General features: G+C 46.8%; 3 protein-coding genes and 1 pseudogene across 5 annotated transcripts; 3 read left to right on the top strand and 1 right to left on the bottom strand.

The window, feature by feature from the left end:
- Positions 1-29,459: 29,459 nt before the first annotated feature.
- LOC117035529 (translationally-controlled tumor protein-like) lies at positions 29,460-57,420 on the bottom strand. Its single transcript, XM_033129439.1, is given in 7 exon segments — positions 29,460-29,887; positions 29,890-29,952; positions 30,017-30,079; positions 30,082-30,294; positions 45,045-45,095; positions 55,691-55,873; positions 57,279-57,420. Coding segments are annotated over 7 exon segments (891 nt in total). The 5' UTR covers positions 57,415-57,420; the 3' UTR covers positions 29,460-29,705.
- On the top strand, positions 32,543-33,291 carry LOC117035512 (40S ribosomal protein S6-like; annotated as a pseudogene).
- On the top strand, positions 40,355-51,315 carry CXCL17 (C-X-C motif chemokine ligand 17). Its single transcript, XM_033129434.1, has 4 exons — positions 40,355-40,608; positions 47,226-47,306; positions 47,993-48,094; positions 51,102-51,315. The coding sequence occupies exons 1-4, from the start codon at positions 40,530-40,532 to the stop codon at positions 51,197-51,199; spliced, it is 360 nt and encodes a 119-aa protein (XP_032985325.1). The 5' UTR covers positions 40,355-40,529; the 3' UTR covers positions 51,200-51,315.
- LIPE (lipase E, hormone sensitive type) lies at positions 55,227-70,648 on the top strand. 3 transcript variants are annotated; one of them, XM_033129353.1, is made up of 10 exons: positions 55,227-55,502; positions 62,221-62,756; positions 64,857-64,947; positions 65,063-65,208; positions 65,416-65,601; positions 65,815-66,109; positions 66,899-67,126; positions 67,353-67,526; positions 69,562-69,983; positions 70,350-70,648. In XM_033129353.1, the coding sequence occupies exons 1-10, from the start codon at positions 55,385-55,387 to the stop codon at positions 70,569-70,571; spliced, it is 2,418 nt and encodes an 805-aa protein (XP_032985244.1). In that variant the 5' UTR covers positions 55,227-55,384; the 3' UTR covers positions 70,572-70,648. The 3 variants fall into 3 exon arrangements, with proteins under 3 accessions (XP_032985244.1, XP_032985245.1, XP_032985246.1); XM_033129354.1 differs by lacking the exon at positions 55,227-55,502 and adding an exon at positions 55,793-55,931; XM_033129355.1 differs by lacking the exon at positions 55,227-55,502 and adding an exon at positions 60,699-60,844.
- The last annotated feature ends 436 nt before the right edge of the window (positions 70,649-71,084 follow it).

Below are 71,084 nucleotides of genomic sequence, written 5' to 3'. Positions count from 1 at the left end.
TTTTTTTGCCCCTTCATAGGGTCAGATCTCTTCTAACCTGAATAACCTTCATTTATTAATTCCGCTAAATATTAGCCTGTTACCTCACTTCCTTGACTTCCAAGCAATTGAAACATGTGCTATCTTTCCATTTCCTCATCACTGAATTTGTCCTCCATCCCCAAGACCACTGGAAGCAGCTTAAGTATCCACTGCTTAGCCAAATTCAAAGGTCCTCACGTAGTTTATTTTTACAACATCTAAGACCACAGACAACTTTTTCTTTCTTGGGCGTCCTTCATTGGTTCCCACCTCCTCACTGCACCCCACACACACCAGACTTAGTACTCAGATGCTGCTGTCTCCCTCCACACCACCTTCTTCCTGCAGCTTCAGTGACCTCTCTAAAGATGTCTCATACATCTATATCTTGAGACCCTACGATTTCCCAGAACTCCCAACATTCACAGCCAAATACCTTCCGAAATGACTTCCCATTTAAACTGGCTTTCCCTCACAGCTCACTCATGTCTCTCAGTGACAGCACTGTTTCCTCAGCTCTTGCTTTTTGTTTCCAGATTCCACGCAACATCAAAGCCTGTCGATTCTTTTTTAACACCTCTCAGCTGTGTCCTTCTGTCCATTCCCACAATCGTAAACAAGCCAGGCTCTCAACAACTCTGCTGGAAATAGAGCTTCACTTCTTCTCCCTGATCTCTCTACTGAAATCTTTCTTGTATACTACGGCCTCATTACGTGGCCCTCCTAAAAACTGGTTCTCTCCTACTCAAGAATCTACAGTGGCCTGCCCTGGCCTATCGGGTAAATTCAAATTTCTTCCCCTCTACTTATATTACTTTCTTTACCACTACCTTCTAGTATAATTCCTCCATTTGAATTAGATCTGTGTCTTTACCCATCCATGCCCCTCTAGCCCGTACACACATATAATTCTTAGTCCCAATAATATGCCTGAAAACAAATACCACACAGGGCAATATTCCCTCTGCTATCTCACAAAGCAGTTATCCACATCGTTCATCACAAGCAACAATTCTGACCCCAAGGAGGATGAGGCCCTGTAACACTGATGTGTGCACCTGAGACTCAGGATACAACCTCCATCGAGACACTTTTCCTAATGACCAATTTATGTATCCATGAAATCCTTACAGAGCACCTACTGTGCTACAAGTCTCAGTGTTAGACCCCATGCAAGAGACAGAAATGAGAAAGGCAGGGTCCCTACCTCAAGGAACATAAATCCTAAGATAGGAGATAAGACATGAGAAATTATTATAATACAAAAATAGCAAGGGATAAATGCCACAAGACAGAGAGAAATTCAATGGAAAATATGGCTACTTATTAGAATGACTAGGTGTCATGTGGGGCCTCTGGTCCCGCTCCCCACACAAGAACGCAGGATATGGTGAGGCCAAAAAGGAACAGCAACAGAGCCATAGATAAGGGGGGTTCATACCACTATAGTCTCTCTGGTGGCTGGGTTGGAGACACTGGAAGCAGGATCCACACGATGCGCAATCCGCCATCCGCTTCTCTGCCAACCAACCAACAAGCAACCAACCCCCTAGCGTAGCCACGGCAGTTATATTATTGGCCAATGGCTAACTGGTTACAGCTGACGGGCACCCAGCCACAGCGAATGGCCATCTGATTACAGCTGTTGGCCATCTAATATCTGAACCAGCACCTTTCCATGTGAGGCTGAAAGCCTGGAAACTGCTCTCTGGGACTCTGTCCCCACACTGAGAAAATTTTTAAAAACGACTGATACTCAGTCCCGACCCACAGATTCTAATTTAATTGGTGTGGGGTGGAACCGAGGCACTGGTCATTTTTTAAAGCTTCCCAGATACTTTTAAAGCCAGAATGGAGAACCTCTGCTATCATAGGTAGGACTTGAGCCTAAAAGCAGCAGTTTTTAGCCAGGAGTATAAATCAGAATTGTCTAGGTGTCATGCGGGGTCTCTGGTCCCACTCCCCACACAAGAACGCAGGATATGGTGAGGCCAAAAAGGAACACCCACGGAGCCATAGATAGGGAAGTCATTCTTGCTGGTGGCTGGGTTGGAGATACAAAAGCAAACATCTTCCTGCACCCCAGTCTCGCTGGCTGCGGGGCGAGACACAGGAAGTACGATCCACATGATCCGCAATCCACCGTCTGGTTCTCTGCCTGCCAACCAACCAACCAACGCCCTAGCGTAGCCACGGCAGTTATATCAGTGGCTAATTGGCTAACTGGTAACATCTGATGGCCAACTAGCCACATTTGATGGCTATCTATTACCTGAGCCAGCATCTTTCCATGTGAGGCCGAGAGCCTGGAAACTGCTCTCTGGGACTCTGTCCCACACTAGGGAACTTTTTCAACATACATAATAAGCCTATAAACCATTCCTGAGGAAGCTGATACAGTACGTCTGGAGTGAGACTGGAGCTTGTATATTTGAAAAGCTCCCAGGTGAGTCTCACATATATTCCATGTTAGGAAACACTGACCTAAAACATAGGTAGGATTGAACAATTGGGGAGTTGGGAGAACATTCCACAAGGTAAGCATAACGTGAACAACATATTCTGCATCGAGAAGTACTCAGAAAGAAATTATTAGCTGAACTTTAAAAGGCTGATGGTACCAAATGTTGTGAGGATGCGAAACAACTGGTGGAAATATGATATGGCACAACCACTCTGGAAAAGAGTTTGGCATTTTCTTGTAAAGCTAAATATACTTATACAGTTCAGCAATTCCATTCCTAGGGTTTTACCCAATAGGAATGAAAATATATGTCCACACAAACAGTTATACTTAAATGTCCATAGCAGCATTATTCATAATAGCCAAAACGTGGAAACAACCCAAATACCCTGTCGTGCGGGGTGTCAGGCGGGGTCTCCACTCCCGCTCCCCACATAAAAACGCAGGACATGGTGAGGCCAAAAAGGAACACCCACGGAGCCATAGGTAGGGAAGTCATACCACTATGGTCTCGCTGGGTTTACACGACGTGCGACCTGCTGTCCGCTTTGCTGCCAACCGACCGACTCTCCTCGACTCTCCTCCACTCTCCTCCACTCTCCTCCTCTCTCCTCCTCTCTCCTCCTCTCTCCTCCTCTCTCCTTCAGTCTCCTCCTCTCTCCTCTCCTTGGGGGTCCAACTCCTGAGAACAGTGGCCACCGGACACCACACACTGTGTGGGGGCCACCTGCCCTCCTGCCCAGAGTCAGACTCCATTCCTACCTGGTCGGAATCTTGCTCACCGTGACAGGTGTCTGAGTGGGTGGAGGCCTCCTTATAAGATGTCCACAACCATCGGATCCTAAGGCCGCAGCAGATCATCAAAATTAAGGCAACGCCTTCCATGGCCAAGAAGGTGGTGTGCCAGCTGGAGGCTTGAGTCTCCCAGGCAGACCGCGCCTCCCGTTCCCGGTGTCGCTCCTCACGGGCCTCCTGAAGCTGGGCTCTCACACGCACAAACCGCTCCACCATGCTTTGGTAGGTTTTGGCCTGCACCACACGCTGCTTACGAAACTGAGCTTTTATACGTGTAAACTGCTCCAGTACATTCCGGAGAGCTTTGGCCGACACCGTACCCTGCTCGCTGCGCCATTTGTCATGCAGGGGACCCTGCTCATGCGCCATTTGTCGTGCAGGGGATCCTGCCGACTTCGCCAAGTGTCGTGCGGGGTGTCAGGCGGGGTCTCCGCTCCCGCTCCCCACATAAGAACGCAGGACATGGTGAGGCCAAAAAGGAACACCCACGGAGCCATAGGTAGGGGAGTCACAGCACTATATTCTTGCTGGCGGCTGGGTTGGAGAAACAGGAAACAGGAGCCACACAATTCTCAACCCTCACTGCGCCGCTTGCAGACTCAGCCACCATCTTCTTGCTAGCTCCCCCTGTTTTTGCTAGCGTAGCCACAGCAGTTACATTCATGGCTAATGGCTCACTGGTTACAGCTGACAGCCAACTAGCCACAGCTGATGGCCATTTGATCACAGTCGATGGCCATTTACTACCTGAGCCAGCACCTTTCTATGTGAGGCCGAGAGCCTGGAAACTGCTTTTTGGGGCTCTGTCCCCACATACCCATCAACATGTGAATGGATAAACAGATTGTGGTCTATCCATACACGGGAATGCTAGTCAGCAATGATAATGGCACGAACTGCTGCTAAAATGAGATGGATGAACCTTCAAATATTATGCTGTTGCAAAAGAAGCCAGACACAAAGGAGCACGTAAAGGAGCCATTTAAATGAAGATCAAGAATAGGTGACAGTAATTAATAGCGTTAGAATTCACCATGGTGTGCGGTGGGGTGGAGGGGTTAGAATTAACTGCAAAGGTGCACAGGGAGATTTTTGAATGGAAATGCTCTTCATCTCAATTCAGGTGGTGATTTCACAGGTGTATACATTTACAAAAATCCAACTGTACATTGAAGATGCATTTCTGTATGCATTTCAATGTATTTTAATTTTATTTCAATTTTTAAAACTAAAATAAGGAACAGCTAATTCAACCTAATAGGTGAAAACACCTGTATTCATTTTCTAGTTTTGCAAAACAAATCACCGCAAATTTAGTGGCTTAAAACCACACCCATTTATTAGCTCACAGAATTCAATTTCTTGAAGTAATGAGACTGAGGTCCCATTGTCCTGCTAGAGACAGTTCTCAGTTGCTACAAGGCATTCTCAGGTCCCCATTCTCACTACAAGGTCCCCTCCATCTCAGCAATGGAGACCATCCCTTAAATCGAATTCCTCTCACACTTCCAATCTCTGATTTCCGCTTCTGAGACCAGCTGGGGGAAAAACTGTCTGCTTTAAAGGGTTCATGTGATTAGATCAAGCCCACTCAGATAATCTCTTTTTGTTAAACTCAGTCAACGAATTAGTCACCCTAATTACATCTGCAAAATCCTTTTTGCCATATAAGGTATCACAGGCATGATATCTCATCACAGTCACAGTCCGGAGGTTAGGAGTCAAACTTGGGGTGCACCTCAGACGTCTGCCTCCCACAGCACCAGAGGAGAGTTGTCCATACTCTCGACGTACTCCTTCAGAGTTCCTGTTCTGAAGAAATAGTAAAAAAGCCAAACTTGGTCAGTCCAAACTCAAAGTGACAGAACAAGGGACTAAGGACAAAAAGCAGAGGCAAGACAGCAAAGACCCATTTCCTTCTGGCCTGTGTGTGTCTGAGTCACAGGGACACTCATTGCCCCCAACCTTTAGTCATGTTCACAGGCACCGATAGGAGCTAGCATCTAAATGAACCCTTGACTAAAGTTATCAGAAACCAAAGCCACCCCAAGAAACCAACCAAAAATGACAATAAGACTACACCAATTCAACCAGGACATTTTACAGATTTCCGGTGATTCATTCATTCGACAAACATTTATTGAAGATTTACTACACGTTGAGCACTAAACCGGGTGCTGAGAAGGTGAAGATTAAAAAATAAACCCTTACTTTGATCTTTATTCAAACAACTCTATTGTTAAAAAAGGGGGTTTGGGGGAGACAAAGGAAGAAATGAAGGAATAAAGAAAAATGGAAGGGAAGGAAAAATATTATGAGATAATTGCAGAAATCTAAACATTGAATATTTTATGATATTGAGGAAGTATCAATTTTTGTGTGATAGTGGTTTGTAGTTATGTTTTTAAACAGCCCTTCTATGTTAGTAATACAACTGAAATATTAACAGAAGAAATGATTTGATGTCTGAGATTTGCTTCAGAATGATCCAGTTTGGGAAGGGAGTATAGATGAAACAAGATTGGCCATGAAACAATTGCTGAAGCTGGTGATGAGCACGTGTAGATTCATTATATTATTAGCTTTGCTTTTGCAACTATTCGTAATTTTCCAGGGGAAAAAAGTCCTTGCTCTCCAGAAGGTTATAACGCAAGGAGTCAGGTATTCCAACAAATAGAACACTACATACTTAAAATAGACACAAAGTGCTCTTCAAGCGCCAAGGACAGTGACTGGCCAGGGACAGGCACAGGGAGTCAGCCCCTGACCAGTCTCGGAGGAAGAGTACCCCAGACCATGGGCAGAAGGGCGGACCGAGGCGGGAACCGTGAAGGCAGAGCTCCCACACACTGCTGGCTTACTGTGCTGGAGTTCTTGCTCCTGAGCGCCTACTGTGAGACTCCAGGCCAGATTCTTTACCTGTAAGACGGGATTTATAACAACACACACCTCACAGGGCTCTTGCCAGGAGTCAATGAGCTAATTCATGTGTAAAACGTTTAGAAGCTGGTGGGTAAACAAGAAACGTTAGCTGTTAGGAATGGTAGCAGTATCTCAACCCACAATACCAGCCCACAATTTTGAAAAATCTCATCTAATTTCTAAAACCTACGTCTTATTTCTCTCTATATCCCCAGAGCCTAGCCTAAGGCCGTGCATTCCGGTTGCCCGTAATAGGCACTGATCAGGCTTCAGTGCAGGGAATCCCTTATTCCGCCGTGGATTACACCTTCAGTTCCGACAATTCTTCGGCTTCCTTTAGCTGCCTTCTTGTTTCCACCTCCTCCCTTACTCTGCTCCAGAGACGTCCATTCACTAATGGTGTTCTCTGGTCCCTTCTCTGGCAGGTGGTCCAATGCTTCCTCTCTCTCTCCCCACAGCTATATTCTCAAACAGCCTCAGCGTCACTCATTCTGCAATTAATAAAGTGTGCAGGGAGGCTGAATTTCTACACCATTGGCCTCAGACCTATTCGTGAGTAGAATCCTCTGGAAAAGAGAAAAGCAGGTAAGCTGGGAGCGGGAATATAGCTCCAGCTTTGAAGAAATCCTGTAGATATTTGTACAGTCAGCTAACATCTTACTGGGGTTGTGAGGGGCTCAGAAATTACTAAGGAGGAAAGGGTGGCGTGATAGGCAGGAAGCCCGGCTTTGTGTTAATTTTTGCTTTGCAAACTTCAGGGTTTCTTTCCCTCACTAGTAAACATCCTCGTTTTCTTCCTAGAGCTGAGACTCAGAGAGGAAGAGAATATGAAGATCCAGACACAGAACTGAGAAGTTACAAGACCACAGCTGGAGGCAGACTCTTAAAATGAAGGAGGAATGTCAGAGGCAGAGCTCTCTCGAATCACAACTCTACAAAGTGCCCTCTGCCCTGAACAGCAGTGTGGGGCTGGAACGTGATCCTGGGCTCCCCGAGACTGGGAATTACAGGTGGAACATTAACTAGCTATCCAGAAGCAGAAGGAAATGGAGCCCTCTGAAGTATCTCTCCCTACCCATCCTCCCACAATTCCTCTGAGAAGAAAATTCAAGGCTATGTTCCCTAGCCCTAGGCTTTGATGGTTCTTTTCTGAGAAAAAATAAAAAAGGTGGAAGAGGGGATCACATAGCAGAAACGGGACACTGGCAAGACTGTACTAAAAACATAGTTCAAGCATGCTTTGTTTAAGGTCAAAGTCTTGTGAAGCATGCCAGCCTCCCTCCACTGCCTGGGCTCTCTACGGTCATGAGCTTTGCCCCATAATCACTGAACTCAGATTAGAACAAAAAGAAAAGGGGAACTGGGAACAAGAGACAAATAAATACAAGCAGAGTGACACGTTCCCTGAAATACTTCCTTATAATCCTTCTATAAGGAAGTGAAACTGTTCTTGTAGGGCTCAGATAGGTTTTGAGAACAACTCTACATAAATAACCAAAATATTTTTGGTAATGACAGAACTTTTGGAATGTATATATGCGTAGCCACCTTAGCAACTACTTGTAAGGTGTCCATATTTACCTATATGATATATTTATAAAAGGAATCCTATAACTCGTGTTTCATAACTATTGTCTTAACTTTCATAAGAACCAGGAACAGGTTGATACCACCAGGAGTTTGAGGAGAAAGGTAAGAGCAGGAAAAAAAAACAGAAGTGTTTATGGTGGCAGAGATGTCTGGAGAAGAAAAAAGAAGAGCCAAAGAGAAGAGTAACATGAAAGAAACAATAAATTCTTATCATAAATATGGAGATGAAAGCAGTGATTTAATTATGTCTAAAATCAGCTTAGTAGGCCAACTCCCCCAGTTGAAGCTTTCCTGGGTAACGCTGTCAGCCAGTCCTGTGCTGTCGGGGTGGAGTGGAGTGGGAGTGGAAACAGGCAGGAACAAACACTAAATTCTCCCACTTCCATTTAAACCCAAGAAGGACTTTATCACCCTACACAAAAGAATTAGACTTTGCACATTTGTTGGCTATTTCACACTAGACAGAGAAATTTGATCAATGTCAATTCTTCAAAGAATCAGCTGTGAAACTTGCCTATCACTAAATGAAAGAGCAAGAGTTACTCGTGCTTCATGTGTTCATGAGCTTATTCTCTAACACAACCTCTGTTCTTAAGAATCCTAAGACCTCCACATGACCCAGCAATTCCACTCCCAGGTATATATATATATACCCAAGAGAAATGAAAACATATGTCCACACGAGAACTTGGGCACAGGGCGGCTGGATGGCTCAGTTGGTTAGAGAGCGAGCTCTGGGCAACGGGGCTGCCGGTTCGATTCCCACATGGGCCAGCGAGCTGCACCCTCTGCCACTAGAATGAAGTCAATGAGCTGCAGCTCAGCTCCGAGGTGGCCAGATGGCTCAGCTGGTTGGAGCGTGGGCTCTCAACCACAAGGTTGCCAGTTGGACTCCTTGACTCCCACAAGGGATGGTGGGCTCTGCCCCCTGCAACAAGCAATGGCAACTGGACCGGGAGCTGGCCTGCGCCCTCCACAACTAAGACTGAAAGGACAATAACTTGAAGCTGAACGGCACCCTCCACAACTAAGATTGAAAGGACAACAACTTGACTTGGAAAAAAGTCCTGGAACTACACACTATTCCCCAATACAGTCCTGTTCCCCTTCCCCAATAAAAAAAAAAAAAAAAAGAACTTGGGCACAAATGTTCTTAAGAAGTATTATTTGTAATAGCCAAAAAGTGGAAACAACCCAAATGTCGGAAATGGATAGACAAAATACAATGGAATATTATTTGTCAATAAAAAGATATGAATATCATCAACAAGACAAATAGTAACAAGTGTTGGAGAGGCTGTGGAGAAAAAGGAACCCTCATACACTGTTGGTGGGAATGCAGACTGGTGCAGCCGCCATGGAAGGCAGTGTGGAGGTTCCTCAAAAAATTAAGAGTAGAATTATCATATGATCCAGTAACCCCTCTCCGGGGTATCTACCCAAAAAATCTGAAAATATTTATCCATAAAGACACATGTGCTCCAATGTTCATTGCCACTTTATATATGGTGTCCAAGATATGGAAACAGCCAAAAGGTCCTTCGATAGATGAACAGATAAAGAAGTTGTGGTATATATACACAATGGAATACTATTCGGCCATAAGAAAAGATGAAATAGGACCATTTGCGACAACATGGATGGATCTTGAGAGTATAACGCTAAGCGAAATAAGTCAGACAGAAAAAGCAGAGATCCATATGATTTCACTGATATGTGGGATATAAAACTGAAAACAAAAAAAACAAGACAAACAAATGAAGAAATAAAAAATCTTAGACTGAGACAATAGTTTAGGGGTTACCAGACAGTAAGGGGGGGCACTCTAGAAGAGGGTAAATGGGGTCTAACATACGGCGATGGAAAGAGAACTGACTCTGGGTGTGAACACATAATGGGATTGTCATGCAGGGACTCAGCTCCCGCTCCCCGCACAAGAACGCAGGACATGGTGAGGCCGAAAGGAACCCACGGAGCCATAGATAGGGGAGTCACACCACTGTCTTCTCGCTGGCCTGGCGGCCGGGTTGGAGACACAGGAAGCAGGAGCAACAGGATCTGCAATCTGCCATCCGATCTCCACCAACCACACTTGCTGGCCGCACTCCATACTTAAACTGCTTAAACACGGCAGTTATATCAGTGGCCAAACATTTTGCTACGTGAAAGAAGCCAGACACGAGGACCACATGTTGTATAATTCCATTTATATGAAGTGTCCAGAAGAGGCAACGTCAAGAGACAGAAAGTGAGTGGTTTCCCAGGGGCTGGAGAGAGGAGGTGTGAGGCGGGATGGCAGAGAGGAGTGACTGCTAATGGGGAGGGGTTTCTCGTCGGGAGGATTAAAATGTTCTAAGTTAATTATGGTGTTGCTTTTGCACAATTCTGTGAATACACTAAAAGCCACCGAACTATATACTTTACATGGATAACTTGGATGGTATATAAATTATATTTCAATAAAACTATTGTTGAAAAGAAAAGAATCTTAAGGCCTAGAGAAGGGATATGTCAGCTGGATGGAGTTTAGATTTAGCTATACTATCCCATAAGCCCTACCCAGTTTGTAAAACTGCAAAAATCTGAACTTTTGATTTAATTAAAAAATTTAAAAAAACACACCTGACATCAAGGCCTTGGACCGCATTTCTGTTCTCTCTCTACCAGCTCTGTACCACTTGTTCAATTAGTTTAATAAGAAATATGTTCAAAGTAACTATGGTAAATCATTCATTGACATCACAAATATTCACTGAACATCTATTATGTGACAGGTACTTTTCTAGGCCCCAGGAATTCAACAATGAGACACAGAGTCCCTAACTATAGGATGCTTACAATACCGTCACCAGGTGGTCTCAAGGGAACATGCACGGTAAGTGTTGCAAAAGTGGTACGTGCTGGGTACTTCAGGAGCATAATCTGGAGTTGGTATGTCAGTGTAAGGTTGCAGAAGAAGTAATATATTAACCAAGGCCTGAAGGACAACTAAAATTGATAGGAAAAGAAGAGGCATGACAGCAGGATTCTAGGCAGGCAGAATAAGCACAAAGGCCCAGACGCCAAGAGAAAGCAGGGGCATTAAAGGGATTAAAGTGGTTTGGTGTGACTAGAGCATAAAGTGCAAGGATTGGGGTGGGATAGGGGGCAGAACTGGCACAGACGAAGGTGGAGAAGACTGAGGTCTTTTAAATTTGTAACATGATAAAAAACTTGGGAGCCAGCTGAAGAGAACAAAGTACATCTTGAGGACGCAGATTAAAGGACTTGAATAGTGGAAAAAGATATGGTCAGAATTTTGTTGTCTAAGACCACTCTAGGTGCACTGCGGACAGTCACTGAGAGGGAGCATGCAGTGAAACTGGAAGCAAGGAAGAAAGTCAGACAGAAGAGTTGCAGTGATCTAGAGAAGGAAATAATGGTGGCCTGAAGTAGTAGTATGAGTAAAGTTGGAAGAAGGAGTGCACAGGTGAGGGAGATATTTAGGAGGTAGAATTGTCGAGACTGAGCAACTGACTAGATGAGGGAATGATGAAGGGATGAGTCAAGGATGGTGGCCAGGTTTCTGGCATAGATCACTGTGGAGTACCAGCCACTAAAGAAATATATCTATATCTAAATCTGTACACATCTATATAGATATATGTATAGGTATAGGTATGTAGATATAGATATAGATTTTTTTCTTAAAGACTCAGGTTTGGAGGTCAGATAAATCCAGTTTGGGACATGTTACATATTCAAAAGCAGATATCCAACAGAGTGAGGTATACAACTCAAGAGAGATTGATTATACTTGAGGTCACAGAGGGCCTGGTGAGTATATATAGAAAGAGACAAGGGCATAGGACAGAACCCTAGAGACCACTGACTTTATGGAATGGACACATCAGAGAAGGTGGCAAAGAAAACTAAAAAGGACCGGCCAGACTGGTGGGAAGCCACCAAAGGGAGGGCCACAGCAGCAGCTCGAGTAAAGCAGTGCTCACCGGGGGCCAGTGTTCTGACATCAGGTAAAACAAAGGTGAGAAGGGTTTCCGTGTGCTGGGGCATGACTTCGCCCTTGCAGACCTTGGTTAGAGGAGGTTGGGTTGCAACAGGGTGGGGGAGGTTCAGTCAACTCCATGATACTGCGGAGTGGAGGGGAGAGAGATTGATGGAAAACAACACTTTTAATAATTTCGTCTCTAAAAAGGAAGAGAGTGATCGAGTGGAAGTCAGCAAGAGAAATAGGGTTCAAAGGAGGGATTATTTTTTAACATGAGAAAGACTTAAATATATTTAAATATTAAAATAGATGCAGAGTTTGTAGTTTCATATTATAATCATAATCTTCCCCCCTTCTGTCCTCCCTCCTTCTCACAGGAAACATGGGAGGGACAATCTATCTTTTAATGTGCTTGGTGTTTAGTATTTTAAGCCAGAGCAGGTTCCCTGCAGACTTGGCTTACCAACGTCTTCTCAAATGGGTTGCCTCTAATATCACCATTAAAATCTGCTCGCCTTTCAGGTCTTTCCTTTATGGCCACACATATTATAAAACTACTGATTTTCAGGGGGTGGCTGGTTAGCTCAGTTGGTTAGAGCGTGGTGCTGATCCTAGCACCAGGGTTGCTGATTCGATCTCTGCATGGGCCACCGTGAGAAAAAAAAAAAAAAAAACTACTGATTTTCTTATCATCTTTAAAACAGTCTATGTTCTTCTAAAATGGGCTTTCAGAAGCATAGTATTTGCTAACTTATAAAGACCCAATAGAGATATGCAAATGTTGCCCCCTCTCTCTCTTCTGTATTAGCAGAGAATCTCCATTGCTACCTCCGTGAGAAGGTTTATTTGTTTTTAGAGAAGCTGTGGTTTCAGTGATGGAAAAGGGAAGAATCTGTCAAAGTGCATAGAAGGTGCTGACCCTAAGACTAACTCCTGGGAAGGCTATCTCGCCTGCCCTTTGGGCAATTACTCAAACATATCACCTTCACTCTGCCTAAAATGTTCACCCCACTTTATTTAACTACTTGATATTTCATCCAATTCATTTAGCAAATGATTCTGCGGTTAGACAGCCTTCAACTATGTATGAATCACTTGAATAGTCAGACTGCTTTCCCCCCACAACCTACTTCCTATCTACCACACTAAGTTGGGAACTTTGATGGGGTAGGGTTGGAAAGAGGACTCAAAAGCAGGAAAATTTGGACCTTAAGTGAGGAACAGCGTGGGCCTAGGTCAGGTATTACAGAGGAGGCCTAATGGAAGTATCAAAGTCCTTTGCCTAAAATCTTGGAAAAGGGAGAAGAGTTCAGATGAAAAGCATTCAGGAGATGAAAAGGTATCAAAGGTAAGCATCATTTTTAACGTGTGCGTCATGTTAATCCAGTTCCAGGAAAGATAGATAAAACTCTTTTCCTTTCTCTAGAATATTTCTGAAAATCTAGAACATAAGTGTTTTAGTCAGGGTTCTCCAAAGAAGCAGAACCAATAGGATGAATAGATGACAGATAGATAGATAGATAGATAGATAGATAGATAGATAGATAGATAGATAGATAGATATAAAAAAAGATTTATAAGGAACTGGCTCACGTGGTCATAGAGGCTGACAAGTCCCAGGATGTGCAGGGTGAGTCAGCAAACTAGAGACCCAAGAGAGCCAACGGTACAGTTCTAGTCCGAAGGCCAGCAGGCTCAAGAGAAGCCAATATTTCAGGTGAAGTCGGAAGGCAGGAAAAGCTGATGTCCCAGTTCCCAGGCAGTCAGGCAGTAGGAATTCTCTTTTATTCAGAGGAGGGTCAATGTTTTTGTTTTATTCAAACTTCAATTGATTGGATGAGGTCCACCCACATTAGAGAGAGCAATCTGCTTTACAAGGTCTACTAATTTAAATGCTAATCTCATCCCAAAATACCCAGCATAATGTTTAACCAAATATCTGGGCACCCTATGACCCAGTCAAGTTGACACATAAAATTAACTATCACACCAAGTTAGTAATACAGTTCAGCCACAACTTTCATTCAACATGTACAAGACCCTGTGCTATGGAATACACACAGCTAAACTAGATCCCTTCCTTCAAGTGGGAATAAGAATGATAACCCATATATAACTCTAGCAGATAGCATTAAGTACCATGACAGGGTCTAAACATTGAGATGTTCAGGATAGAGAGAGACTATTTCTTTTACACGGTTTCATGGAAAGAATGTAGCATTTCAGCAGGGAATTGCAGGATGACAATAATGGACTAAAGGAAGAGGGCATTCCTAATGAAGAAAAAAACCCCAAAAGACAAATAATCAGAAAAACATGGTGAGCATCTAACACAACTGTAGTTGAAAGAGTATGAGGGTGAATGAAAGCCATTTGTTTAATGGTAAATGGTAAAGGAAACCCAGAGCTTCCCAATGTCCCCCACAGGACTTTCTAAGAACCTACAACCCTTGGCCCAGAACCCTTCTGAAATTGTTCAATTCAACTGCTAAATATTTCTGAGTAGTAACTCTATTCCCATTTTGCTAACTTCTCCCGTCTCCTAGAGTTCCTCTCCTTCTCAAGCTTTCAATATGCCCAATTACCCCTGTTAGAGTCTAGATTTAAAAGGCTTCTGAAGGGGAATCAGACCCTAGTCAACATTTACAACATATTTCATGAAACATACTTCAAGTCCAAATAATGAATTTCAAATTCATGAAACAAGTATCTATCATCACTTAGCATGTATCAGGCACTGTGATAAGTCCTGGGAATACAAAAATAAATAGAAATACATTTCCTCCCCTAAAGGAACCCCCTGTCTACTTTGCAACAAAGACTTGTCACAAAATGGAGAATGGCTTTGGCGACATCTTGAGAAGAGTCATGCACAATGTATCTTCAAGGTCAGTTCTAACCTGGAAAGCAATTTTGCCTGGTATGTGACCACAGGAAAAAGGGTACCCACCTTACTTTCAAACCAGTGTTTAGTAGGTGCCAGCACAAGCCACATCAGTGGAATTAACCAACACGTACCGAGCACCATTACGTGTCAGGCATTGTGTTAGACTTGAGAGATACAAAGTAAAATGAGGTAGCATTTCTTAAATGCTGCCTGTTTGCCAAGTATGAGACACACTCCATAAGGATAGAAAGGAGTATCCTACAGAAGAAAACAGCAAGCACAGCTAACTCAAGCTATCCTGTTCCTGGGGTTTCCCTAAGTTTTAGCTCATCTTCCTCCAACTCATTGATTCTATTTGTTCTCCACTTTGATAGAGTGATTTCCTAAAGCACAAATCTAATCATGCCAATGCCCTGCCTACAATCTAGAGGCAGCTCTCCATCACCTCAAGGATAAAATCCTGTTGACCTTAAACAAATAGACAGCCAGATATTTCTCCAGCAAAATTGGTTCACTCAGGAAAAACAAAGAATTGCAATTCGGAACATGTAGTCTAATGGTGAACCACATGCAAGTCAAGAACAGAGAGGAACATTCTTTCTAGAGGAAAGAGAACGTTGAGAGGCACTGTTGTAAATAGAGAGTCCATTGGTGGAAACTGGGAGTTCAAAGTGTAGTGGCTTGTCATTGGCTGAGTTGTAACAGTCTTTCATTGGCTGAGTGGTTGCAGGGCAAGGAGAAGATCCTCCTTCTTCCTGCTGGAGTAGTAGAGTAGAAAAACATCTTCCTGTTGAAGATGCAAAGTACATCTCTTCCTGTTTGGGATAATTAATGATGAGTGGTTGGGTATGAAAGCTCTCCCAGGCTCTCCCAACTCCAATTTAAGTGAGGTTTCTGTTTAATCTTCACAATCCAAACTTCTTCACCCAGCATGCCAGGCTCTTCATAGTCTGTTCCCTGCGTATGTACCACCCCTCTGTACGCTCCGTTAAAACATGCGCAACTATATGCAGTACTGCCTCACATCACTGACTTTGCAAAGTTCCCTCTGTCTTCCCTTTAACTTTAGCATTTTGCTCTAAATTCTAAAAGAGAGAGAGAGAGAGAGAGAGAGAGAGAGAGAGAGAGAGAGAGAAAGGGGGGAAAAGGCCTTCCTTGACTGGTCTCAGCCCCTCCACCGTCATCCCAGGATGCATTAGGAAACCCTCCTCTGTGGTCCTATAACACCCCATCTGTCCCTCAATCACAACACTGTTCTGTAGTTGTCTGTTTACTTGACGGTCTTTCACCAGACTATGAGCTTCTTGAGGGCCATTAAACCCTTAGTTTTCATTCCCATTAGTATACCCAGTGCCTGATAGAATGCTTAGTATCTAGTAGGCATTCAGGAAACTAAATACGTATTAAGGGAATGAATGAATGAATGAATAGAATCAAATATTTACTGGAATCCATGTGTGAGACACATGGAAAAGTCTTCGATTTAATAACTATTTACTAGGTACCTGTAAATAGTATCTTGCCACACAGTATAAAAATCAGAAACAAAGACACAGCTCCTATCCTTAAGTTACTTTCAGAGGAGCGTGACAAATTAAATATGTACTCAGATAAAGAACAAGGCATAAAGACAACACAATCAGTGCTATTAGCTGTGGCGTGGCCATGGCCACCACCACCTATTTCTAGAGTTGCTCTTCCAACCCCGCTACTTATAGTGGCTAGGTAAGAATGAATCTTTTCTATTTAGTTCAACCAAGACTGACTGATTTTTAATGGGAACTAACAACAAGAATCAGAAAAGGTACAAAAGAATTTTTTTAAAGCCAGCACTTTTCAGCCAAGGGATAACTGAAGCCTAACCAGAGAATTCTCATTGGATACAATGTGCCTAAGTCTGAACTTCCTTGGACAACAGATATGGCTCCATAGGTCCCTAACCGACTCCCCAAAGGTTTGGTAGGTTCCATCTTCCCACGGTTTTCCTCATGTCCACTCTTACCAAAAAAATAGAAAATAGCTTCTTTTCCTATTTGAAAATCACTCACCCAAATTCATATACTTCCAATGGAAGTATAGGTAACTCTTAACAAGTTTGGGAAAACAATTTGGCAATATTTAATAACAGCTCAAGTAAGTCCTTCAACCAAATGATCTATTCACTTTCAGAAATATAGCCTAGGGAAATAACTAGAAATATAAAACTAACTTAATGCCAAAAATGTTTATCATAGTAATATTTAAAAGAGGAAAAAAATGGAAATAACCCAGATGTCTAATAATAGGAACATTATTATATTAAGTTATTAATCATCCATTAACATAATGTTATACAGTCATTTCAAATGTTTTAAATTTTAATAATATGAGAAAATTCATAACAAGTAAAAAAATCAGTATATAAAGTTATATGCACAGTATGATCTCAAGAAGTAGCAAATGGGCAAAGAAAAATGTCTAAACACATCTGTATCTCCAGGTGGTTCGATTAAGGAAATCTTTTCCTCTAATTTACAGAATTTCTATAATCAGCATGTATTGTTTTTACAATCAGCAAAAATATATTTTTTCTTAAATATATGTCCTCTTGTGAACCTCAAGTTAGTAGAGTACCTGATTCATCCTGGGAATTTCATAAACGTGCTGAATTCATGTTTATTGAATTCAAGGGAAAGTTACCTGCACTTAGAATGAGGAGGCCAGATATGAGAGGCGCTGAGAAATTCCAGCCTCTCCTCATCCATAAAATGGAGGGAGCACCTGCTTCGCCTCCCTCAAGAGACTCTAGAAGCCAATGAGATAATGCCTGTGAGACTATTTTGTTAATGGAAAAACTCTACACAATATCTAAAGACAAACAATAAGGAACTATTGTTACTTTTGCCCTTCTGGATTTATTGTAGAAGAAGAATATAAACCTGAAGTCCACTGAATAATCACTCCTTTCCCAGAACAGTTTACCCATTTCCCCACTTCTCCAGGTACCCCAAGAGTGCGTGTCTCCTGGGGAGGTATATTACAGAACTCAAATTTTTATAGAGTCACAGTGTCAAAGTACCTAAAATATGCAGTACAGACCTTCCCCACCTACACCTGAAGTCTTTTACAAGATGCAATAAGAAGCTTCATGCCTGATATTGCACTGGCTTCCTAAATAATACTTCTAACTCCAATTTCTCCCTTCCAACCGATTCTGCACTTTATCATCGAAATAATCTTCCTGTGTCATGGAATCACAGACTCTTTAGGTAGAAAAACTCCTTCACAATCACATGGTACAAACTCCTTACTTTAAAAATGAGGGATCCAAGGCCCAGAGGTGTTAAAAGAATAAGTAACGGAATCAAGGTCATAATGTTACTGTCATTTCACTCCTCAAGAACCTTCAGATAATTTCCAAACTCCTTAGCGGAGCATTCAAACCCCTTCACAAACTAGCCCCAAACTACCTATGGATCCTCATCTCACGCTAATCTTCCCCACAAACCCTGGGTTCCAATCTAACTGGTTTCCGTGCCTTTGCAAGGTTTAACTTGTTCAGGACGCCCTCCCCGACCAGCTTAGCTGTGGGGCAGGTCTCCTCCCTCTGCACTACCTGAACTGCCAAAGCTCTCACTGTCCCTCACACTTGTGGGCCTGTGTATATTACTCGCAGTCCTGACATTGTGATTTATGTGTTTACCTGTCTTCTTACCTCTCCCTCACTAGACTATATCCTCCTTAAAGGCGAGGGGGTGTGTTCTATGTTTCTCCACATTCCCTAGCTGCACCTACACTTGCCTGAGAACACTTCCTGAACACCTAGAGTATGGAAGTCGTTGTTCTAGGTTATTTCATTTGATCCTCAATTTTCTCACAAGTGAGAAAACTGATGCTCAGAGAAGATGAATAAAGAGCCAAGGTCATGCAACTAAAAAATGGCAGAGCCATGATGGGAATCCGGGTCCCTCGGTATCCAAAAGCCTTAGCCCTAAGCCAGGCCACCTCCAACCCAACCAGTGCCTCGCGTGGGGCAGGTGTGCTGGAACTGCTCGCTGCCGACCAGGCCATCCCCAGGGCCAGGCGAAGGCCAAGGTACACATGACAAGGAAACTGGACAAGCCTGATACTCCCCGCTGAAGCCCACATCTGGGTTTCCCTGAGTCCCTCCAGGGTCTCCTTGGCTTCCTATTAACCCCTCACCTGTCCACTTTAGGCAGCAGACTCACTGTGTCCCACAGGTAGGAGCCCTGACCAAATAGGCATGACGTCAGGAAATGAAAAGCCAGATTCTTCAGGAGCTGAGCCAGGAAAGTGATTCTTGAGCAACTGGCTCGCTGGAAGGGAGCCCCTCCCTATGACAACCCAGTTCCAGCTCCTGTGTGTTCCTTTCCGGGCCTGTCAGGCAACTTTGGGATTGCAGGCACCAGACTTTTGCCAATAAGCCCCCTGTAACAGAGCTCAGTTGGAAGAAGCCCTGACGCTGCAAATCCCAGGTCAGCAGGAGGGCCCGTGTCTGATGAGGGCCTGACCCGCAGCCACATCGTCCACATGCCCACCTGGGAGCAGGCCTCTCAACTCTGGTGGTAACAGCTACCATTTATTGAGTGCCTACTGTGTGCCAAGCACCATACTAGGTGCTTTAAATATTTATCCTTTGTTACTATTCTGTGAAGTACACAGTCCAGTGCAGCAGTTAAAGGACACAGACTGTCCAAGTTCAGAATCCCAGCTCTACCACTTCACTTGAGCCTGCTGCTTAACTTCTCTGTGCCTCAATTTCTTCATCTGAAAAACGACCACTACACTAATATTTAAATCCTAGAAGTGTTATGAGGATTAACTGAATTAATAAGTATAAAGTGCTCAATATATATTAGCTATTGTTATAACTATTATGTGGCATCTCCATTTTACAGATGTAGCAACTGAGTCTTAGAGAGCTTAAGTCACTTGCCAAGGTCACACAGTTAATAAAAGACAAAGAGTGGATTAAAATCCAGGTCTTGTTTACCTGACTCAAAAGGCACATGGACTCCTGACACATCCCAGTGCTCAAGCCTCTCTCTCTCTCTCTCTCTCTCTCTATCTATCTCTGTCTGTCTCTCAACTGTACTTAGGGAACAGCTGGGCTGGTGAAAGAGCTACAATAGGACCCAGGGTAGAATTAAGTTCCCAGGATCATTCTGGAGAGTAGAAATGTAAAGGGCCCAAAGCCAACCTTAAGAACGTGGGGTCTGAAAAAATCTCACTCACCCTACTCCCAGTTATTTTACACAAGTGATATCACGCTAAAATAAATATCAAAGGCAGTATAGAAAAAGGAAAAGATGTCTCAAAAGGGCATCACAAAGCTTTAGCAGGATGAGTTTTCAGCGGAGGGGGGCCGTCCCACCTGAGTTGACTGGTACCTCAGTATGGTAAAGGGATACTAGCTTAGTATGGGAGCCTCAGAGAAATGTTTGGCACCAGTTGGTCCGAGCATTTTTGTGCCTCTTTCTCGCTACCCCACCCTTAGCTACTGCCCAACCTCCTGGTCTGAATGGAGTGAAGTAAGTTCCCTAGAGACAGTTCTGCAAGGCCTGAAATTGTCCGGCCTTCTCACTGTTAAGGTTCTTAAGAGTAGCTAACAAATCTTTCCAGGCCCCAAGGGATATACACTTGTTCTCCATCTCTGGGGATGCTTGAGGACATGCTCTCAAATCTTGAGGAGCTGAGAGACAAGCTAAGGGACAATTGGAGTCACCGTCCCCACCCCGTTACCTATCACGGCATTTTCTAAAGAGCCCGGTTTCCTACTTCCTGGTCACTGTGCTCCTAAAAGGAGGGTCAGAAAGCGCACAGGGCTGGACGCCTGCTCACTCTGCTCCATCAGCCACTGTAGAGTTTGACGTTGCCTGTCTGGTTCTGAGGGTCCCCACAGGCTTACCATTTCGACAGAGTTGGGTACTGAGGGAATTAGGCTCAGAAAGCCTTGTTCAAGAAAAGACTGCGTATTAGCTCCTGAGGACAGGGGTTGAATTTCATTTATCTTTGAAAATTCAGCACCTGGAAGTTAGTAGGTAGGTGACAGTATCAGTGAAATTCAATTGTTTTTTAAAGTCGGAATGTCTAAATATTAGTTAGAAACAAGCCACAAATTTGGCCTGTTTCCTGCTTGTCAACTTGTCTCTAATCTTCCCAGAAAAAGATGATGAAACTGTGCCCAGCAGCTCTCAAATCCCCTGGGTCCTGCTCACAAATCCAGGGGTGGAGACGGCTCAATGATCAACAGTCAGACTGTTCAAGAAGGTCTGGTGTTTCATCCTCCACCTCCCCACACCCTCGCACGTTACACACCCAAGCATAAAACAAGGTGAATTTCAGAGAGGATTAAGGAAATGTCTAACATCCTTCTAATCAGCCCTCTGACAACACAAGTAACCAGTATAATTGCGTAAAAAGTAGAAACATAAAGAGAACAAATGCAGCTCCTAAATCACTTCCTCTTGGCATCCACTGCCGTGGACCCCACACTGTCACCCACACGCACACCCAGGCACATGTAATATACTCATGCACAGTCACAGCACCCACTCTATACTCTAAGTGACAGCGACATACGAGACATTCAGACATCACACGGTACACATATGTGTTATGCAGGCCCCTGGACAATATTAAGACTATAACCCCACCCATCATCGTCCATGAAGGCAGGGCGCATGCGCATGTGTCTCTCTGTGTCTGTGTGTTGTCAGGTTTTATGGGGAAAGACGAAAACACGAAGCAGAGACCCTGAGGCTGTGAAAACAATTTCCTGCTATTTGTTTCAGGAAACCACAGGCAGGAAACAGCCAGGAAAGTTATCATCGCAATGAGAGCCCACTCCGGAACTGAATGTAGTGCGCACGGTAGGTTGTGGAAGAGATGGGAGAACAGGAAGTCATATCACACCAGCGCATGAGACGTCTGTGCAAGGGCAGGGAGCCTACCAACCAGGCCCTCGTGGCCCAGGGCCCAGGGGGCTCCTGGCTGAGACTCCTCCCCACACCCACAGCGGGCATCTTCAGGCCACTGAAACAGCTGTGCAAGAGGAGGCACAAATAGAACGCACAACCCGCTCATGCGGGGGGAGGCAGGCACATGAGACAGAAGAAAAGGAGCAGCACTCAGGGCTCTGCCACACCTGCGCCTGCCTCCCTGCTAATCATAGACTCAGAACTGGAGAGCAAAACAGGAACATGAAAGATTACCCAAATCCCACAGTTTGCAGATAAAAAAACTCAAGTCCAGAGTGGGCGAGTGACTTTCTCATGTAACAGGAAACCGGTCACTTAACTGACACAGAACGAGGTCCCCTCACGCCCAGCCCAGAACGCACCCCACCTCTGGATCTCCCCGAGGTCAGTGTGAACGTCCCCCAGTGGACTATATAAACTCTCCATTGTCCTCCCTCAAGGTAGGGGGTGTAACTGGATCAGCCCTCCAAACTTGCTAGTGGACGAGAGAAAGACTCTGATTTCCTCCTGTGTGTCTGCATTGCCTGGCACAAAGCTTTAGGGGGCCTGACCCTACATTTCAGAAAAGATTCGGACACAGCAGACCATGGGTGATGGGATTTCCAGGCTGCGACTCCACTGTCCCCACCACTGCTCCCAGCATGGCCCTGCTCTTGAAGAGACCACATGAAGCAGCTGAACTTCATGGAACCTCCATCCCCACGTCAGAATGTGGCTGTGCCTGAGAGAAACCACAGTGGACCGGCTCCCGCCCAGTGCACACCCCCCACTGAGTCACAAATCACACCCAGGCTCACCTGGCCGCCTCCACCCAGGTGGTAAGTCTCTGTCCCACCCAGGTGGTAAGCTACCCCAGGGGACAAGCACAGAAGTGAAACTCACCCCTGGGGAGGAGTGGGCGGGGTGAGGGTATGAGAGGAGAGAAGCAAATGAAGGATGAAAGGAAAGTGTGAATAAAAGACACTGACTCAAAATGCCTCCTCTAGTATAAATGTCAGCACGATCTCATCCATTCTCGGAGTGGAACTCGCCCCTCTTTCTATGAAAGAAAGCAAGCAGAGACCCCATTGTCGATTTCACAGAGGGACAGACCCAAACTGTGGGCCACTGCATTCCAGAACATCCAGCCTCAACTCAGTAAGTCACAAATATCAGTGTGATAAAGATGGTCTGAGGACCGCTCTGTCACTTCCCCAATAGTCTGCTGGGTTAGGTTAGGGTCACATGCTATAAAGTCTCCCGGGAGACCTGACTTCAAATTCTGGCTCTAGAACAATTGCTGCAAGGAGCTGGGCCAATAACTACACCTGAGTCCTGTCATCTGTAAAATGGGGCTAATAAAAGCACCCAGCTCTTATGCTGCTGCGAGGATCAAATGAGATAGCCCAGTTATTTAAAGTGTTTAGTATACTGCCTGGCAGGTAGTAAGCATGCAATATTTGTTGGTTTCAGTTGTTCTATTAGTAAGCAATGAGCTGTACTAGTTGTCAGTTGTACTATAATTAGTAAGCCTGCCATATTTGTTGGCTATTAGTATTTTTATGGAATATGTTATAAAACTCATTATTCCCAAGAAATTGATAGGTCAAGCAATTGTTAAGCTATTGGGAGCCTTCCAAGGACATATCTAGACCTAGTAGCCTAGCTATGAGCTTGCTCCTTCTAAGTTACTTCTTCCCTTTGCCCTCCTAGTTCACCCCTACCCCTTCTGCCCCGTGGACATCATGTTCTCAACAAAACTTTAAATTTACATTGTGCTTTTATGTTTCATAATGAATGTTAAAGTGTTTTATAGTGTATGTATCTTGGTTGCCTACTCTTCTCTATTAACTTGCTCCAAAAGTCCTTCCTTTCCTTCTCCCCTTTCCTCCTCTCCCCTCATATATTCTCAGCCCTCACTTCCCCATTTTCCAAAAGACCTACAGGCAGTCAATATGTGAGACCCCAGGCTAAGAATATCCATCTGGCCAAAACCCTGAAAAGTCACTCTGATCAACAGAGGAAAGGTTGATGACGAGTAGAACTCGGCCCTGTGCCTTATGACAAGGAAACTAGGCCAAGCAGATGGCACAGACACAGGATCTGGGCCCGCTCGCAGTTCCCCATGTCGGCCTCCACCACGCCCTGGCTCCAGCCCAGCCTCCTTCTAGAGCTTCTTCCTACTGCTCATCCAGTATTTCCACCTGGATCGTCCACAGGCATCTTACTAAACATCCAAAACTGAATTTAGCACCGGATGGTGGATCCGTGGGCCCTTGAAGAGATGATATAGGTTCCAATGAAGGAGAGAAGAAAGAAAACGCATGGCCAGGCCATTCAAGCTCCAGGGCTTGAGTTCATCTCGTCCAATCTCCTCATTTTGCAGCCGGCAAGGCTAAGGCCTAGAGAAACAAAGCTACTGATTCAAGGGCAGAGCTTAGTCACCAGCATCAGGTCCCCCGACCCATAACTCTGCCTTTTCTGCCAACAGGCATAGACGATTCTCCCAAGCTCAATGGGATTCCCACAACCTTCCCCTTTCCCTGGACACTATTTAGGACTCCTATTCCACCCCACGAGCCTACAGATTCCAAGGTGACTTGGAAGGAACAGAACAGGAAGTCGTGAGCTTTGGCACCAGTTCAGGGTGGAACTCTTGGCGCCAAACACAAGGGCCTTTGACTATAGGAAAAAATAGATCTATTGTCTTGGTGGCTGGAACTAAACCATAGCAGGAGCAAGGAAACCAGTTTTGTGCCCAGAGATCAAGACGTGGCCCTAAAATATCAGGGTGGAGAAGGGGAAGAGAGAAAAAAACACATACTTTAAGGAAATAGAGGCAATTACAACAGTTCTTACTCACCCCTGGGTTTTGGGTTTTGTTTTTGTTTTGTTTTTTCCTCACATAGTGCTTTGTATGACCTCTGAGTCCCCTGGATCTAGGAGGGCCAGGAAAGGGCACGGCTCACTAGAGGGTGGAAGAATCAAGATGAGACTTAGATGGCTCCATTATAAGATTATTAGTAGAGAAAAGAGCCACTCTGTCATTTCCCTAATTGGTAAAAGAGAAAACCAAAAGCAAAACAACAAAAACTCACAGCTATACATCCACCTCTCAAGAAAGAAATCAAACCCTCCTACAAAATACAGAATTGGTGAAGATTCCATGTACGAATTATTTGAGGTTATTCTCATTGATCCATTCCATAAAGCTATCAGACAGAATCCTGAAACCCAGTGGATCCCCAAACCAGACCAGAAGCACAGGGAGAGGCGAGGTCTGACATCTGCAGCCGCAAAAGCCATGGCCTTGGAAAGGGCCACAGGTTCCACCATACTATTTATTGGTGGTTCTCACTGCCCATCTTGGAGAATGCACAATACTCTCCAGCTCCACCCTTACCACTAATATGAGTAATGATGGTAAAATTCTTACCTAATAAACAATTTAGGACAGTCATGTCTGCTTAAAAGCCTTCTTTAATTTGTTTGTTAAAACTAGTTGTCTGCAGATTGTTTTCGTGAATACGTTGTCAAATTATGAAAGTTAAAGTGCAATAATGTTTGAAGACTAAATGATGCTGTATCTTGTTTCTCACAAGATAAATGCTTTTTTCTTTATCTTATTAGGGAGTTCATATGTCAGTGTTTAAAATGCTGTTTGGTATAACAGGTGTAAAATAAATTCTGTGAAATGCGTGCAGAACTAGCCATGTAGATTTGTTGGTGCATATGATGAAACCTACAGCTTTACTCGGGTAATGCCGTGCTCTGCTGGTTTACTCTCAAGGGGCTGTTTTCGGAGTTCAGCGAGGACAAACATTTTAAATTGAATTTTGCTTGAAAATGTGAAGGGTATCCTAATCCATTCTCATGACCATATGCAGGAAAATGAAAGTTGACTAGGGAGTACACATTTTCAGACTTAACCCAATACTCTATTTATAAAACTGCTACTTCTGAAAAGAGAAAAATTTAAAAGAATGCCACCATTATTCGGGAAACTGAATAATCCTGTTGCAAGAAGCTTCTCTTACAAGTAAAACAAAGCCTGGTTAACCTAAACCAAATTGGCTTGGTCTCCACAGCACCCCTGAAGTTCACATAAAAGTCAGAGACTCCTGGTTCAATCCCATGACTCCACAGGGTCTGTAGAATACTGAATTTCATGCAAAGTAGCCAGTAGTGGTAATTACACTCATATATATTGAAACCAATGGAAATTGAACATAAGGTAAATGAGAAGGGAATTACTAGCTTTAAGGTTTGTTATAATGTTAATTTATGACCATTATGAAACCGCTAGCCACCTTAGGGAAAAAATATGGTTGGCTTTATAGTACTTTGTTGCTTAGTCCAATCAGTCTTAGAAGTCATCTTGGGTCAACCCACTTTGTCCCTTATTCCCATAAGGCTACAGACAAAAGCCATGTAATTGGTGTCAATACATGTTCACTGTTTCCAATCCAACCTTAAAAAAAAAAAAAAAGAAAAGAAAGGACTCCCTGGGCCACAATAGGGAATTCCGTTAGCAAGATAAATGCTATTTGCAAGACATCCCCTGAAACCTGTTGTTTAGGCTTGGCTTTCGAGCAAAACCATTTAACTCCAGGACACATTCCAGACCCACAGGGAAAATAACTGTGACAGAAGCCACACGCCTTCTGCGAATTTCTGCTGTTGAATTAAGACATTTTCCAGAGTGTTGTTCGTAAGTTACTGCTACCCAATCCTTCTCCTCCTGGAAGTTAAGCTTCCCCCTATCGTTTTCATCCCCAGTTGGCCTTCCAGGAGTATGCCTAGAAAATGCCTCCCCACCCTCGATGACCAGGGTGGCACCTTTGCTTATTCCCATAATTACAATAGTTCACATTTACTCAGCACTCACTATATGCCAGGTGCTAACCTAAATGTTTTATATGTAGCTATAGTCTTCACACACACACACACACACACGTGCGCGCACGCACACACACACACACACACAGTGCCATGAGTGTTATGTGGGGACACAGCCAGGAGTGCAGTTTCCAGGCTCTCGGCCTCATGTGGAAAGGTGCTGGCTCAGGTAGTAAATGGCCATCAACTGTGATTGGATGGCCATCAGCTGTGGCTAGTTGGCCGTCAGCTGTAACCAGTGAGCCATTGGCCACTAATATAACTGCTGTGGCTACGCTAGTAGCAAATGGGGGCTCGCAAGAAGATGGTGGCTGAGCCTGCAAGAGCAGATTGCAGTTAGCAAGTGAGGTTGGCAGAGACAAATAGACAGCGGCTTGCAGATCGTGTGGCTCCTGCTTCCCGTGTCTCCAACCCAGCTGCCAGCGAGATTATAGGGGTATGGCTCCCCTACCTATGGCTCCGTGGGTGTTCCTTTTTGGCCTCACCACATCCTGCGTTCTTATGTGGGGAGCGGGAGCAAAGACCCCGCAGGCTGCCTCACACGACAAATGGTGCAGCAAGCAGGGTCCCCCACACGACAGTTATCCCATTTTAGCACATTTAATAAACCTGAGACAGAGAAGTTAAATAATTTACACATCACACAATTCCATAATTTAACCTCATCTCTCGCCCAAAACATGTTAATAATTTAATCTGGGCAGAGGATACCCTAAGATTTCTGAGGTCTCTTGAATGAGATCCACCTTCCGGAATGCCCCCTCCATTTTCAGGACTTGACAGTCAGTGTTGTTTCTGTCTTGCCTTTCCCTTCTGCACCTGTGTCCTAACACCACGCTCACAACGGCATATCCCTTCATCAAAGCTTTTTTGAACTGCATAATTGCTTTTAGGAGCCTCAATATCTTTGGGGAAGAAATAGGGTCAGGTTCCCGGTACCCATGAAAAGTCATTTTCACTGAATTGTCAATTATTTGCGTAGTCATTCTCTGGCCATTTTAAAAGAGGTGCATTGGGGAAAGAAAGCATCATGAAAAGGAAACAGGAAGAGGGAGAGTCCCTGGAACGGTCACAAAGGGGACAGGGGAGGAGATACCAAACCAGAAACAGTCATAAAACACACCCAGAGTTTGTGGACTTTAAAAGAGACAGCCCCACCTGTCTCTTTCTATGCCTATTGGCATCTGACTTCCTTCTCAGCCTGCCCCTCTTGGCCTGGTGTTCTGAGATCAGTTCTAGAAGCCTGGCACTTGGGGCCAAACCACAGTTAGCATGGCGGATTGCAGTTGGCAAGTGAGGTTGGCAGAGACAAATAGACGGCGGGTTGCATCCACCCGGTACTGAGCTTTGTGGGTAGGTGGAGGTAACACAAAAGGAAGTAAGGTGATTAATTCATAAGGGACCTGATTCACCTATGTACACCCCACTGGGGAAGAACATGGGTTTATTGGAGGGTTGTTGTGCAGGACTCATGATTTAAGGAGTTTTACTAAGGCGTCATATTTTCTCAGTGCCATCTGACTGAGAGCAAAGGGGCGGGGCGGGACGCATCACAGCCTTCTCCCATTCAGACTCATTGTCCCTCGGTTCTCCCTCTATTGGGTTTCCATTGGGTTACATTCCTCCATCCATAGGTCACTCATTTATTGAGTTGGTTTCCAGGAAAAAATTCCAGTTGAATTCCTTAAAGCCCCAAGCACTCAATTCAGTTGAAGAGTATTTAATGGTGCTGACCAAACACAAATATCTTTTAAAGCCGCAAAAGAAAATTTTGATAAGAGCCTTTGCACCACCCACAATCCCTTTGGGGACCACTGAGCTACAAACAAGAAGAGGAAGACTCTCCCGTGTGCTGGGGACCTTTATGTTTGTTTGCACTTCATCTAACGCTCACAGTGACCCCTCGCAGTAGGTACTATTATCCCTATTTTGCAAATGAGAAACCAAAACTCCAAGAAGTCAATGAACTTATCCCTTATGCAAGAACTGGTAAAAGATGGAACCAGACTTCATACTCACCTATTTCTGAATCTGAAGCTCGTGTTTTCACTCTACACCATCTTACCTACCAGATTTTAAAGAAAGGAATGATGGCGGCTTTAATGAAGGGACAGGATCTGAAATGGGCCTTAGAATGAAGAATAATTCAGGAGGCTGAGCAGGAAGGCAAGGGGGGTATAGGAAGAAGGAAAGGAATTAGAATAAACTCAGACATGAAAAAATAGAATGAGGTTCAGATCACACAGACCATTTACTACCCGAGTGAGCACCTTTCCACGTGAGGCCGAGAGCCTGGAAACTGCACTCCTGGCTCATATCCTTCATTCCTTCATGAAGGCACATATCCTTCATTCAACGTCCCCAAATATTAATGCTACGGATAACCACAGTACAATTATCAAAATCAGTAAATTATTAGCTAATCTACAGATCTTATTCAAATTCCACTGACTTTCTCACTAATGTCCTTTTTCTAGACTAGGGTCGTCTAGGCTCACACATTGCATTTAGTGGTTTTGTATCCTCAGTCTCCTTTAATCTGGGCTAGTTCCTCAGGATTTCTGTTTTTGAGTTTAAATGCATTTTATTTTTAGACAATCTACATGACATGTGGGGACAGAGCCAGGAGTGCAGTTTCCAGGCTCTCGGCCTCACATGAAAAGGTGCTGGCTCAGGTAGTAAATGGCCATCAACTGTGACTGGATGGCCATCAGCTGTGGCTAGCTGGCCGTCAGCTGTAACCAGTGAGCCATTGGCCCCTAATATAACTGCCGTGGCTAGGCTAACAGTAAATGGGGGCTAGCAAGAAGATGGGGGCTGAGCTAGCAAGCGGCAGAGTGAGGGTTGCGGATCGTGTGGCTCCTGCTTCCTGTGTCTCCAACCCAGCTGCCAGCAAGAATATAGTGGTATGACTCCCTTATCTATGGTTCCGTGGTGTTCCTTTTTGGCCTCACCATATCCTGCATTTTTATGTGGGGAGCGGGACTAGAGACCCCGCATGGTACCCTGCGTGACACATGTTTTTCTCAACAACAATGCATCAACTCCAAATAAATCAAGATCAAATAAACAAAGAGCTCAAGGTAACACCAGTCCCATCTGTCCTTGTCCTGCTGTGTGAATGAAAAGCAGCAGCTAGTTAGGATGGTGACGGGTGATGGATTCCCATGGCCAACTGTGTTAACATATTTCCATTTCTAAACTATCCTTAAAGAAAATCATATGTGGGGTCACACCGTCCTCGCGGCAGTCCAGCAGAGCAGCCGTGCCATCTGGATGGATGTTTTCACCAGTAAAGAACCGGTAGTTTTTGAAATGAGCAAGGCTGTGCTTGATTTGCTCTGCAGGCCCCGTCATAAAGATTTTACTCTTTCTGGGCTCTGTTCTTCAAGTTTCCCTTTGACTGATTTCATGTAATCTTTGATGTTCTTTTTTTTTTTTAATTAAAGTTTATTGGGGTGACAATATCAAGTTACGCAGGTTTCAGGTATACTTCTTGCACACTTCTTTTGTGAAGCTGGTTTCCTGCTCATGATGATTCATGACAATATCAAACCAGTGACTACATTGCTTTCGGTACCTTCACCGTCCGGGCCTTCAGCGGAGGCATTTCCACCAATGAACGAGTCATCAAAGTCACCTTCTGTCCTACTGACCATCTTCCCCTTCAGCTCCAGGCACAGCCCATCCGCAATCTCCCAGATCTGATAGATGTCAGAGAACATCTCATCATGGCTGATGAGGTCCCGGTAGGTGATCATGATGGTAACTAGAAGGAGACAACATGGTTTAACAGAAGCTCAGAGCTCAGAGCGAGCACGATGCAGCCAGAGCAGCACTGCGGTGGGGGTGGGGTGGGATGGGGTGGAGGAGAGGGATGGGAGAGCGGGCAGAAAAAGTTCAGGACCTCTTTTTCCTCCATCACCTTAACATTTTTGAAAAGTATTGGTCAGTTATTTTGTAGAATAACCCTCAGGTTGGGTTTACCTAATATTTTCTAATGATTAAACTTAGGTGATGCACTTTCAGCAAGAATACCACAGAATGGCTGCTGTGTTTTCTCAGTCCATTTTATCAGAAGGCCCATGATATCCACACCTCTCATTACTGGTAATGTAAACTTTGACCACCTGGCTAAGGTTTCTCCACTGTGAAATGACAGTTTTACACGGAAGCTTTTACAAACTACCAATGCCCAGGCTACCCCATTGACCAATCAAATCAGGCTCTCTGGAAATACGGCACAGGCATTGGTAGGTGTTAAATGCCCGGCAGGTGATTCTAACCAACATCCAGAGTTGGAAACCACCAGCTTAGACAATGAAGATTAAAACCCTGGAAATCAGCAAGCGACCCATCCCTCGGGCCTCTCTTTAAAAAAATAAAAAACAAAACCACCACCACCACAACAAAAAAACAGTCAGTTCCAGCCACAGATAAGTATATCTGGACTTCGGCATGGACCATGGTACGGGAAAGGAAAGCAAAAATTCCCAATTGAGGGCTGACCCGGTGGCTCAGGCGGTTAGAGCTCCATGCTCCTAACTCCGAAGGCTGCCGGTTCAATCCCCACATGGGCCAGTGGGCTCTCACCCACAAGGTTGCCGGTTCAATTCCTTGAGTCCCGCAAGGGATGGTGGGCAGCGCCCTCTGCTACTAGCAACAGCAACTGGACCTGGAGCTGACCTGCGCCCGCCACAACTAAGACTGAAAGGACAACTTGTAGCTGAACGGCACCCTCCACAACTAAGACTGAAAGGATAACAACTTGAGTTGGAAAAAAGGCCTGGAAGTACACACTGTTCCCCAATAAAGTCCTGTTCCCCTTCCCCAATAAAAATCTTTAAAAAAAAAAAAATTCCCAATTGAGAAAGTGACAAGTGAGTAGACTGCTATCCAATAAAAAGAGAAGGCAGGTCACTAAGTAAAATGTCCAGCCCTCTTAGTCTATTTTCCCTCCGGACCTCAGAAAAACTTTTACTGCAGTGAAAGCACACACCATGTAATTTTACTATCATAAGCTCCTGCCATGAGCTCCTAATTGCCACTGAAAGAGGGAATTACGGATAATATGATAAAATATACAACCACACACGCAAAGATGAACACTTCTGGGCATGGCTGAGTGAATAATTCACAGAATCCAGGTCACAGGTATGTTATCTCCCTTAAACAACCTTTGTCTCCCCACTTGGTCTATTGTACTTACTCTCTTCTAGAGGCCTGGGGCTTGGGGCCGAGGTAAGACAGTGAGGACCTTGTTGTAAATTTCATGAACTAGGAAGATATACACATCTCCTGTGCCCAGGCTAAAGAAGAAATAATACTGTGCCCAACTTCCTTAGCGTTATTAACCTGGGGTTTCTTTTCTATAAAGAGATTTCATCAACCCTCCCTTGAAGGGGTCATCTGATAACATGCACAGAAATTTGACCAAAGAGCAGAGGCAGAAAGGAACCTGACGAGAACTAGCCCCACAATATTCACAAACTGCTAGGATCTGGGGCTGCTGGTGCAGGAGGAGCTGCGGCTAGTCAATGTGACGAAAGAGAAGGAAATGCTAACACTCAGGAAATAGTAAAAAAAATTAACTCAATGATCCTTCCATTATTACACAGCCAATTATTCCTCAAGCCCTCTAACAGGTGTCACTGAGAGGGCTGGCACATAAGTAAATGCTAAAACATGGGTGAGATAATTTATTGAAGGGTGGTACCAACTAGGTCAGGAATGGCTGGGAAAAGCTTCATGAAAGAGACAGGATTCGGGTTAGACCTGTGAAAGGTTAAGTCTCAGAAATAGAGACAAGGAGAATCACAGGCACAGGGAACCAGGGATCAGGCACTATTGTAGATGCCAGTTTTGAAGGTGTTTCAGGAGTGAGAGTGGGTTTGCAGATGTTATTTTATTTATTCCTTTCTACCACCATATGGAGTTATTTCACAGGAGGATGCTGAGCCTCAAGAAGGTGAAGTGCTCTTTTTTGTGGTGCCTCGGAGGCAGTTGGCTGCTTCAGGATGAAGCTGAACATCTTTCTCAGCCACTGGCTGCCAGAAACTCACTGAAGTGGACGATGAACGCAAACTTTGTACGTTTTATGAGAAGCGTGTGGCCACAGAAGTTGCTGCTGACGCTCTGGGTGAAGCACGGAAGGGTTATGTGCTTCGAATCAGTGGTGGGAACGACAAACAAGGTTTCCCTTGAACGACAAGCAGAGTGTCGTGACCCATGGCCGTGTCTGCCTGCTCCTGAGTAAGGGGCATTCCTGTTACAGACCAAGGAGAACTGGAGAAAGAAAGCGCAGATCTGTTCGGGCTTGCATTGTGGATGCCAGTCTGAGTGTTCTCAACTTGGTCATTGTATAAAAAGGGGAGAAAGGTATTCCTGGTCTCACTGACACTACTGTGCCTCGTAGCCTGGGGCCCAAAAGAGCTGGCAGAACCCGCAAACTTTTCAGTCTCTCTAAAGATGATGTCTGCCAATGTGTTGTGAGAAAACCGTAAATGAAGAAAGTAAGAAACCTAGGACCAAAACACCCAAGATTCAGCATCTTGTTACTCCACACATCCTGCAACACAAATGTCAGCTTATTGCTCTGAAGAAACAGCGGACTAAGAAAAATAAGGAAGAGGCTGCAGAATATGCTAAGCTTTTAGCCAAGAGAATGAAGGAGGCCAAAGAAAAACGCAAGGAACAGATTGCCAAGAGACGTGGGCAGTCCTTTCTGAGAGCTTCTACCTCTAAGTCTGAGTCCAGTAAAAAATGAGATTTTCTAAGAATAACAAATATAAAAGATTAGACATTAAAAAAAAAAAGGTGAAGTAATTTGCCAAGGTCGGTGGTGGACCTGGGATTATGTCTGACTCCAGAGCCATGCCAGTACTGTCTCAGTACATGAGAAAGGCTGAGCGTGGTGTGTCTAGGGAACAGGAAGGAGTGGGGATAGTCACAGTAAAAAGACAGGGGTAAGAAACAGGGAAGTTAGGGAAGCTTGCTAAAGTGGGACATACTTTGTACAGACATGAAAACTAGACAGAAATATTGATGTGTGGTTATAGAAGAGCCACTGAAGGTTTTGAGTAAGGGAGTAACGAAAGCGATGCCTTGAGCAAAGCCAAAGGGGATGGTGGTAAAAATGGGAGTTCTGGGTTCCCAAACTAAAGAGGTGCCACTAACAAGAGTACAGGGGGCCACATGATGTAGTGGAGCGAGAACTGGACTAAGAGTCAAAAGCTTGAGTTTAAATGCAAAACGAGAACTGGACTAAGAGTCAAAAGCTTGAGTTTAAATGCAAAACGTTACACACTAAAGTCCTTACTATATTAGGCAAGTCCCTCCCTCTATGTTTCAGTTTCTCTTCATCCACAAATCGGGTGAAGGGAAAATTAATCTCTGACCTCTAAAGCTTTGCTACTCAAAGTGTGGTCCACCAACCCGCAGCAACAGCATAAGCCAAAATCTTATTAGAAATGCAAAATCTCAGGCCCCGCCAGAAGAATCAGATCGGTATTTAAACAAGACCCTCAGGGGATCCGTAAGCACGTTAAAAGTTTGAGACACTTCTCTGAAGTGTCTTTCAGTTCTAAAAGGCAGTGGTTTCAGGCTTACCTCAGCTCTGACACTTCACAGGGAAAAAAATAAGAAGAAGAAAAGAAGTTTACCTTGTCACATCCCTACTCCTAAGCTGGGCTCCCAGACTTGCCCATATTGGCCGAGTTCTTAGGAAACACGAGTGGGGCAGCACTGCCACCTTGTAGTCAAGATCAGCAAGTGCACTTAAGTCTTCATGTTCTCACCAGTAAAGGAGAAAGGGGAGGGTTGGCAAAGGGGGTGAAGTCCAAATCACAGATTAGATAAGTGAATCACGAGCACCCACAATGCCTGGCAGTCACTGTCAGACAGAGCTCAGGCTGCATCAGAGTAATGTCACATTTCAAAGGGCAGTTTTTATAAGACCTAATGAAATGTGATATTAGTGGGAAACCTGGTTCCAAGCCAAGCTCTGCCCTTGTAAGCTTCAAAACAAAAAACCACTATGATAGTTATTTTCAGACATCCAGCCCCTGCCTGAACTCTACCAGTAAACTTGTAATTTTTCAAGGAAACTTACTTTACTGGGACAGTTCCTTCTCATCCTGAGCCAAAATGTGTCTGATGCATGCTCACCAATTCTAGTCCTACTCTCTGTAGGCACTGAAACAGGACTAAAACCTTTTCACACAACACCTTCAAATATTTGTGAACGACCTTCAAATATTTCACACAACGACCTTCAAATATTTGTGAACAACGACCATGAATGACCCCTCCCAGCTGCCCTCAGCCATTTCCCTACACTCCCCTGTCACTTTCGAAGGGCAAGGGAAGTGTGTCAACCACAGGAAACTCCGAATTCTAGGAGTGTTCTAAGCAGAGCAGCAGAGCCACAGACTGACGACCCATTTCCCCACTTTGAGCACCTCACGTATATTTAGAAAGCCAAATGCTACACCGGCTGATTTGAGGATACTGAGTTTTCCTACTTGTGCTCAGTCATCCCATACCTGTGTAGATGTACACATTTTAGTCAATTTTATGAGAAATATTTATTAGAACCTGTGCTGGAGGGACAAAGGTGAATCAGACCTGGCCGCTGCCCTCACTGAGCTCTAGGCTATGGAGGGCACCAAAAGGAAGAAGAAGAAGACTGGTCTTGGAGCTTAGAGTCTAAACCCACAGCAGCATGGCTAGGTAGAAAAGCATGTCCGTCATCCCCAAGTTTTGCAAACATTTTTATACATCAAGTGGGGTGAAGAAAGATGTGAGGACTTATTTTAGCTTCAGACAGGGAATGGGCCAGTTCTGGGATAGGCTCAGGAGAGTCTGCAAGGAAGAAGTGGCTGCTCCTGTGGATTGGTTGTGGGCAACAGACTGGAAAGTTCATGTGTGAATAAGCAGAGGCTCCTGGGGTTCAATGGCACCTGGCTATTCTTTCTTTTGGATGATCCCAGAAATAGTCACCTGGAAATTAATCCTAAATTCCAACAGATATACAGGAATGTCCGCAGTCTTTTGTCAGAGCCTGTCCACAGCTATTAACAGGGGAACTGTTCTGTCTCTTTCTTTCACTCTCTGGCTGCTGTAACTTTAATTTACAACATCTCAGAATTTTTTTCTTGTAAATATCAATGGGCTTGAGGGACCCAAAGCCCCCTCCTGTGGTACACAGGACCCTCTACCCCACCCCAAGTCCATGGAGGGGAAAATCAGACAGAATGAACTGACCTGGGGAGAGCAGAAGGGTAAACAGACGGAGGGGACGAGGAGGAAGGTCTGAGGAGGCGCTCCCTGATCCTGCAGCAGCCTGGGAGTGGACTGACAGACAACTCAATGGGAAAAGTAAAATATCCCCGGTAGGTGCCATGTGTATGCATGACCATTTTCTTTCTGGTAATGGAGTGCACTTTCACATGCTTTCTAATACATCAGACCTAGCTGAAGTGTTACAAAAATATCACTCAATTCAACAAACATTTATAGAGTACTCCCAGAGTACCAGGCCCTACATAAGTTCAGGAACACAACATTGAACAATAAATAGTCCCTACCCTCAAAGGCACCCATCCAATTAGCTTCATGCTTCTTCTCTACACTGCCCTCCTCTCTGCCCTCCACCAACCCAAATCCTTCCCTACCCTGAGATTGGCCCAAGTTCCACCTGACCTAGAGTTCCTTGAGCTACTCTCCGTCCACAGCGACCTCCTGCTACTTCTGAAATTTGGTTTCACGTGTATCCCTAGGTTTTATGAGTATATGTCATCTCCTTAGTTAGACTTGAGCCTCCTAAGGACAGGGACCATTGCTAAAATTTTCCAGAGAGAAACCACATCAGTGGCTTATATGAGACCAAGCTCAGGCCAAGCCCTAGCCTTCAACAGGAGGACAAGACAATCTCCACTGCCTAGAACAGTGCCTGGTCCCCTGCAGGTGCTTGATAAACTTTGTAGTAGCAAAGACTACAATCAACTCTCTGACATGTCAATAGGCAGGCATAATTTGAAAATTGAAAGGGTAGGAATGATAAAACAAAAATCGAAAAGGATTGGAAGACTAAGCCACTGAGCCCCACAGCACACCTACTACAGAAGGCCACTTTACTAAGACCAGGCGACACAGCAGCCCTACCTAATACACAGAAACAAACACAGGGAGGCAGCCAAAATGGGGAGACAATGAAACATGTTCCAGATGAAAAGGGAAGCAAGCTCCAGAAAAAGAACTAAACAGAATGGAGGTAAGTAATCTACCAGATGCAGAGTTCTAAACACTGGCTATAAGGATGCTCAATGAGCTCAGGGAGAACTTCAACAAAGAGATAGGAAGCATAAAAGTGGACATAGAAAACATAAAATAGAACCAGTCAGAAATGAAGAATATAATAATGGAAATGAAGATTATAGTACAGGGAATCAACAGTAGATTAGATGAAGCAGAGGATCAAATCAGCAACTTAGAAGATAAGGTGGCAGAAAACACCCAATTAGTGCAGCAAAAAGAAAAAAGAATCCAAAAAATTGAGGAGAATTTGAGGGGCCTCTGGGACAACCTCAAGCGTACCAACATTCGCATCAAGGAGAAGAGAGAGAACAGGGAATTGAAAACTTATTTGAAGAAATAATAACAGAAAACTTCCCTAACCTGGCAAAGGAAATATATATACAAGTCCAGGAAGCACAGAGAGTCCCAAACAAGATGAACCTAAAGAGGCCAACACCAAGACCCCACATAATTAATACCAAAGGTTAAAGACGAGGGAAATCTTTTTTATTCCCCTTCTTCCCTCTCCCTCTGCCCCCACTCTGGTTCAAGCCATTGTTTCTCAGTCTAGTCGTGTAGGACACAGCTCCCTGGCCCATGCTGGTAGTATGAGCTTTGTGCAGTCCGTCGCCAGTCAGTCTCGTGCTGGCTGATTGGCCTGTGCACGGTAACCCTGGCAGCACTCAGCAGCCCACGCCAACCTCCGGCTGCTCACAGCAGCCCAGCTCCAGGGAGAGCTGTTCACAATCTTAGCTGTAGAGGGCAATCTTAGCTGTAGAGGGCGCAGCTCACTGGCCCATGTGGGAATCGAACCGACAACCTTGGTGTTAGGAGCACGGTGCCCCAACTGCCTGAGCCACTGGGCTGGCCCAGAAGAATCTTTAAAAGCAGCAAGAGAAAAGCAGTTAGTTACCTACAAGGGAGCTCTCATAAGACTATAAGCTGATTTCTCAACAGAAACTTTGCAAGCCAGATGGGATTGGCAGGAACTTTTCAAAGTGATGGAAAATAAGGACCTACAACCAAGATTACTCTACACAGCAAAGCTATCATTTAGAATCGAAGGACAGATGAAGAGCTTCCCAGACAAGAAAAAGCTAAAGGAGTTCATCACCACCAAACCAGAATTACAAGGAATCTTAGAGGGACTTCTTTAAGGTGGGGAAAACTAATAATAATGATAATAATACTAATGAATATGAATATAAAATGTCAATAACTACATACCTGTCGACAATTACTTTCAATGTAAAGGGATTAAATGTTTCAATCAAAAGATTGGGGAGCTGAATGGATAAGAAAACAAAACCCTTACATATGCTGCCTACGAGAGACTCACTTCAGATTAAAAGACACACAGAGACTGAAAGTAAAGGGATGGAAAAAGATATTTCATGAAAGTGAAAACAAACAAACAAACAAAAGAACCGCAGTAGCAATACTTATACCAGACAAAATAGACTTTAAAACAAAGACTGTAACAAGAGACAAAGAAGGACCTAATAATCCTACTTCTGGGTATTTATCCGAACAAACCCAAAATGCTACTTCGAGGGGATGTTCACTGCAGCATTATTTACAATAGCCAAGATATGAAGGCAGCCTGGGTGTCCCTGAACGGATGAATGGATAAAGAAAAGGTGGTACATATATACAATGGAATATTACACAGCTGCAAAAAAAAAAAAAAAAAAAAAAAACCGAAATCTTGCCATCTGTGACAACATGGATGGACCTAGAGGGTATTGTGCTGAGTGCAGTAAGTTAAACAGTGAAAGACAAATGTCATATGATTTCATTTATAAGGAATCTAAAGAACAAAATAAGCAAATGGAACAGAAACAAACTCATAGATACAGAAAACATTTTGGTGGTTGCCAGATGGGAGGGGCATTGGAGGTGGGTGAAAAGGGGAAGGGATTAAGAAGTACAAATTGGTTGTTATATGGTAGTCATGAGGATGTAGAGTATAGCAAAAGGAATATAGTCAATAATATTGTAATAACTACAATATGTATGGTGTCACTGGGTACTAGATCTATTGGGTGATGGATGGGAGAGGGGTTTGGGCAGGGTGAAAAGGTGAACAGATTAAGAAATATAAATTGGTAGTTACAAAATAGTCATGGAGATGTAAAGTATAAGGAATATAATCAATAATATGGTAATAACTATGTATGCTGCCAAGTGGGTACTAGTCAGGGGGATCACTTTCTAAATTATATAAATGTCTAACCACTATGCTGTACACCTGAAATAATATAAAATAATATTGAATGTTAACTCTAATTGAAAAGTTTTAAAAGTCGGGAAAAGAGAAAGAATAAGAGGTTCAGAGTTCCAGATATAAAACAAATAAGTCTCCAGCATGTAATACGGAGCATAGAAATATAGTCAATAGTATTGTGATCGTGTGGTACAGTATCAGATGGTTGCTGGACGTATCATGGTGATCACTTTAGCAGAGGGAATATTATCAGTAATGTGGTAATCACTCTGTGTGGTGCCAGGTGGGTACTGTTGAATAACTATGATGTACATCTGAAACTTATATAACACTGTATGTTAGCTGTATTTTAATAAAAATCTTTTTAAAAGTCAAAAAGGATTTGGACTCGTGCCTGCCTCTTTCCCCCTCTTAGGTGAAACAGTCACACCACCTTTCCTCACTCCCGCTTGGAGGTTTCCTTCTGATACTTTCCCTTAGCCCCAAGCATTGTCACCAGCATTGAAGCCTGGCCTCTCGTCTTCTTGAGCACATTTCCTAGTCTCTAGAATGGTCCGGTGAGTAAGTGCAAATGTTCTGTAACCTTAACATTTACTTTAAGTAGTGTACCCTCTTTCTTTATCTTAGGCTATTTCCAAACATGGTCTGGAGCCAGGAGTCCCAGCAGCCTTTCCTATAGTTTCCTGTTGCCCCAAACCCTCTTGGACCTGAAGTGCTACGGCTCTTCCCCAACCGAGTCCCCACTCTTGGAGTGGACTAGGCCAAAGCCACCTTCCAGACCAACAACAAGGACGCCTGGTCTAACCCACTGCTCCAGGGGCAGCGTTTCAGGCAAGAGAGAAAGCCTCTCCTCCTTGATCCTGTCTGCTTCCCACCTTCTGTGAAGTAGAGGAAACTAAACGAGTGAGGGACACAGGACAAGTTGCCAGGCACTACCACCACTATTGCTGAGATTGTGCCAAGGGTGGGAGCAGAGAAGCTATGGGGGAAACAGACTGTCATCCTCTCTGCTGACAACCCTTAGTACTCACTTTCCTGCCAGATATTACGCTAGAAAGTGTCACTGAAAGGTATAAGGAAATGCAAAGGAGCAAAAAGGCTTGGGGAATATCCCTCAAGGGGGATATCCCGCTTCTGTATCCCTCATAACACGTTGGGGATACAGAAGCGGGAAGGAGGAGGGGAAGGAATGAGTATTACTGCCAAGTTATCAGTCACTTATGTTCTTAAGAATGCTTCATGTCTTTTGTGCGACAGTTTTACCTCCCAGATTCCCGTAAATCACACGGTCCAACCTGTTTCCTCACAAGGCCAGCGTCACTTAGCTGTTCTCGCCCTCTAATGGGATCACTGGCCTGGGATTAGAGCACAGACCCACAAGCCAAACACAGAGACCTGAGCCATCCCAACAAGTCAGGAGCCTCTAACTGGGAACCTTCCACGCCATCTTCAAGGGACTTACAGCAGCACCAACAGTTGCAATGAAAGTTCTCATTTCTTTTCTCCTTCTGTTGCTGCCCCTGATGCTGATGTCCATGGTCTCTAGCAACCCAAATCCAGGTAAATGAAATTAATTTTCTATTAAAGGGGGAAACGGAGGGGAGGGGGAAATGTGGCAAAACAGAAAAGAAAATGTGGCAAAAAAATATGCATTGAAATGTAGCTCTTTTTAGCAGTAGGGATTTGGGGCAAGATAGCCTATTTGAGTGCCTGTTTCCTCATTTACAAAAGGGAGAAAACTGTACAGTGGTACCTCGGTTTTCGCACGTCTCTGTTGATGAACATTTCGGTTTACGAATGCTGTAAATTTTATGGATGTTTGGCATCATTAGATAGTAAGATTCATGCTAAATTTGCAGTTTTAGGGGTTGATTGTAAAGGTCTGGAATGGATTAATCCATTTTGCATTACTTTCTATGGGAAAACCTAACTTTCTATGGGGAAACCGGTTTTCGAACATTTCAGAACTCGAATGGTCTTCCAGGACGGACTACATTAGAAAACCGAGGTACCACTGTACTTGCATCCAAAAAGTGTTGTCAGAGCTAAATGAAATACTGTATGTGGAAATGTCTGAAACTGTAACTGGCAAAGAAAAAAAACAAACTGGCTCAACAAATATTTGCTCCTTTACCTTCTCCCCCAATCTCTTTTCCAGAAGACTAGTGAATTTCCCCAAGGTGGCAGTGGTGTAAAGGTGTTGAGGGCAATTGTACATTCGTAGAAGATAAGGAAGTCCTTGCTTATATTCTCTATAGTGCACCAGACATCCCCCAACAATTTTAATGTTATTTAATGGTAAAGTAATAAACTATATAAATCATACCACCAGATAGTAGATTTGAAGCTTTAGCCACACCAAGCCCTGTTTTAACAGATCACCTTTGGGGAAGCAGACCCCCAGTTAGAGTTTTGGAATCGGCTCCTGTGGCCCAGCCCTTAGCAGAACAATCATGCAGAAGAGAGTTCATCCCCATGTATGTTTCTACTTGAGAGAAGAACCATCTCCCCAAGGGATACTTTAAGGTGAAACAGCTTTGTTACAATACTCAGCATGAACTCGGTCCTAAACTCAGAAGTCCACCCTATTCCACCCCAATTTCAGACTTCGTCTCCCTTGTAGAGAGAGCCCTCTGGAAGCTGCCGGGTCCATGGCCAAGACCACCTTTCTGGAATGGAAGGCGTTTCCCTCACTGTGACAGACCCCAAGGCTAGAGTCCACAACTTTGAGTCCTCAGCCTGAATTCGAAGCTCTCGCCACAACCTGCCTTTCCAATCCACCCCCTCCACTCACTAACAAATGCTCTGTGCTCCGCCTAAACTAGACTGTTGGCTGTTCCCTGAAAAGGTCTTATACTTTCACCTTTCACCAGCTCACCTTTGCTCATACACCCAGCTCCAAAACCACCTCCTCCCCACAGCCCTAATTCCTGCCAAGACTGCACGTGAGTTCTCCCTCCTGTGGACATGCTCAGCCCTACCTTGACTCTCTCTTTGCACTTATCATATTCTGCCTTATACGGAAGGTGTTGGTGAGCCTCTCCTACCTCCACCCCCTGCCCTTCTAGACTGAAACTTTGGTGACACAATCTGGTGTATTGTTTCCATATCCCTCACACTCTCCAGCACAGTACTCAGTAAATATTTGCTGAGTGAAAGAATAAATCCTCAGGTTTCTAAGTTCGAAGACTCTACACCTGGATTTGATAGCAGCTCTACTAACATTTGAGGCTGGATGAGTCTTTGTTGTAGGGGCTAGTCTGTGTATTGTAAGGTGTTTAGCAGCATCCAAGGGGCTTCTACACGCTAGATGCCAGTAGCAGCCTCCCCCACCCCATAAATAGCCAAAATATCTCCAGACATTGCCTGGAGAGGGAAACCACTCCCCAGTTGATAACCACTGCTCTACACCAATAGTTCTCATTGAATAAATGGACTGAGTAAAATTTGTAAAGTAGCGCCTAAGGCACAAGGGCGATGAATCGGGAAAGCTCACTATGCCGCCAGGTGGCGCTATTACAAACCACATCCCATCGGTAGTGGCCACCAAGCTCAAGGCTTGTTTCAGCCAAGCATAGTATATTGCACGGCAGGGCTAAGTCTGGCTAGAGGAATGACACCCCACCACCTCCCAAAAAAAAACCCCAAACTAAAATCTGATCTTATTTTATCTCTTAAATAACCACATACTCGTACATGCTCAATACGCTTTCCACAGGAAAGGGGGGAAAAGATAAGTGAGAATATTAGGAAATAAATTACTTGTAATGATAGCTTAGTCATTACTTATAATAGTACTTATGAATATAAAATTACTCATAATTATAGCTGACATGTGTTCAGCACGTCTATGTGACAGGCACTGTTCTAAGCACTTCACACATATTATCTCATTGTGTCCTCACAGAAATCTAATGTATATTTTTTACTTTTAACTTTCCACTTTTCAGACTTTAAAAATGTTGTAAAAATAATCAGAGTTCAGTACTATCCTTCATCCAGGCTTTTTCAAAGAACATCTTACATAACCATAATATGATAATCAAAACCTGGAAATTAGCATTGATACAATACTATTAACTAATGTACAAATATTCAAATTTTTCTAATCATACCATTAATGTCTTTTTCCTGGTCCACAATCCAATGCAGGTCCTACACTGAATAAAGTCATCATGTTTCCTTGATCTCCCTCCGATCTAGAGTAGTTTCTCTGCTTTCCTTGTCTTTCATGACCTTGACACTTTTGAAGACTACTAATCAGATACTCATATTTTTGTAGACTTTCCCTCAACTTGGGTTTGTCTGATGTTTCCTCTTGATGAAGTTCGGATTATGCATTTTTGGCAAGAACACCACAGAAGTGACGTGTGCCTTCTCAGAGCACCATACCAGAAGGCCCATGACATCAGTCTCTCTCATTACTGGTGATGTTAATTAATTTTGAACATTTGGATAAGGTGGTGTCTGCCAGGTTTCCTCTATAGTAACTGTAAAGAGACTGTTTTTTCCCATTGTAATTAATAAGTTATCTTGTAGAGAGAGATTTTGAAACTATACAAATAGCCTGTTTCTTCTCATCATACTGCTGCCCACTGATTTTTAAAATCCATGGATGAGTCCTGCCTACAACAAGTATTTCTGTGGTATTCGACAAATGGTGATTTTCTATTTCCATTCATTCCTTCTACATTTATTAATTGGAATTCTACTATAAGAAAGAACTGTATCTTCTCTCCCGTGTATTTATTCAATTATTTATTTATATAAGTAAAGACTCACGAATTATTATCAATTATAATCCATTACTATCATTCTTTATTATGTTGTTCGTATTGTCCCCAAATTGACCATTGGGAGCGTCTACAAGTTGCCTCCTATGTCTTTTTGACATGGCATTTTTTTTTACAGTTCTGACACAATAAGATGTTCCAAGTTCATCTTGTATTTTCTTGCCCCCAGCTATCTTGGAATCAGCTATTTCTCCAAGGAGCCCTGGTTCCTTTCATGGGAGAATGGTATTCACAAACCATGGGCACCAGGTATTGCCCATGGCTTCTAGGCCCTCTAGTGGAAAGAGCTAGGAAATAGATGTATGCATACACACACAAATGTACTATTAGCCCCATTTTACAAATTGCGTAAATGAGACACAGAAAAGTTAAGCAACTTGTCCAAAATCACAAAGCTAATATGTAGCGGAAACTGGGATATTAAAATAATGATAAATCTACCAAAAGTCCTAACAAGTGGAACTTCTTTACACATACAATTCAGCAAAAACACAACAAGCCTAATATTCCAATATAGACACTCTCTTTGGGAAATAACTAGAAGTCTGCAATTATAACCACAATAAAAACGATTGTGTACTGAATACCTACTTGGGCACTGGGCACCCACAGTAGCTCATTTATTGCTAACAATTCTGCAAGGTAGATACTCCTGTACTCATTTTACAAATCAGAGAACCAACAATCAAAGAAGCTAAGTGACTTGTCCAAGACTACATAGTTAAGTAGCAGAACAAGTAGTTAATCCCAGGTCTGTCTGGATATAAAGTCCATGCTTATTCCGCTGTGTCAGTATTTTCCAAAACTGTGTTGAGGTGGAATATAAAGTAGTTTTTACTACTATATTACTATTTACTATTTACTACCTATTTACTACTATTTACTACTATAATAGTTATATGTTTATTTTAAATGTTAGAAAAATCTAATCATGTATCAATCCATAATCTCACAGATAATATTGCATAGGATGAGGCTGTTTTATGGAAAATTAAATTTACTTAAAGAAAACATATGGAATAAATAATAATATAAGAGGTACAAGCTATAGCAAAAATCATAAAGGTGGTCCATAAATGTTATAGTGACAAGCAGCTTCATTTTCAGTCACACCATGAAATTGAGGGTGATGTAGGGCTATAGAAAGTACAACAGACTAAGACTCTCAGACCTGAGTTTTAGCTCTAAATGTGTCACCATTACCTTTATGACCCTGGGCATTTGTTTGCTCTCTCTGGACCTCAGTTTCCTTGTCTGAAAAATAAGAGATAGTGATTTAGTTATTTAGTACAATCCTTTTAAAACAGTTTCATAATTATATCAAGAAACATAAAACTGTTCTTAACTTTTGACCCAGAAATTCCACTTTGGGAAATCTCGTCCAAGACAATAATACAAAATTTGGAAACTAGTTACAAGTACACAGAAATTTATCAATATCCAGAAATAAGGCAATCTAAATAATCAGCAATGGGAGAACAGTTAAATAACTTGTTGGGAGTATTGTGCCATCATTAAAAACGAAGATGACATTGCAACATGCTTATAAAGCAAGCAAAAAGAAATTTGTTCACAAACTATGGTTATCATTATATAAAGAAAATCACATGCAGGAAACACACCAAAAGACCAACAGTTGGTAAGAATAAAGAATTTCTTTATTTGTACTTTTCAAATTTTCTCTAATGTAGTTATATTACATTTAGAATGGAAAAAAAAAAAAACACAAAACCTCAATGAAAGGATTCAACCAAGATTCTTCTGGCTCTATATTCTGTGACTTTTCACTGGAACTAGGAGTAGAAATCAGGTGAGAATAAATATTAGAAAATTTCAGATTGCAGGGGCTTTGCCTGTTTAAAATTACTTTAACAGCACTCAAAACAGCACGTGGGAACATTTGGAAACTAGCACTTCGGAAATGATGCAACACCCTCCATCTGTGTGGCAGAAAGGGCACAAGTCTGGGAAATAAGAGACCTCGACTGAACCAAATGATCTCCAAGGGCCCTCTCTAGACAACTTGTCCATCCACTTATTGAACAAATATTTACCAAGTGCCTACCATGTATCAGGAACCATGCAGCTGAATAACCACTAAGCTACTGGTTCAGAGTCTAGAAGAGAGAAAGTTTTTAGTTTGCTAGGGCTGCCATAACAAAATACCACAGGCTGGGTGGCTTAAACAACAGAAATTTATTTTCTCACAGTTCTAGAGGCTAGATAGAATCCAAGATCAAGGTTTTGAAGGTTTGGTTTCTTCTGAGGCCTCTCTCCTTGGCTTGCAGATGGACCCCTTTGCTAAACCGTCACATTGTCATTCCCTGTGCCACACAAATCCCTGGTGTCTCTTTATATGTTCAAATCTCTTCTTATAAGGGTTCCAATAACACCCTCATTTTAACTCAATCACCTCTTTAATGACCTTATCTCCAAATACAGTCATTCTGAGGTACTGGGGGGTTAGGGCTTCAACACGAATTTGGGGGGACACAATTCAGTCCACAACAGACTGCAAACAACAAACTATAACTGCAATAATAGAGCTGCATTCAAATATGATGGGCAATGATAGGAAGGCGTAATTAATTCTGCCAGGAATCTCAGAAACTGCGGTACAGAGGACACATCATCTGGGCCTAATTTTAGCTCCAGAATCTCAAATCTGTATATAAACCATCATCCCTGATTGTCGTAAAAATATTTTAGGTATCACAAAATGGGAGTAAGACATCATTAGATGGAGCGGCCAGTTGGCTCAGTTGGTTAGATTGGAAAAAAAAAAAAAACACAGAAAAACAGCGACTTGACTTAGAGCTGATGGGTCCTGAAAAAACACACTGTTCCCCAGTATTCCCCAATTAAAAAAAAAAAAAGACATCATTGGGTGAGAAGACATACTTAAATAGAGGCATGGCTGTGTTCCAGAGGAACAAAGGTAAATACCATCCTTTTGTAGTTGAACTGGAATTAGGGATTCAAATACAGCGAACTTGGATGTCAGGTGAAAATCCTGGAATTATTATGGAATAATCTGCTCCTGGCTCTCCAGTCCTTAATTCATGAGGACTTTAATGTGTGTGTTGGCGGGTGGGGGTCAGGTCTTGATAAGCCCCACCTTCTGTCCTTTCTTCCATCCAGAAGCCATTCTTTCTCCACCTACCTCCAGCTAAGCTTTTCTCTAGGCCAGATATTCGACCTCAATTCCTTATCCATTTAAAATACTCTTCTCTTGAGGATTTGAGTTAAATACTCTTAGATCCCTGAGCAAAAAAGAAAGAGAAAGGGAACTGCGCTGACCTAGGTAGCACAATGCTGGGGGGGCCATTTCTGTGAGCCCCTTCCCTTTTCAGTGCTTGGAAGTGACCTCTTTCCTTCCCACAGAAGTTGCCAGAGACCACAGGGACAATCGCCAGGCTTCTGGGAGGTGGCTCCAGGAAGGCGGCCAAGAATGTGAGTGCAAAGGTCAGTAACTCAGTATCAACGTCGGTGATGCACCGTCTCAATCCCAACCGCTCTCCTGAGTCCCTGGGACCAGAGCAGAACTTAGCTGAGCTGACTCACCCATCCCCCGCTCCACCAGCCCCACCACGTGCAGCACCCCACATTTGTTTTCTTCCTCAGTCTCAGGCAAGAGCTGGACTCCGTAATCTCTGCCTGCTCCCTCCCCCTTACTTTATCCCTAAGAACCCCCGGCTGCTTCAAAATTTCCCGGATATTATTCTCAACCTATTTACTCACAGATAAGACTGAAGTCAGACAGGCAAAATGGCTTGCCCCAGGTAAAGCAGCCACAAAAGGCTGATACCTAGGTCTTAGTCCTTATTTTTCGGTCTCCTTAATGATATCCCGATCATATTTTTGGCCAACACGGGTCAGGAAAAACTTCTCAGAATGTGTGTGTGTGTGTGTGTGTGTGTGTGTGTGTGTGTATACACACACACACACATATATATAAACACACTATATATATAGTGTGTTTATATATATATATATATATATATGGATAGCTCCGCTGTTCTGTATTGACGCTTTTCCGCCACCCATTGCAGTAAGAAAGGAACTGGAAGGCAAGCAAGACGGCAAGTAAAGCCCTGCCCTACTCTCAAACATATTAACGTTCCCATCTAAGCAGCAACCCTGTATTTCAGACTGGTTCCTGAGAACTCCTAAAGAAAACTCATGGGCATTGCCCGGGGTGCCACAGAAGCAGTGTCCCTGCGATCATTTCAAAGGCAATGTGAAAAAACACAGTAAGTTTCAAAAGAATGGCCTTCCTATTAAACCAGAATCTCTCTATCGAATCAGCTAGGGATGAAGCAAAGGTTGAGAACAGACAAGAGAGGTAAGATGAAGACCAGGATAAATACACATCTCAGTCCTGTCTACTGATGTCAACCTTGTGGGGAAATAGGAAGAGGAAGGAAAGCAGGATACGATTCTCCTAATACTAGAGGTTTAACCAAAGTCTTAGATTTTAGAACCCCATTGCTTATCGAAGTGGAGAGAGATGAGGCTACTGGGGACCTGGTCATTGACCTCTGAAGATGACACCAGTGTCGGTGTCAAACAGAATTTGATTCTTCCCTAGTCTAGCAGTTTTAAATGTCATGTAAGAGTAAACTGGCAAATGTTAAACTGATTGATATTATGTTATTATCAAGAGCGGATAAATCCATGGAACGGCTGGATGGCTCAGTTGGTTAGAGCATGAGCAGTTAACAACAAGGTTGCTGGTTCAATTCCCGCATGGATGGTGGGCTGCGCCCCCTGCAACTAAGATTGAAAACAGCGACTGGACTTGGAGCTGAGCTGCGCCCTCCACAACTAGACTGAAGGACAATGACTTGGAGCTGATGGGCCCCTGGAGAAACACACGGTTCCCCAATATTCCCCAATAAAAACTGAAAAAAAGAAGAAGAAGAAAGGGATAAATCCAGATCCTTATCACTGTTGATGGAAGTAAAATACAGTTCGCTACTACCTATCAAAAATTTAAACGTGTGTATGTTTTAACCAGTAATCTCACGTCACGATGTCTCTAGTATAGAACACTAGCATATATACTCAAAGATATATATGTACAAGAATATTAATTATAGTAGTATTTGTACTGACAAATAAATAGAATAAAAAAATGTTCATCCAAAGCAAACTGGGGACACAGCCTCTGCGCCTCGCTCCACTCCGACATGGCCCTACAGAGACCGAGCAGTGCATAGAGTCTCTGATTGCTGTTTTTTTCCAGAAGGATGCTGGAATGATGGTAACAAGTGCAATCTCTCCAAGACTGAGTTCCTAAGTGTCATGCATACAGAACTGGTTGCCTTCACAAAGAACGAGAAGGACCCTGGTCCTTGACTGCATGATGAAGAAACTGGACCTCAACTGTGATGGGCAGCTAGATTTCTTAACCTTCTTGGCGGCTTGGCGGTAGTTTCCATGACGCCTTTACCCATTCCCAGAAGCATATCTGAGGAGTCCTCGAAGCTGGCCTCCAGACCACCCCTTTCCTTCCGGCCTTCTGGTCATCATCTCCTCACAGACGACATGTACCCTGAGACTGGCACACCCACCACCCCCATGCAGGCCACTCCTGCTGATAGCAATAAAACATTATTTTTTAAACACACACACACACACACACACACACACACATACACACACACACTTAAAAAAGCTGATTTTGCAATTCTGCAGTTGTCAGAAATAATGAGGTAAAATCACTACGTGTTGATCAGAAAGATATCCACAATACGTTTTGTGAAAAAAAGATTCAGAGACCCCTTATTTAGCACTCTTCACAGAAATAAATTTCAAGTGGATTAAAGATCTAAATTTGAAAGACAAACTTATAAGGGAATATAGGAGAATATATTATGACCTTGGGATAGGAAAGGATCTCTTAAATAAGATACAAAAAGTATAATCCATAAAAGAAAAGATTAATAAATCTGACCACTGAAATTAAGAAATTTTGGTCATCAAAAGAATAAAATGACTATCTAAAAGTAAAAGATAATCTCTGCAATATACATGACCGACGAAGGATTAATATCAAGAATGTGTCAAGAATTCCAACAGATCACTGAAAGGAAGGCAGGCAACACAACAGACAAATAGGCAGAAAACTTGAATCAGCCCTTTGGAGACAAGGAAATCCTAATAGCTAATAAACATATGAAGTGGGACTCAACCTTACTGGTAATTGGGAAAATTCAAGTTAAAACCAAACATATATCACTCTACACCATCAGATTGGCAAGGTTTTAAAGTCTGACAATCGCAAGTGCTAGCAAACATAGGGCAAAGAAACTCTCATATCCTGCTAATGGAAGTGTAAATTGATAAATCACTTTGGAAAAAAGTGCTGTCAGTTATCTGCTAAAGTTTAAGCTCTGTCACCAAGCAATTCGTCTCTTCAGTAAATATTCAAAAGGAATGCATGCTTATATACACCAGGAGTCATGCACAAGAATTTCATAGCAGCATTGCTCATAACTACCTCAAACTGAAAATTGACCAATGAATAAATAAATGGTGATATATTCAAATATTATGTATCAGTGAGAATGAACAAATACGTGACAATGTAAATGAACCTTACAAACATAACACTGGGTAACCAAGACACAAGAAAATAGCTACAGTATGATTTCATGTAAATAAAATTCAAAAACAGGCAAAATTAAACGAAGATATTTAGGAATACATAAGTAAGTGGTAAAACAATAAAGAAAAAAGTAAATGCTTACTATAAAAGTCAGGATTACCTCTGTGAGGGTGAGTGGGAGAACAGTGATCAGAAAAGGAAGGGGCTTGCTGGCAATATTCTATTTCTAGGCTTGGGTAGTTATAAAAGTAAGTTTCGCGAACATCTGCTTTATAACTATTTATTGAACTGCACATACTATAAGTTTGTATGAATTTTATGGATGTATAATATTTTGCAATAATAAAAAATGTGTTAAAGGTGCAGAGCAAAACAATATGTATAGTATAAACTCATTTTTGTTTTTACAAACTATTATGTTTATATATAAAAAGATATGGAAAACTACATAGTAAACAATTAATAGTAGTTAGCTTTGGGGAATGGGGAGTGGAGGTTGAGGAGGTGTCCTTTTACTTTTTACTGGATATACATTTTTATTGTTTTCCACAGGATGAGTCTTACTTTTATAACTTTAAAAGCTCTCATAAAACTAAATTTTTAAAATGTTTTTTAATAGTAGTCTCTCCCCTTTATTTTCACCCTAGGGCACCGAAGGCACCACCGGAAGCCAAACAAGCACTCCAGAGCCTGCCAGCAGTTTATCAGACGTTGCCAGCTAGCAAGCTTTGCTCTGCCTCTGTAGGAGCTCTGAGAGCCCACTCCCCCAATGAAAACATTCTCAGTCAAGGAGGTAGTGAGCTCACCTACAGGAGCTCTTCTCCCACCTCAAGCCCCGCCTTCCTGTCCTCACTCCCTAAATCATTCCAGTTGTTCTCAAAAGGCATTTTTCCCTCGATTACTGTGATTATTGTTCCCTCTGGTGCCTTCTTCTCTTATCAGTCTTTTCCCATGCCCTCTCCTTACGCAGGCTTAATAAACTTAATTACCTGAAAGAAATCGGGAAACCCTGGTTTCCTAGCTGGTCCCACCTGACCTTAAGTACAATCACACAAGCAGCAATCAGAAATCAATAAATATTTTTAAATATGATAGGTCAAAATCATTTCTTTCAAATGGGGTCTGGCAACTCACATGCAATCCAGATGACCCACCCACTTTACCCTGTTCACTCCGAACTCAATCCAGATTCTATATCTACACACACTTCTTCTTCCTCTTCTTCTTCTTCCTCTTCCTCTTCCTCTTCCTCTTCCCCTTCTCTTCCTCCTCCTCCTCCTCCCTCTCATTCTTCTTCTTCTTCTCCTTCTCTCTCTCTCTCCCCACTGCCCAACTTTTTATTCTTTTACTCTTTCAACAAACCTTTCTGAGGTAAGTGCTAAGTAGGGCAAAATAAGCAGGTACAGAAAAGAATCAGACATGGTCGTATTAAAGATAATATAAGTTTTTTTAAAAAAGCTGGCACAGTTTCCCAGCGTGTAGAATGCCTTTAGGATTTACGATTGTTATTATTACTGTCGTCATTAAGGGTCATTGTACTCTGTGAGTTTCCAAACTAGTACAGAAGACATATGCAGAACCATAGGTTCAGGGCTAGGGAGATGGTGTGGAAGATCCCAAATGCCTTTGAAAAGGGCTTCAAGCTGTAAAGTAGGGAGCACATCATTTTTTTTAACATGGGAGTGAAATTATAAAGCAATAGGAAACTAAACTAGCAACCATTTAAAAGACTCAAAAAAGAGGAAAAGATTATTACAATAGTATAGAGACTGCCTCCTCCTCTGATCCTTTCCTTAACATCAGAAGGGGGAGGGAAAAAAGGAACACTCATCCAGAATCTGCTTTCTGTCATCCCAGATGAAACAGGACTAAGTTGGGATGCTGCCTTATGAGAAAAGACATTTTAACTAAGTGGTGAGTGGGTGGGGCCCTATTTATGACACAAGAGGGCAAGCCCCTCCCCTGTGGTAGGAGAGTGCTGGGCACACAGTCTCCCCCTGTTTCTAATCCACCCTCCCACAACAGGAGGCACAGAAGAGCCTCATTTGGTACAGGAGTGGGGTCCAACACTGGTCGGCCTACTTGCCAACTGCCTTAAAAAGTAAGACCAGGAATGCCAGGATGAAGGAGTAGAACCCAAAGCGAGGTGCCATCATGAGGAATCAATGAGAGATCTGTGAGAAAGGAAGCCTCGCTAGGAGGGCCGGAAGGATGAAGCCTGGGAGATCAACATCTCTCATGAGGGAAATATCAACAGTGGTGCCAGATTCTCAGTCAGTATCTAGGCCTGACGGGGAACTTGAGCCACACCAGACACCTGTCACCCAGCCAGAGCCTGGCCCAGAAAAGACACCCACAGCACAGCCAGCACCGAAGGCTCAGCAGGGACCCAGTACGCAACAGGAGTCTGCTTCCCAGCAAAGACCCCTCACTCAGCAAGAGCCGCTTGCCCAAAATGAAGCTGAATCCCAGCAGGAACCTACAGCCCAACTAAAATCTGCTTTACAGCAGGAACATCTTGCCCCACAGGCAACTGCACCACAACAATCACCTCCCTTTGCTCAACAGGAAGCTGCATCACAACAGGGACCTGGGTCAGGAAAAGGGTCTAGAATTCAACAGGAGCCAGAATTGGGAGAGGGATGCATAGAGCCACCTCTAGCTCTACAAGAAGTTGGATCAACACCTCTGGACCAGACTGAATCTGGGTACCAAGAGAATCCAGGCCAGTCAGACCCTATAGCCCAACAAACAGCTCCAGCCAAATCCCGGCAGAGATCTTTGATCGAGTGGGAGTTTCTATCAAAACTGCACGACCTATCCATAGAGCAACAGGCTTCCGAGTGGAAGACATTTCTTGAGTGGGTCACAGATTTAGACTCAGAATCAGATTCAGGGTGTCCGTTTGAGAACAATTCACCAGCCATGAGCGGTGGAACAGTGGCCCAGGGCACGAAACTGGCCTTCAAGTGGAAGCCTGATGATAAAGTGATGTCAGAATGTGGTGGGACATCAGCCCACGGGAAGAAAACCAGCAGCCAGAATCACAGACGCTACCAGGACACAGGTGAGCTGAGCCTGGAGGAATGGGGTCGAGAAGTACTAAGGGCTGCCGGTATGTCAGGTTAGCTCCGGTGATCCCTCAACAGCAAGACAAAGATCAAAAAGCCCCGTTTGATAGATGAGGAACCCCAAGCAATGAGGTAGCTATACAGGATCTGGCATAAGGGGGCAGTAGGGAGAGGCCAAGCCCAAAGCTAGGGTCGGACTTCTTCCCAGGCACCAGGATGCCTCCCCGTGAAGGATTTTGGGGAACTCGAAGCGAGAAAGGGTTCTGGACTAGGGGCCAAGATCAGAAGGGAAGCCATCCTCCTGCCAGTATTCATCCATCTGTCCCCAAACCCACTGAGCACAGTTCTGGGACAGACACTGCCGTAGGCCCCAGAGACACAGGCCCTTACCCTCAGGGAGTTTCCATCCTGATTAGGCCAAATTCAGGCCTTAGAGACCCTTGAACTCTCCAGGCTGGCTGTCAGCGCAGGAGGACACTTGCTGCCCAGCCAGGATGTCCAGGGGAACCCCCAGTCAAGCCAGGCCTGAGGGCCTTGGGGGTTGCGTTCTCATGAAGGGGGGGCCTGGGAGAGGGGCCAGGGGTTCCGCCAAAGTCCCAGGCAAGGTTGGGGCTGAAGGATGGGACAGCCGAAGGGAGAGGGAGGCAAGGATGATGGCTGCCAGCACTCCCTCCCCTCTTCTGAAGCAGGCAGTGGTGCCCCGGGGTGCAGGCCCCAGCTCCCATTCTCCTCCTTTAGGCTCCAAAGCCCTGCCAGGCAGAAGCGGGCAGCAAGGTTGCTCCCTGGAATGAGGGGCTACTTGTTGCAGTAGCCCAAGGGGGAAAAACCACGCAGCCCCACTCCGGAACCTAAGAACCCTGTAAGGCCACTTAGTCTGAGGGCCGGCGATGGTGGTCCCAGCGCAGATCATGACTCGTCTCCCTCTCGTCTGAGGAGATGAGGGTAATTGGTGACATGGTTCCACGTCTTTTTCCAGCGCTGAGGGTTAAGAGTTGTTTCTCTAGGCTTCCAGCACCCGGTCTCAAGAGACACCCTCTTCACACCGCGGAGGCGAACACGCCGTCTCTCCTCCTCGAGCGCCCGGGAGGCAGTGGCTGTGTGCGCATGCGCGAGCCTCGAGCCTCCTCTGTTTCCCGCCTTTTCCCAGGTGCTCGCCGCCTCCTCCACCGCGGTTCTTCCCTACGGGTGGGCCCGCGGCTTAAGGCTAGTGCGCAGGTGCCGAGCATGCTCCTTGCCCCTCCCCCCCATTCTCGTACGGAGGAAAGGGAAGAAAAAAGAACCGCGAGAAAGAGAACTAAGATAACAGAGCTAGGAGGCAGGGGTCGGGGAGAAGGCGGGGCTTCCTCCTCCGACAGCTCGCAGGCAGAGCCACGCCTCCAGCTCTGGCGTCCCGCCCCGGCTTTGAATTGCCCGAGGACCTGGCCCCGCCCCCCCACCCCCCAGGCAGTGGTTCAGTGGCGCCCGGTTCTCCCCCTCCAGCGGGCGCGCTGGGTCGCATTCTAGGGGATCCCTACGTGGGAAGGTGAGTGGGAAGGCGAGGCTGAAAACCAACATGTGATAATAGCGAGGCTTCCCTGCTAGGGTGACCACCGTGAGACTCCCTAGTCCTGCCTGAAGGACGCTTTTCGCCGCCTCCAGGGTTGCATTTTCGGTCGCGGGTCCTTTAAGGCGTATGAGGGGGCGGGGCCATGCCTTAGTAGTGGAGTGAGGTACGAATTGCTTAGGGGGCGGGACCCAAAGAGGAGCAAGCCCAGGATTGGGTGGTATGGGGGCCCGGCGGTGGTGTGTAACGAGGATTGGCCACCGGGGCGGGGCCTGGCGGCTGGAATTGGTCCTCGCACCGGGACCTAGGAGAATTAATGGAGTCAGCCGGGGGAGAGGGCCCCGCCGGGGCCGCTGGGGCCCCGGCCTCGAAGAAGAATAAAAAGGTGTCCAAGAGCCGTAGCCGCCGGCGGTGGCGAAAAGTCAAGACCAAAGGTGAGCGCACGGGGGTCGACAACAGCCGGGAAGGAACCTTGGACATCCCGCGGTGAACTGGGGACTGAGTGGACTGACCCATCTCCACGAGAAGTAGGGGAGTCCGTGGACTGGCCTATTGCCGCTCTGCAAGGGGAGTGCGGGGATGATCCATTGTGAGAAGGGGATGATGTGAGAGCGGAATATACCTCCAGCATAGAAACCATCCGACGCCTCACTACTGCCTTGGGTGGAGAGTCCAAAGTGCGAGTCTCCTGGACCAGGGTTCCCGCTCTGGCTCTGTACTCGCTGCGCGACTGTAGGCAACTCCTGTCCTCGGTGTTTCCCACCTGGGAAATGGTTCCAGCGCTGATTATCAGGTCTCTGGCATTCTTGAGAGGATGATAAGGAAGAAGTTTATAAGCTGTTGCGGAAAGAGGAAGTTTAGGGGTGAGTCACGGTAATGTGGAAAGAAGGGGTGCCCCAGAAAGGGCAATGTCAGTGGGCCAATACAGCTCAAAACAGACCTGTTCCCATCCTTCATTCAGACCGTTCTTCCATTCTTTTCAGTCCACCTGCTTCAGCCTGGCTCCCCTGGGGCCTAACTTCCTGACCCCCACTCTTTCTAGGACTAGGGGTTCCTGGATTGGCTTCCAACTGCCACACTCTCCCTCAGGAGAAGAAGGAAGGGCTGTCCTCACCTGGGTTCCCTAGGGTGTCTCATTATTTACATATCTAAGCAGGCTAGAAGAAGACTGACAGACCAGTGAGTGGAGATGCTTCAAGCCTCAGGCAGAGGCTTACTGTGTTTTGAGTATTTGTCAATCCAAGTGAGGACCTGTGGGAAGATCCTATGCGGAAAAGAAACTGACATAGTTCCTGGGCCCCAGGGACCCCAAACTCATTGTTCTCCTTGCCATACGCTGCATTGTTCATCCCTGCCAAGAATAGATCCGGATTTGGCTCCAGACACACACACAGGCTCAAACAGACTCAGACTCTTGCCCTAGGGCATTCACTGTCACATAGCAAGACAGCCTCGTAAAAAGGACAGAGTGCCCAGAGGCAGTACAGACCATGGTTAAGTCCCTGGGCATAGGAGACCTGGTTCCTCGGGCTGTGACCTGTGGTACACTGGGCAATAGGCTCTCTCCTTCCCTGCCTCAACTGTCGGAGCTATAAAAATGGACATAGTGATGGGGGTGCCTGACTTGTAGGGCTGTTGGGAGGTTTGAATGAATGTAGTGTGTTTGGCACCAGCACACAGGAAGCCCTCAGGAGGGGAGGTTACTCACCCCCCACTAGATAGCGAGCTCCCTAAGAACAGGGCAGTGTCTGCCTTCTTTACTCCGCACTTCCAGAGCCTGGTATGCCAGGCACATAGGCACTTAAATATTTATTGAATTAATAAGTGAAAGAACGCGTGGGCTGTAACACAGGGATAATAATTCTCGTGCTGTGCTTCTCTGTCATGAGAAGTCAGAATCCTCTTGGGCAGGGCTCCCTGCACATGGCTGAGCCGGTCCTCACAAATCCTGGGCCCACCTACTGAAAACGGCTCATTCTCCAAAGCTGTGAGATTCGCCTGTCATTTCCTGAGGTCCTGCCCTGGTGCCAGGCCTCCGGTGGGTGAATCAGACCTCACCCCTGCCCCAAGGGCATCCAGGCTGGCTGGAACAGTTCTAGTCATCAGTTTGATCTTGCCAGTAACCTGATGACGCTAGTGTCATGATCACCTTATTTCCAAGATGATGACATGGAGGGCCTGAGGAAGTAAAGTCACCTGGGCTTCCTTACCTGGCCAGCGAGGGCAGAGAGATGGTCGTCCCCAGCCTCCTGAGGGCAGGGAGTGTGTGAGCTCAAAACTGCTGTCTGCCCAACCTTGATTCTGGACCCAGAAGGCTCCAGATGCACAGATTCGTTCAGCAGACATTCAGTGTACACTTACTTGTGACAGTCCTGGGCTCTCAGTGGTGAGGACACACTCACATTTGAGCTGTGGACACAAACATTAATCAAATAATCCCACAAATCAGATATAATTATAAACTGTGATAAAAACAAGAGGGAAATTCCTGAGAAAATGTAAGAGGGAGGCTTCCCAAGGAGGTGACATTGGAGCCAAGGATAAGCAAGTGTTGACGGCGGCTACGCAAGAGGGGGCAGGGAGGACCGCAGGAACACAATGGACAGAGACCTTGAGGCCTAAGGAAGCAGCACATTACAGCTCAGAGGGAACTCAGGAAGGGAGGGGAGGAAGAGAGGAGGCTGCACGGGCAGGAGGCCCAGATGGTCCCTGGTTTGGGAGGCTGTGTCCAGGATTTGGGGCTTTATCCTGAGAGAAAGGGTGGGGGTGTTGAAGAGTTGAGAGTGTGTGACCAAATTTATGTTTTAGAAAGATCCCCTGGCTGCTACGTGAAGAGATTGAATGTGGCAAAATCAGAGACACATAAAAAGTTGTTCTAATCATCCAGACGAGGGGACAGTTGGGGTGGGGAGGCTTCTAGGGGACACAGTGGATAGGACTTCGTGATGGATTGGATGGTGTTGGAGGTGGCCAGGAGGATGCCCTGCGTTCTGACTTGAGCAAATGGGGACAGATGCTTACACCACACACACGCGCACGGAAACCACGATATGCACAAATATACATCCATACTCATATAAACACATACCCACACAATCTCATAGTCCGAGACAAATAGAGACTCAGATACACTCACAGACTGAGAAACACAAACGGGCTGTGACACATGCATACAAACATCCCTTCAGACATACCAAGAAACAGAAAAATTCACAGGGGGGGAAAAAAATGTCGATAATACCTGCTCACAAACAGGCCAGAACCAACACTGGCCATGTCCCGTACCTACGTACATGCGTATGTGCGTGTAAGCCTCCACGCTCATGCCTCACCTCCCAGAAAGCACGCAACTGAGACATGACAGAGAAGGAGCAACACTTAGATACACACAGAAACAAGCAATGCCACCCTTGCTGGCTCTGTAACCCATGTCACCATGACAGGATGGCATGTCACCTCTCCGCATCTCAGTTTGCTCATCTTCTGAAAGGGGTGATAATGGTCCCTACCTCGGGTGTCATGGGGAGGATGAAATGAGTTACTTCACGTAAAGCACATAAGGAGAACAGTGCCTGACACAGCAGTCGTTAGAGCAGTATTTGCTCTTTCTCAGGGAATACACTCACTGGCCCCCCTCCTACATCTGCGCCCAGGCCTCTCCCCTCAGAAGCCCTTGCCCCTCCGAGGCCCCACACCTGGCCCTTCCTCCATCCTCCCCCCACCTTCCTCCCCATTGCCCTGCTTAGTCCCCAGGGGCCAAAATCCAGGCCGGGTTCAGCTGCACAGTGGCTTTTTAGGGCAAAGAGCTGATGCCCAGGCAGTAGGACCCCTCTGCTCTACCTCTGCTCCAGTTCTCGCCCATGGCCCTGGTGGGCCTGCTCCTGCCCCAGTGACCTCTGCCTGGGATTCTTGGCAAGTTTCTGGCAATCTCAACATCCCTTCCTGCCAGCTCCACCCGGCCCGGCCCCAAGGGAGCAGCCCAGACCAGGGCAAAGGGCAGGGCCCTGGAATCATGAGGGCCTGGGATCCAACCTCTTCCCCACCGCTTTGTGCAAGTTACTTGTTCGGTTCAGGTCTCCTCCATTCTCTTCTTCTCAGTTTTCTGTCAGAGCCCTACCGCATAGACAGGAAGTAAATAATAGTGGCTTTATAAAGTGGGAAACCACAGCCTATTATGCAATAAATACCACACACTGGCCGTGCACCAGGCACAGGAATAAAACACATAAAGTCCCTGCCTTCAGGGAGCCTATAACCTAGTGAGGGAGACAGCGCAAACACGGTCAGTTTATAGTGTGTTAGAGGGTGATGTGTGCCACACAGAAAAGTGACCCAGTGCACATCTCGGGGAGGCCACGGGAGAATCACCAGCAAACAGCTGCAGAAAAGGTCACCCAGGACACCACTTACAAAGTGCAGTTCCTACCCTCTGTGGGCAGTGCAGTTTACAGATGAGGAAACCAGGCTCATCCAGAATCACCTGGCAAGTAGTTTGGGCCAGTGTTCTGTTGTCACAGCCACCAAGCTTAGAGCTGCCTCCAGGGGCCTCTTTCCATCTGTTCACCTGCCCTGCGGAGGGGTGGTCCTCTCCCAAGCTCCCATCCATCCCCTTCTCCCTCCATTCTGACTCTTCATGCTTTCCTTCCGCCTTCAAATATTTGCCGAGCACCTACTGTGTGCTAGGCCCCATGATGGGCCGTGGGGACACCTATGCCCTTGTGGAGATGGCATTTAAGGGGGGAGAGACAGGAGGATTCACCTCCGGCCAAGTAAATGACACTGAGGCCTGGTTTGCATTGGCCCCTCCCAAGGCCCTATACCTAATTTTGTATTGGTGAGCCCCATCTCCACACGCAGCAGCTCAGTGAAGCCAGGTTCTCCCCCTGAGGGGAGACAAACAACAAACGTGTAAAGAAGCAAATGTGTACTTGCAAAGGTGTAAAATTCTAGGAAAAACGATTTAAGTATGATGGCAGAAAAGAGTGCTGGGGGGGCATGCCTCCCATGGGGAGGAGGACTTAGGGAATGCCTCTTGGAGGAGGTGACAAGCTAAGGCCTGAAGGGTGAAAAAGAGCTGGCTAGGCTCGTGGATTAACGTGAGTGAAGTGTCTCTTGGAGCCTCGCTTTCCTGGGTGACGTGGGGAGGACAGTGCCCACCTCCTAAGTGGCAGGTACAGGGTGCCTGGTGTGGAAACACCACACAGTAGGACCTGTGGCTCAGGCCCCTAGCTGAGCTTGGCACTGCCCTTAATCTGCTTTTGTCCTCTCAGGAGGGACAGGCAGAGCTGGCTACCCTCTCTCTCCCCCTAACAGCTGGGGACGGCTGTGCCAGGGCCAGCCTGAGGGGCGGGAGCTGAGATCACGGGGCCTTTGCTCCCTGAGTCCACCCTGGAGAGGGAGGGCAGCCTGGCTGGGTGAGAGGGGACAGTTTGTTCAGGTCAGGGGCCGAGACGCCTGGGTCCAAAGGAGGCTGGGGGCCGTGGGCTCTTTTGTCTGAAGGAGGAGGGGCTGGGAATTCCTGAATTCTAAGTAAGAGGAGCCTAGGACAGGGACTCCCAGTTGAGCTGGGGCTGGGAGCAAGCAGGGGGGCAGGGAGTTGAGCTCCTGCTCTATTTACAGCACGTGGTTCTCACTGTCCCTTGTGGGTGGGAGGTGCAGCGGTGGCCACACCCTGGGCAGGCTGGGCCCCTCCCCCGGTTTATCGCCCCAGGCATGAGCCACAGTCCTACAGTCCAGAAGTCACAGCTTGGGGGAAGCTCCGAAGAGGCCTGAAGGAGTGAGTGCATGGCTAGCTGGGAGACAGGAGCGGCCGCTGCCAAACCCCAGGGCCTGGAAGGGAAAGGAGACACCTGGAGGGGGTTGGGGGGAGGCTATCCACTCAGGAGCCAGGCAAGGTGCTGGGTGGGCTGCAGGAAGGACGAGTCTGGAGCAGAGGGCAGCATCCCATCAAGGGGGACCCTCAAGTGTGGGCAGTCAGGCCTAGTCCAGGGTAAGTCTTTGAGGGCCAGAGCCAGAGGCCCAGCCTACAGAGCCCCAGGAGGGAGACACAGCTCTGGACCCAGAGATCTGGGTTCGAATTCTGTTCTGGCACTTTCAATGCTACCTTCAGCTCCTTACTTAATGCCTCTTAGCCTCAGTCTCCTCTCCTATAAAATGGGATGTTATTCCTAATAGCTGAACCGTGAAACGAAGCAGTCTGGGTCTCAAGGAGCAAGGACAAATGAGCAAATACATAGAAAGGTCTTAGTACAGGGTCTGGCACAGAGGGAGCTCAACATCCTTGACAGTGATGAGTACGAGTACTGCTGTTCCAGGTGGGGGGCCGGGCTGGCCCGTGCAATCTAAGCCAAGTGGACAGGTTCAAAGGCCAGGTGATCCAGGTGGGGGAGGAGTGCAGCCAAGTTTTGGGACCCCGCAGAGGAACAGAGAGGAAGCTGAAGTGTGGAGGAGGGGGCTCCACAGCCAGACTTGAGGGACAAAGAAGGGCCAAGAGTGACTCCAGTTTTAAGTAAGGCTAGAATGATGAACTCCTGGGTTCAGAAAGAGAATTGGGCTTGGGACCAGTGTCCTGGGACACCACCAAGTACATGGGAATGGGTGGGCTGAGGGCTGAATTCTCACAAATACTGGTCGAGGGGAAGGGCCTGTGGGCGACACCTGAGGCCTGAAAAGGATGGGCGGTGGGGGCCTGAACTTCTGGGTCCTGAGAGAGGATACCAACTGGGGTCCAGATTTTCCAGAACCTAGAAGGAGCCCTGGGCCCAAGAGAGTAAATGGAGACAGATGCCTGAACTCTTGGGTCCCTGAAAGGTAGAAAGGGGTAGGAAGACATCTGGGTAGGAGAGAGCAGGGACTCCTGGAGCCGGAAGAGGGTCTGGGTACCTGGACTCCTGGGTCTGAGGAAGGATGGGCTGAGGGATGAAACTCCTAGCTCCTGAGAAGTGAGAAAGGGTCTCGGTACCTGGGCTCATGGGTCCCAAGAAAGGAAGAGGATGGGGACCCTACACTCCAACGTTGGGTCTGAAGGAGGAAGCTGGGTTCTGACTCCTGGGTCTGAGGGAGGAGGGTGATAGAGCCTGGACTTCTGGAGCCCAGGGCTCCAAGTGAGCAAAGGGTGATCCCTATCTGATAAGCCTCTCCACCTGCCTACAGCTTCACGGCTCGTGCACAGCATGGACCTACACACAATGACACAGTCACTGGTGACTCTGGCAGAGGACAACATGGCCTTCTTCTTGAGCCAAGGCCCTGGGGAGACAGCACGGCGGCTGTCGAGCGTCTTTGCGGGAGTTCGGGAGCAGGCCCTGGGGCTGGAGCCTACCCTGGGCCACCTGCTGGGCGTGGCGCACCTATTTGACCTGGACGCGGAGACGCCAGCCAACGGGTACCGCAGCCTGGTGCACACAGCCCGCTGCTGCCTGGGGCACCTGCTGCACAAGTCGCGCTATGTGGCCTCCAACCGCCGCAGCATCTTCTTCCGCGCCAGCCACAACCTGGCGGAACTGGAGGCCTACCTGGCCGCCCTCACACAGCTCCGCGCGCTGGCCTACTACGCCGAGCGCCTGCTGGCCACCAACCAGCCCGGGGCACTCTTCTTCGACGGTGACGAGGGACTCACCACCGATTTCCTGCGCGAGTACATCACTCTGCACAAGGGCTGCTTCTACGGCCGCTGCCTGGGCTTCCAGGTGAGCCCCCACCCTATACCTCTGGGCCCAGGTAAAGGCACTCGGTGGCCCCAGACCTGGCCCAGTATTATAGTAGGATAACCACAAGGGTCATGATTCAGAACGCTGCAGATACAGAAAGGGGAAACTGTCTGGGGCTCAGACAGAGCTCCACAGGGACCACAAACACGTGGCCCCCATGCTGAATCCACCATGTAGCAAGGAATCTTTAACTCGCATAGCTTTGAGCTCCAGGCACCCACTGCTGTCAATCACCGTTCATTTAGGAGATCTATTCATTCCTTTATGTGACCTGTCTGGTCCCTGAAATCATTGGAGTTTGCGACTCCCCCTAGGAGGGTAGCCTGTATTGTTCTCAAAGGCCCATGTGTAAGAGGACACCCCATTAGTGAGCCCCACTGGAGGCCTAGGAAAGAGGGTACAGACCCCATTTTACAGAAGTTCAAGAAGCTCAATTGGACCCAGGTCTGGGCTTTTTGACTCACCTAAAGAGCTGTAGAATCAGGATTTTCAGGCTGGGGGAAGGGCCAAGGAGTGTATCCGAGTTGGTGATAGTGAAGGAAACCTAGCCGAGACCTCTGTCTCCTTTGAACTGGGACCCTGACCCCTGCCCACTGCAAGCCTTCTACCCTCTGCCCCCACAAACTACCCTCAGGGAGATACAACCCGTCTCAGCACTGAGAGGGAGGCAGCCCAGAGGCCTTCGGATTCATAGGAAAAGTAGTTTGGTGACTCAGAATGGGGGGCGCACGGGAACACCAGGCTCAGAGCAGAGGCCCAATTGCCACTATCTGGGGTCAGTGCTGGGGACTGGGGGACCCACATCAGGGAACCCCAGCAGGAGTATCTGGAGCTATGTGGCCCTGTAGTCCTTCAGACCCTCTCAGGGCCACCCCCCACCTCAGTGTCAGCTGAGTTTGGCAGTTTCTCAGCCTCCAGCTCACCCCACCTTTCTGTGTTTCCGGTTGGATAGCCTGTCCTCATCAACCCAGCCTGGGTGTTTCTGGGAACTTCCTCTCACCTAAGCTGAACCCACAAATATTGATCAGCCCAGCTGGGCCAGCCAGCTCCTCCCTGTGTCCCAGCTATGACCTTGGCGTCATGAGAGAGAGAGCCTACAGCCACCCGAGCCAGCATCCAGCCACAATGGCCAGGCACCCCTGTGCTCTCTGGCTCTCTCGGTCCCCAGCCAGGGGCAGGGCCATGCCTGACAGCTAGTTTGAGGGCCCAGCTGTGCTGTGTTACAGGACAGCTTCCTCCCCCCCCACCCCACCCCCGTAAAATGTCAGCCCCAGGAGGGCAAAGGCGTCACCTGTCTGGGTCTTGCTCAGCCCCTGCTCCAGCCCAGTGCCTAGTGTGCAGTAGGACCTAGGCCAGTATTTGCCAAATGAACAGAAGAACGCTGCTGGCTGCGTGCCCAGCCTCCTGTGGTGCTTTTTTTAAATCTGATCTTGTCTCCCCATTGTCTTTCCTGAGCTGTCTGGCTCCTCTCTCAGATGCTGTCTCCCCCTTTGGCTGTCTTTCTGCCTCAAAATCTCTGGCCCTGTCTCTGACCATTTCCCATCTGCCTTCCTGCTGCCCCATAACTGGTCCCCACTGCCGTCCTCGCTGACTTTCAGGAAATCCCTGTGTCATCTTACTCCCAGCTTACAACCCTCCAGTGGCTCCACCCCACATTTGGAATAAATCTAAATTCCTCAGGCCTATGTGAGCCCCCTTTGCATTTCTGAGCTCACCCCCTGTCACTCCCCCGGCTCACAGCTCCAGCCACACTGGCCCCAGCTTTCCTTATCCACCCAAGCATAGCCCGCCTCAAAGCCTTTGCACTTGCTGTGCCCTCGGTAAGAACAGCCTCGCTCCATTCGGGTCCCTCCTCAAGTCCCCTCCTGGAAACTGTCTAAGTAGCCTGACCCCTAGTCTTCACTCTGTGTCCTCTCCACCTCTTGTGTTTTCGAATCATTAGCTATTACTTGACGTTATATGTGTATGCCTAGAGCAGTGCCTAGAACACAGTAGGAATCCACTAAATGTTTGCGGAATGACAGTTTCTGCCCCCAGTCCCTCTTCTGGGTGGCGGGTAACTGCTGCATCTCTCCACAGTTCACACCCGCCATCAGGCCATTCCTGCAGACCCTCTCCATCGGGCTGGTATCCTTCGGGGAGCACTACAAACGCAACGAAACCGGCCTCAGTGAGTCCTGGCCAGCTGGGCCCTGTCCATACCACCCTCCCCTCTTGTCCCTCCTTTGTAACCCTGCCCCACAGCCTGTCCCACTCAGGCTCCCTCATACCCTCCCCACCCCCAGGTGTGGCCGCCAGCTCCCTCTTCACCAGCGGCCGCTTTGCGATCGATCCAGAGCTGCGTGGGGCCGAGTTTGAGCGTATCACTCAGAACCTGGACGTGCAGTTCTGGAAAGCCTTCTGGAATATCACCGAGATGGAGGTGCTGTCGGTGAGCGTGCGGCCCGATGAGGGCCCCAACCTGTTACAAGATGGGGACACTGAAGCCCAGAGACCCGTCCTAGGCGACATCAAGTCTCTGCAGGGCTCCAAGCCAAGGGTTGGCACATAAGGGAAGAATAGGGGGGTCCGAGGGAAGTTGTGAGGGGGCCCCTATAAGCAGTCCCTCGCCAAGACCCCTTCTGTTCCCTGCCACCAGTCTCTAGCGAACATGGTATCGACCACTGTGAGGGTAAGCCGCCTGCTCAGCCTGCCGCCAGAGGCCTTTGAGATGCCGCTCATCACTGACCCCAAGCTCACAGTCACCATCTCGCCCCCCTTGGCCCACATGGGCCCTGGGCCGGTCCTCGTCAGGCTCATCTCCTATGACCTGCGTGAAGGACAGGTAGGGCCCCTGCCTCAGCCAGGAGCAAGAACAGAGTGAGGGGCATGGGCCCACCCCCAGCGCCCACCCCCACCCGGACGCCTCCCTTCTCCACTGCCATCCTTCATTCCCTCCTGTCTCTCTGAGCATGTCCCTTTGGGGGGATGGAGGGTGGCCCACGTTGGCCCCCCCCATCCTCACCCACCTCTTTGCCTCCTCCTCCCTTCTCCCCAGGACAGTGAGGAGCTCAGCAGCCTGGTGAAGTCTGAGGGTCCGAGGAGCTTGGACCTGCGGCCTCGGCCGCAGCCAGCACCCCGCTCACGGTCCCTCATCGTTCACATCCATGGTGGTGGCTTCGTGGCCCAGACCTCCAAGTCCCATGAGCCCTACCTCAAGACCTGGGCCCAGGAGCTGGGCGTCCCCATCCTGTCCATCGACTACTCCCTGGCCCCCGAGGCCCCCTTCCCCCGAGCTCTGGAGGAGTGCTTCTACGCCTACTGCTGGGCCGTGACGCACTGCACCCTCCTCGGTGAGCCCAGCCCTCACTGTTACCCGCGCCCCAGCCTGCTTCAGCCCCCAGCCCTCACTGCAGGGGAGGAGCCATCTCATTGCTCAGCCTCAGTCTTGCATCCCCTGCCTCCCCTTCCATCTCCCACCACCCAGCCCTCTGCCACCTGCCCACTCCATCTCTGCCTCAGCGGTCTCTCCCTTTTGCCCACTGCTCTCCCAGCCTTCTATCTACCACTTCCTCCCTCCTGCTCCCCTACTCCAGCCCTGACACCCCATTCTCCCACCTCCCTCAGGGGTCTCCTCTGACCTTTGCTTTCCTCTTCCTGTTGCCCCACCCCCTGACATCTCCAGCCCATTTTTCCAGCTCCTCTGACTTCCCACTTCTGACATCTTGGGAGGCACAGAGCAGGGTGGGACTATGCGCCATGGCACAGGGCCCATGGCCCCCTGTCAGCCTGAAGCTGGCTTCCATGTCCTGGCCTAGGATGACCGTCCCTCCCTCTGTGTCCCCTCTTCCCCATCCCCCACCATCCTCCTCCCTTCCACCCTGCAGCCTCCCAAGCTGCCCCAGAGCTTCCTGATCTCCAGGCCCCTCTATGTCCTAAGTCAGCCTGGTACTCCGATCACTGTCCTCCAAATGGGTGTCTTCCAAATCCCTGCCTCAGTTTACCAGTCTCTAACTTTGCAGTTGACTAGACCTTGGAGTTGGGGCCCCCACACCCCACCTCCTGGCCCAGAACCTAGCACTCCTGGCCCAGAGCTTGAGTTCCCCCCTGCCAGGGGTAACCAAGCCCCCCCTCCAAACCAGGCTCAACGGGCGAGCGGATATGCCTCGCGGGAGACAGCGCAGGCGGGAACCTCTGCTTCACCGTCTCCCTTCGGGCAGCAGCCTATGGGGTGCGGGTGCCAGATGGCATCATGGCAGCCTACCCGGCCACAATGCTGCAGTCCACTGCCTCTCCCTCCCGCCTTCTGAGCCTCATGGACCCCCTGCTGCCCCTCAGCGTGCTCTGCAAGTGCGTCAGTGCCTATGCTGGTAAGGCCCACCCCCCACAGCTGGCACTGGGGGGGTAGGATGCCTGGGGCCTGCAGGGATGGGCTAGGGCCCAGTCTCCTAGGGCTGAGGAGAGGAATCTAAGACTCCTACTGAAGCACTCAGTTATTCTTGGGTCCCTGGGCACAGATGTCTGAAGCTGTGGGTGTTGGTCCCAGAAAGAGAAGGGACCGACTCAGCCCCTCCCCCCACCACATGCACTCTGCAGGTGGGGAGACAGAGGACCACTCTGACTCCAACCAGAAGGCGCTGGGCTTGATGGGGCTGGTGCAGCGGGACACAGCTCTGCTCTTCCGGGACCTCCGCCTGAGTGCCTCCTCGTGGCTCAACTCCTTCCTGGAGCTGACGCACAAGTCCCATCCGAAATCAGTGCCCATGGCAGGTGAGTGAGGCCTTCCGGGATGCCCAGGAGAGACAACCTGGCACGCCACAAGTCCTGGGGCAGGAAAGGGGCCGTGCCCTGGGGCATTCAGAGAAGCAGAGATCAGCTTCCTGGTTCTGCCCCATATCTATCCCTTGTCTCTATCACAAAGCTTTGATTTTCCGCGACAGTCCATATCCTGGAAGTTCAAGGACTTCTGGTCCCCCAGGTCATCTCAGTCTCAGGAATTATATGATTCAGCTTTCCAAACAGCCTTTCCCAGAAAGGCACCCTGGGAAATGACTCAGAAGGCCTGCCCATGTCCTGGTTTTTAGTCCCGGGAAGGCCACTGGAATCCCTTGGGCCCTCAGATGGGAGTCCAGCCCTCTAAGATTCTTTCCAGACTCTTAACAGAGGTACATAGGGATAATACCCCAACTCCAGGAGCAGATCTAGGAGGCTGGGGCAGGGATATCAATAGACTGGATGGACCTCGGGAAGTGGAGGAGATTCCCAACCTTGGGTGGTGGGCAGGATTCTCAGGCAGCCAAAAATCACCTCCATCCAAGGATCCATGTTTTCCCACCATTTTTTTAACATTTTAAGGATTTTAAAGCACAACCAACTCAACTTATTTTCTATCTCTAGCAAATCAACAGTATTTTGTGAGTAATTGGAACCACATGTTCAAAAACAGATGAATATTCAGAAAATTATTCAGAAAGTTATACCAATTGGACGTGTTTTAAGTTTTTTAATTTTAAGATTCTCAAATAGACGCAAATAAATACACACAAAAACAAAAGGGATTTGAATTTTAGGTAAATAGACCACTGAGTACTGGGATTTCCTTATAGGCTAAAGGTGACAGATAGGTGTCGCCCTTGGAGCCCCCTACATAAACACTAGTTTAGCTCCCTATTGTACCAGGTACTTGCTGGTAGCTGGATGACATGGGTAAGTAATGGTCTCTGTGAGCCTTGTTTTGCTCCTCTGTGAAATGGGTACAATAAGAGTACCTGCCTCATAAGGTTGTTGTAAGGACTGCATGGACCCATTTGTGCCAAGCATCCAGCATAATACCTGGCACACAGTAGGTGCTCTTAGAAAATGCCAGCACCCCTGACTGGCTGTGCCCTGTGACTCTTAACCAGCAGCTCTGTTCCATTGACCCCTGGGTCAAAGAGCACTTATAGTTATTCTCATATCTTCTATTTTGCCTTCATGGATCTATAAAGACAAGTGAAAAACAACTGGTAAATATATGGTCCTGGTCCTAGTGGTAAGCAGTGTGGGTCTGATAAAATTAATGGAGCTAAGGCCAAGGTGGGCACAGCAGGTGGGCCGGAAGCACATCTGTAACATTATTTGGGAGCTTGCTTGCCTGGTCACTCAAAGGGAAGGGATAAAACTGAAGAACACAAAGGAAATTTGGGGAACAGATCTATGTGGCTACAACAGGTGTGGGATCCCTAGGAATCTAATATGCCCCTAAGATTGTTTTTAGCTCCCTTTCAAGCCACATGGGCCTGTTTCCTACTCCACTTTAATCCATTCACACCCTCTGTGTCAAGTGGCCATAAGTTGCTGGGCCTCATGCTGGAACAGGGTGCCAGGCCTGGTAATAAAATATTAATACTGATATATTAGGACCTCCCAGGAGGTAGCAGTACCTAATCCCGTATCTTAAGCCACTGAGTCCTCCGCACCTCCTATGAAGTAAGGACTATTTTTACCCCCTTTGTACAGATGAGGAAACTGAGATTTCCAGAGATAAAATGACTTGCTCTTAACCTTCCCAGTCACCACACACACACACATACACACCCCTCTACGGCCATGTGACTCCTTCCACCTACACCTTAAGAGTTGCTTCTGGGCACCTGGAGCTCCCCGTCCCGCCCCAAGGAGGGTGTCTAGGGGACCACTCCAGGCCTCCACAGCCCTGCCTCCGTTGGTTTCTCCTCCGGAGGACTCTGCCCTTCCCATGAGCTTCCCTGCCAGCCCCCCACATGCCCAACCCAGCTGATCTTCCCTGACCCTGCTTCTGTCACAGAGCCAATGCGGCGCAGCGTGTCTGAAGCAGCGCTGGCCCAGCCAGAGGACCCACGGGGCACAGACCCCCTCAAGAGCCTGACACTGCATGCCCTGAACCTCAGGGGCAGCAGCGAGACATCGGGCACCTCCGAGCTGTCACTGTCAGCCGAGACACTTGGTCCCTCCACGCCCTCAGACGTCAACTTCTTACTCGGGCCTGAGGGTGCCCAGGAAGAGGTTGAGGCCCGAGATGAGCTGAACAGCAAAAACAGAGGCCACGGCATTACTGCCGCATTCCCTGAGGGCTTCCGCCCCAGGCGCTCCAGCCAGGGCCCCACGCGGATGCCCCTGTACTCATCGCCCATCGCCAAGAACCCCTTCATGTCACCACTGCTGGCACCTGACAGCATGCTGCAGAACCTGCCACCAGTGCACATTGTGGTGAGCACCAGATGGGGACGACACGGGTGGGGTGCAGGTGCACCCGGCGGTGGGAGTCGCTGGCCTGGCCTGAGAGGAGAGGTGTACCACCAGGAGGGAGTCAGGGCTGCCATGTTCTTTTGCAGTCTTGGGGAGCGCCATGGGGCTGTGGAGCAGCCAGGGGCCGGAAGAGTCAGGGACAGGGCAAAGAGATGGTAGTTCTGGGAGGGCCGGGGGGAGGGGAAGCCGGCCAGAGTCCAGGAAGCCCAGGGAAACTCATTCTGCACCTCCCCATCGTGTCTCCCTCCTCTGTCCGCGCTGTGTCCGCGCGTTCCTTTCCTTGGCTCATCCCCCCCTTCCCCGTGCCCCACCCCCACCATCCTGCAGGCCTGCGCGCTGGACCCAATACTGGACGACTCGGTCATGTTCGCACGACGGCTCCGCAACCTAGGCAAGTCCGTGACGTTGCGCGTGGTGGAGGACCTGCCGCACGGCTTCCTGAGCCTGGCGTCGCTGTGCCAGGAGACGCGGCAGGCAGCGGCGCTGTGCGTGGAGCGCATCCGCCTGGTCCTCTCTCCGCCTGGGCCCGCCCCGCCGAGGCCGGTCTGAGCTGCCCCGGGGGAGCCGGGCTGCGTGGGGACGTGGGGGCTGTGGGGGACGAGACTAAAGGCCTCTTGTTCCCATCAGCACTGGCCTCCATGGTGAATGCGCCCCGGGAAGGACGGTGACTGCAAGGGGCTCCTAGGCCCCTCCAGTCCCCCGTCCCCAGCCTCGGGCCCGCGGGAGGGGGTGGGCTGTGCCTTAAGTGGGGTGGGGAGACGACAAAGGAGGAGGAAGGTGTGACTGGCCTGGGGGAGGGGGCTCACTCAAACCAGCCTCAGAGACGCCTCAGAGACCGCTGGACCTGCACGCCGCCACTGCCTCTACTACTGCTGCTGCAACCGCCGCAGGGGCGGGGCCTGGCCCTACCCCGGGTTGGTTGGTTTTTGTTTGTAAATAAAAGTATTTAATTAGTTTCGCCTCTCGCAAGTGGGGGGGTCGCCCACCAGGGGGCAGCATCGGACTCTGCTGCTGGGCACTGAGAAACCTGGGACTGGAGAAGAAACGGCTGGGGGCTCCCCT

This window comes from Rhinolophus ferrumequinum, chromosome 15 (assembly GCF_004115265.2).
Source record: "Rhinolophus ferrumequinum isolate MPI-CBG mRhiFer1 chromosome 15, mRhiFer1_v1.p, whole genome shotgun sequence".
Lineage (NCBI taxonomy): Eukaryota > Metazoa > Chordata > Mammalia > Chiroptera > Rhinolophidae > Rhinolophus > Rhinolophus ferrumequinum.
Note: the sequence above shows the minus strand (reverse complement) of the source record. Positions and strands in the feature narration are given on the sequence as shown.

Bases quoted from the DNA above. Each gene is read 5' to 3' on its own strand.
- CXCL17 (XM_033129434.1), top strand. From the start codon at position 40,530: ATGAAAGTTCTCATTTCTTTTCTCCTTCTGTTGCTGCCCCTGATGCTG. The intron at 47,307-47,992 runs GTCAGTAACTCA...CCTGTATTTCAG, and splicing joins CCAAGAATGTGAGTGCAAAG to ACTGGTTCCTGAGAACTCCT. The intron at 48,095-51,101 runs GTAAGTTTCAAA...TTTTCACCCTAG, and splicing joins AGGCAATGTGAAAAAACACA to GGCACCGAAGGCACCACCGG.
- LIPE (XM_033129353.1), top strand. From the start codon at position 55,385: ATGGAGTCAGCCGGGGGAGAGGGCCCCGCCGGGGCCGCTGGGGCCCCG. The intron at 65,602-65,814 runs GTAGGGCCCCTG...CCTTCTCCCCAG, and splicing joins ATGACCTGCGTGAAGGACAG to GACAGTGAGGAGCTCAGCAG. The intron at 67,527-69,561 runs GTGAGTGAGGCC...CTTCTGTCACAG, and splicing joins GAAATCAGTGCCCATGGCAG to AGCCAATGCGGCGCAGCGTG.